Raw genomic sequence first — 72089 nt, forward strand, 5'->3', positions numbered from 1 at the left:
AACCAGGAGACCCAGAATTCAACAGGATATTGTTTTAATACTTCAAAATGTCGTGGCCCTTAGAAGACAGGAAGAATATGAAAGAATAAAAATATAAAGGATCTTAACCAATTTTGTAAATGGAATCAACCATTATTCATAGTTCCCTTAAAATTGCTATTGATACTATGTATAAAATAGATAACTAATGAGAACCTACTGTATAGCACAGGGAACTCTACTCAGTGCTCTGTGGTGACCTAAATGGGAAGGAAATCCAAAAAAGAGGGGATAGATGTATACATATAGCTGACTCACTTTGCTGTGCAGCAGAAACTAACACAACATTGTAAAGCAACTATAATAAAAATTTTAAAATAAATAAACTTATGGATAGAAAAAGATTTATTTATAAGTTGAACTTAAAAAGTTAAGCACAGTAAGTTTTTGGATTCTAACTTTATCAGTTGATTGTGACCTTACAAAATAAATTTCTGATTAGCTCTGCATAAAAAATTTAAAACACCATAGAGGTGTTTGTTTCCTTTTTAAAAAAATTTTCTAGGTCAGTAGAAACAAAGGCCAGAGAAGAGGTTTTAAAGCTTTAACTACTGCATACTCAGAAAGTAAGAAAAACACTGGCATTTAGCTTTTGATCACTTCTATGTAAAATAAGAATCATAGAGTCACTAAAGAAACAGTCGACAGGAAGGATTTTTGAGATTAAACATATTTACAATAAAAATAAATTTCTGGACATTGGATCATTCTTTTATTAACTTTGGAGGCCCACTTGAGAATCTCATTTATGAGAACACCCACAGATAACAAATAAATAAGCCTGTATTCCCTGAAACACCACCCATGCACACAGCTGGACCATAAGTTGGTTTTTAGTTAAATAGCAGCTACCATATTTGGTCTTATGCTTCAAGCTGTTACAAACACAACACGTTTGCTCAATTCTAACTTCAGCTTTTTACTGAATTCATTTCCTATAAGAGATAGACCTCCTAGTTTCATTAGGTTAATGTCTTGTTGATTTTCTTTTGAAGACTCAGTGCAGTATTAAGTGAAGTCACCAGCAAAATGGGTACTGTGTCAGTAATACTTAAAAACATTTGAGTAGCCAAGTGAGCAGACCATATGTTAGGAAATTCCTTGCATGCTTATTTAGGTTTCAAGTCTTTCAATACCATCAACTATCATTGTAAAGGTACACTAGGTGCTCATAATCATCAAATCTTAAAGCTTTTACCCAAGTGGTTTTACTAATTAAGGACAGGAAAAAGCACTTTTCCCCCCTGCCTTCTGATAGGTTCAACGGGACTGTCAAAAGAATGATTGTTCATGGCAAGCATTATTTTCAAGCATTCAGCTTAATAATTTTTTAAAAAGTGACCTCAAGGTGAAATGTACTACCATTATGACTTTATAAGCACACCCCACCTCTTTCTGTTAACTATTCCAGTCCTGGCTGATCTCGAGTCTCACTCACTAAATGTGCTTTCTTTCACCTATAAAGTATCTACTACCATAACGCCTACTGAACACAGAATGCAGTTAAATGTCAGTTCCCTATTCATCCCTCTGTAACACACTGAAATTTGGATTTTATCTGAGTGGTAATAGTTCCCATTCAACTAGGTATTGGGCTCCCAAAAGGCAAAGACCATGTCTTATGTTTCTTCTGTGGCCTCCACCCTCACCTGAGTGCGTGGCTCAGCACTGAAGCTCTTTACTAATCTACCAAACTCATCAATTACAATTTTGTTGCAAAGCTTCTGCTCATTCTCTACCACAGGTTAGTTGAACTTCATATAATTAGCCCTTAATACTGAGACCAAATCACATTAACACTTTGCAAATATTAACATATCATGAATGTTAAATCCTAATGTTCCCCCTTTTATTTATCAATGTAGTTGGTTAGACATGGTGGGTAGTTTTCAAAATGTCTTTGTAACATTCTCTTAAGTGAGAAGAAAATAAACCAAATTCTCTCTCTGACAGACCAGAGTACCTGTCTGCCAAAAAAACTTTATAAAAATGAAGGTAGCTGACAATAATATTTAGTCTTAAGGTATAATAAGCCCCTGGCCCCTAACACTCAAGCCCAGACCAAATGAGAGAGGGGAGACAGGTAGGCTAATACTACTGTGAGGAGTGCTATGCAGAAAGCTCTATAAACAGAGATACGTGGGGCACACAAAGTCTTTATTGCCACAGGAAGCAGCTGCACTCATCCCACCTCACCAACAGCTTTAATAGTCACAGAAACGCAGACTTCACGTAACAAAGTACAAAACAGACTTGGGGAGAAATGGTCCCTTGGACTATATTGGTTGTAATACTGAGGTAACCAATTGACCTTGTTCAGTGAAAACACCTCTAACACAATGAAAAAAAATCAACTAGTTATAACATCCAATTCATATATACAATTCAAATAAAAATATATATTATTTGCTTCGATGTATAGCAGGTTTAATACATTAGTGTTTACAAAATAAAAACTGTATTCTACTGAAATTTTTCTTGTGCTTCCCCCTTATCACTAAGCATGAAAGACCAGAAAAGTATGATACTAAGGAAACTTATTTATGGATTTAAAGATGCAGTTTGTGCGGTCATGAAAGATAAATATTAGTTGTAAGATTACCACATCTTTAAAAATTTTTGCTTATTAAAATCTACAAACTTGAACCATAAGACACAATTAAAAAAAACCCCACAGAATTTCTCAAAATAGATTAGAATACGGGAAACGTTTCATGAAACTACTGAGATACTAACCAGTTCTATGGCTAATATTAAAAACTGAACAATCTATGTAAATTGTATTCATACTATTTCTACACACAGTGAACAATACAATCACAATAATCAATCTCAAGCTAGCAACAAAGTTGCAAGGTCCATAAAAAGCTTCTTCAGTGGGCAAAACACTATGATACAATTAAAACATTTAGGAAGGAAAAAAAGCCTTTTAATAGTATAAAAGTTGTTTACTGGTGTTTCTACTGTAAAGCTATTCTACAAATCAAAATGAAAAAGCAATTATATATGTGACAGTGATCAGAGACTACAGTGCAGACATTTCATCTAACATTTGGCTGATGAATTTTAGTATAATAGATTATAATTTAATATTTTTTACATAGTTATGACCTAGAGCAGAACCGAAAACAACACAAAAAACAGATATTCCAAGTCAATACACTCTTCTCAGCAATATCTGGGTTTAGATGAATCTGGAGGAAGTAGGTAAAGCTGTCAAACATCTTCTCTTAAACCAACAGAAAAAATGTAAATTGGGAGAAGTAGTATTTGTTTTTCACTATGGATTCCAATGTGAAATTCTAGTAAGTATGCAAGTATGTTATTAACATTTAAGCACACCCTCATATATAGGCATACAACCCATTAATTAAATAGGGAGAATTAAAACAGATTTTCAAGTTAAAATGAGTTTTAAGAAAAAACTGCATTCATAAATCTGAAAAGTATACGAAAATGAAATTGTAAAATAAATAATATGTGTCAACTAAACCTCCATAGAAATATGCCTGCAAATGTGGATGCACTGATTGTCTAAACTTGTGATGGTCTGCATGGGAAGACGTTCCCCAGGGAGAGCCATCTAGCTTCTCTGACTCTGGTGTATAGAGAAGAATTTCTGGATATAAAACAGTACTTTACTATATATTATAGCCTTTGTTAACAGTCACCATCCTTATCACATTTAGGGTTAACTTACTATGTCTTAATCTATATAACACATTCTGAAATAATAATTTTAAGTCAAGGCTTTTACACATCTGTCCACTTGTTTCTAGTTCTCTGTCCAACTAATAGCTTCCTATTTTTGTTATACCTTAAGTAGCTATCATAAAATGTAACCTGGGTCAACTAGGTAAGAGAGGTTTTTCTACTCTATTGCTCATTTTTTGGACCTTACTCCAGTATTTATTAACTATGTGCCTAATTAAGCCAGTAAGAATGACATTTGACTACTAAGAAATGACACATTTCCTATTAAACAAAATCAGTTTTATCAGATATTAAATCTACAACATTTTCCTGACTTAAATTGAGTATTTGCTTTCCATTTTTCCAAAGTCATTGCAACTTTGCCAGTAACTACATCACTTAAACTTTCTTTTTTATGACTGCAAAGATTCTAAACTCTGACATACAATAATATTTACGCAAAACACACTTAAAGTAGACAATGAAATTTCAAGTAAGATAAACTGTATCCACACCTATTGGCCCAAACAGGTCTCAACATCTAGATTTTACTTCTATAAATTATACAAATACATTGTACATTCTTAAATAATTAATGCTTACAATATTAATTTGTAAGCCTTTCCACATAAAATGACTTACAGAGGAATGTGGATCAGTATTTCTGTTACAGATTATAACATTCTCTTAATTTTCTTTTGTGGCTGTAGTTCTGTCTTCCTGGTTTCCACAGATTACTGTATCAGTCCTTAAGCTTTGGCTATGAAATCTGTTTGTGCTGAATGAGGCAACATTGGTTATTAAGGCTTATTTCTATGATGGAGCATTATCCTTAAATCTGATGCCATTTCCAGAGAACAGTGGGAGAATCATAGCTATCTTGAATCTTCAGGCTCTGTTTTGATGACTTTCTTTTCTAAAGTAAAAGCTGAGTGAGGGTAGTCTTTTAAAATCCCCAGGCTCTCTGTATAGAAAGAGAAACACAAAATGTATTGATACTTTAAATCAACGGTCACAAAAAAACAAACTCAAACAAACTTATAAACAAACCCCCAACCTCCAAAGCAAGCAGTATCAACTATTCATGACTCTGCAATTCCATATAAAATTTTTATGTTTACAGAGTTGAGGTTAAGAGTTTGGATTCTGGATTTATGTTCCATTTCTGCCAATTACTAGCTGTATACATCTCTGGGCAAGTTACACACCTCTCTAAGCCTTAGTGTCTTCATCTATAAAATGGGGATAGTATCTATACAGGGTGATATGAGACTTAAATCATAAAATGTATGTAAAGCACACAGCATATAGAACCTACTGATTTTTATTTAATGCTTGGTCCAAAGTGATACATAAAATATATAAAATAAAACTGGTCACTCGTATACAACAAAGTTACTGTCTAAAATATTTACTATCTATCAATGAAGACATGAGGCAGAGAAACAACTTCCATGTTTAAACATGGAACTATTTTTAAAAGTTTCTCTAGCCATGAAACCTTAAGGTGGGAGAAATAGGGACAAAAGAATGAAGATTCTATTTTCCTAAGGACTCCTTCCTTGGAGTTACATGAATAGTTATTTCAACCTCAAACAAGTACTACAGAATGACAATAAAATGTAATATTTACATGAAGTACTAATACTGGGGGATACACACACACACACACACCTTAAAAAGGATTCTAGAAAAGTAACCAACATTAATAGCTTATCTGAAATTAGGCAGTTCACTTTATGAATTCCCTTTCTATACAGAAATTCAGCATAAGAAGAGGAATAAAAATAGTAGCTACCATTTACTGAGTTCCCATCAGCCAGGCAATGCATATAGGCTATCTTGTTTAATCCTCATAACTATTCTATGAGGCAGAAATTATTTCTATTTTACAGATGAAACAACTGACTTCAAGTAACTCCTAAAGTTACTTTTAACTCAAAGATTGGATGATACCAGATTCTTTCAAATGGTGTTGGTGTCTAATACTTTAAGTCTGTATAACTCATTTTACTTGGATAAAAACATGAAAACACTGAACTATAATAAGGAACAGTTTGTCCTTTTATGGAGTTCAGTTTACTTCTGAAATACAAATATCATCCCCCAAATGCAGCTGCAGGAAAAGTTTAGATTTTGGTACACAAGGTTTTCTTAGCAGGACAGCAAACATATAGTCCATATTATGAAAGGCTGGAAAAGGGAATTACATAACTGAAACCAGCCATTTATTATCTGGTTCAGTATTGTGTATAAAGTCACCATTCATGTAACAGCTAATCAAAATAATCTCAATCTTCAAGAGCTTTTCCCTGTCAGTCCTTTGGAATATCATGTTCTCAAAAAGACTGGCTATTAATATGGCAATCTATTACTTCCAAGGGGAGAAAACGGACTACTAACATTATTAGTAATGACCCTTTTTTAAGGAGGGGGACAGTGGAAGTTAGGAGATTAGAATGGAAAGATGCTTTATTCAACTATTACTCCCTCTAATCACATTCCACATTCTCACCTGATGAGTGGGACTTGGCCTCACTGGAGTAATGTCTACTCAGCTCCCCATCCACCACAAAATGATGGAGTTGTCTGTTCTGTAAATTAGGCATTTGGAGGTTCAAAGGTCTTTCGCCTAACGAAAAGAAAAAAAAGCAATATGAGTAATTAAATACGCATCATGGTTTTTCTTAAAAATAAGTTTTCACAAATCACCTGAACACTCCTTAGGAAATAAGTAAGGAAAGTCAACAGGCACTGGAAGAATTTAAATAGCTGGAGAAATATCTAAAATAATAGTTTAGGAGGAAAATGGCAACTCATGCTAGTCTCAAGATTTACCATTCTGCCAGGACATTTTGAAGAGCTAATCACAAACTAAACAAAAGACTGAGATTTCCAGTATGCACTCCAACTCTGGCAGATAATGCATCACCTCTGTAGGGCATTTTCTTACTAGTGCAACCATTTTACCAAGCCAGGTCATTAACCACATAACAACAAATACTACAGAGACAGAGATGGCTTCAAGCCAATTGCCCATTACTAGAACAACAACAACAACAAAACCTATGGCAAATCCACGAAAAAATATAATTAGAACAGATATGGTAAAAAAGGTTTCATATGCCAAATCATACTCTATCATAAACCTAAATCCATCATACTTAGCAAATTGTTGCCCTACACTGGATTATCCTGCGGTCACAAATTAGAGTCATCAAATCTTTCATTAATGCCTATGCATCTTAACTCCAGTTTTTTTTTTTTTTAAATTAACTAATTAATTAATTAATTTTTGGCTGTGTTGGGTCTTCGTTGCTGTGCGTGGGCTTTCTCTAGTTGTGGCGAGCAGGGGCTACTCTTCATTGCAGTGCGCGGGCTTCTCGTGGTGGCTTCTCTTGTTGCAGAGCACAGGCTCCAGGCGCAAGGGCCTCAGTAGTTATGGCTCGCAGGCTCTAGAGCCCAGGCTTAGCAGTTGTGGCGCACGGGCTTAGTTGCTCCATGGCATGTGGGATCTTCCCAGACCAGGGCTCGAACCTGTGTCCCCTGCATTGGCAGGCGGATTCTTAACCACTGCGCCACCAGGGAAGTCCCTTAACTCCAGTCTTAACTGTCAAGGATGACTGGAGAAGTTAAACAAGACTTCTACTAAAAAGTTTCTGTAATATTTTAAAAAGGAAGAATGTTCTTTGCCAGTACTCTGATCTGCTGATGTGTAATGTTTTACTCTATAGTTGAAGAATGCTGGTTAAGATGGTATTCTTACTTAGAAACAAATCTTATTTTTTTGACTACAGTAACCACTCTCTGACAAAAGTATAATAATACATAAAAAAAAGTCCTACAAAATTGTTTTTCTTCAAACACTATCACTATTTGAAACTAGAGGATCTATTTCTATACCTATATGCTATACATCTCCCTACACTCAAGTGCAAGCTCCAAGGGAGCAGGGACTTTATCTTATTCACTGCTGCATTTTCAGTGCCTAAAAGTGTGCCTGGCACATAGGAGATACTAAAAAAATATTTGTTGAATGAGTGAATGACAGTGACTTGAGATTTTCTTCACATGTGGATACAAAAAAAATGAAATAATTTTTAAAATAGTAAAAATGCTCATGAATCAAAACTTTCTACACCTGTGTTTAAGAGAACAATTTCCAAAGTATACACCACACAAAATATTTTCATAGGGACTACAGGCCAATGTGAAGCCTGAAAGACAAAATTTCTACAAGTCTCTCCATTCTTATACTGTCTCTTCAAATCTCTGTATTCTGTCGTAGTACTTTAGAAGCAGTCACCACATTCTCTTAGGAACCAAATGTTATAAATTTCAGACAAATCTGTTTATGAAGTCTAAAAAAATCCAAAGTTTTAATCTTTTAAAAAACGATAAACATCTCCCATGGAATCCATTTCTTCAGGAAAAATGATCTGTACTGCTTACATCTCCCATTCCCATCCACCCTCTACAAAATACATGTCAATCACATGTGCCAGCTATTGTTTAGGGATAATAAGGTTAAAAAAAAAACTCTACAAGTTATATTTGCAGGAAGAATTCTTTCCTTTTTAGAAAAAGGGACAATTTAAAAATAAATTTTGATAGAGAACCTATAAAATATCAAGTTTAAAAAATCAGCAATTTTTTGTTTCCCTTGGAAGTGCACAGAGTAGCTGGCTCTAAAGGTGTGGGTCACTCTAAAGATGTACCTTGTCCATCAGCATTATCAGAAGTCAAGCCATTAGGGCTGTGCTCTTCTGAGCTTTGCCTGTAAAGTCCTGCACACAGTCTTCTTTCAGCATGCTGCAGTCTGTCATAGCCAGCTTGGGTGCAAAGGAACTCCATCTGCTTTGCCATCACCTTTTCAGGCTGCTAGTAAGTAAAGTGAAAATAAAGTAACTAAAACATTCTAGGTTTTTTAATGGTTTAAAGATGCCAATTTCAGACTGCAGCAAATATATTTAGTAGTCATTAAAATTAGTTCATACTTCATGTGGTATACACGTTCCATAAATATGCACTGATGTCTATATCATCATGTTAAAACACAGAATGTTAGATTTTGTACGAAAGGAGAAAAGCTTTCTGCGCAATCCTGTAAAGAGAATTCCATTCTAGCTCAAAAGCAAAATAACCTTAGCTTTGTTTTCTAAGATACCGAGTCCTTTTAAGGATTTTTTAAAAAAGGAACCTCAGAGCAACAGCAACATCTGTTATAAACTGCTTCTAAAACACAGGGCGAAGTCTTGGCATTTTTATTTTAGGATCTGGCACTACACAAACTCTGATATGATGACAGTATATTTGGGGGAGAAAAGGTGTAAAACGGCTGTATAGAAGAACAAGACAAACACACCTCCCTCTAAAATTAAGCAATGCAAATTATGCAGAAAAACATCAGTGCCAATGAGGATCTTCACCTTCATCATGGAATGAAACTGCAGTATTTTCCAACCCATCATAAAAAGACGTTTTAAAGTACACAATTAGTTGGCTGACATATAAATTTATCTCTACATGTGTTCTCTAAGTCCCTTCTCTATACTCTGCTCTTAATTACCTATGTGTGATAATACCTATGATAGTCAAAGCAGTGATATTCTGCCAAGGAGGTAATAGTCAAAATACACAGACAGGAATCACTGCCATGCTATACAGAAGAGCAATACAAGGCATCTACTATATAAAATTATATATATGTTACAAACAATCCTGATTCACAGTAGTAAAAATCAATAGGTGAAATATATTAACTCACAGAATAGGATGAAAGCTTATACTATTATTCTGAATCAAATAAACGAATGGATAAAGAAGATGTGGCACATATATACAATGGAATATTACTCAGCCATAAAAAGAAAGAAAATTGAGTTATTTGTAGTGAGGTGGATGGACCTAGAGTCTGTCATACAGAGTGAAGTAAGTCAGAAAGAGAAAAACAAATACCGTATGCTAACACATATATATGGAATCTAAAAAAAAAAAAAAAAGGTTCTGAAGAACCTAGGGGCAGGACAGGAATAAAGACGCAGGTGTAGAGAATGAACTTGAGGATACGGGGAGGGGGGAGGGTAAGCTGGGACAAAGAGAGTGGCATGGACATATATACACTACCAAATGTAAAACAGATAGCTAGTGGGAAGCAGTCGCACAGCACAGGGAGATCAGCTCAGTGCTTTGTGACCACCTAGAAGGGTGGGATAGGGAGGGTGGGAGGGAAGAGCAAGAGGGAGGAGATATGGGGATTTATGTATATGTATAGCTGATTCACTTTGTTATAAAGCAGAAACTAACACACCATTGTAAAGCAATTATACTCCAATAAAGATGTTAAAATAAATAAATAAATAAATAAATAAATGAGATCAAAAGGAACCATAATTTCAATCCATTTAAATTTGTTACTAATTAATTAATAAAATTTCAGTAAGATTTCTGAGGGGGGAATGTATTTTTCATCCTCTTAACATGAAAACACAAAACTTGGCACTACTAAATCTGACCAAAAGCAGTCACTAGTGAGAAGATCAACAGGAATAAAACTTACAGTACTTTCTAAAAGGCAAAAATGACTTTTTAAAATGTTAATTTCTCTGTACACGATTAAATAACTTAGCAGCAAAAGCACCTGAAGCTACATACTAATTTTTCATTATACATGAATTGAAATGATTCAACAATAGTTACAATGTTGACTATTAATATATTATTGAGAACTAGAACTATTTTATCTCAGACTTGTATTACACACATAATCAACATGGCTGTTTTCCTGGTATCAAGTTGCTTCTTTCTTAAGTAGAGAATCTGTATTAATTCCTACAAAACTTCAAAGAATAAATAAGTAGCAGATGTCGGGTTCTGCTCACAAAGCAAACTAAACCTAGTTGATACTGCTATCTCACTGATACAGCTGTGGATCAGATGACATTGTAAAAACAACCAGAAATAAATTCAGTCTTTGGATGAAACTGAATTTAAAACTGAAGCTAGTCAAAGCAGCCATTTATTTTTTAACCTACAGATGCTGTTATGAAATAGTAACTGGTGGCTGACGTTACCTGTGAACTAAGAGCAGCGAGTTCCTCACTCTTAGCTTTAGCCTGCTGGAAGAGTGTCTGCACGGAGTCCTGGAAATCTGGAAACCCATCCTGTGGGTCAAAGAGTATGTCCTTTTTACTTTAAAATAACCATATTATCAAAAACTCAGAAAATAAAGTAGAGAAATCCACCTTAATCCTATTACCTGAATAATCGTGATTAAGATTTTAATGTACAATACTTGATTTCAGTCTCTCAAGGTATAATTACCTTATTTCTACAGTTGTAACCTCAATAAAAACATAAATGAGGGCCTCCCTGGTGGCGCAGTGGTTGAGAGTCCGCCTGCCGATGCAGGGGATACGGGTTCGTGCCCCGGTCTGGGAGGATCCCATATGCCACGGAGCGGCTGGGCCCGTGAGCCATGGCCGCTGGGCCTGCGCATCCGGAGCCTGTGCTCCGCAACGGGAGAGGCCACAACAGTGAGAGGCCCACATACCGCAAAAAGAAAAAAAAAAAAAAAAAAAACATAAATGAAAAAGATTAAAAAGTTTACACATCCACAGTGTTTTACACGGGAACATAGATTTTATGATCATTGATAATAATGATTATATAACATTTCATCTGGTGGTTTGACAGTTTAATCACTATCTTCATATTGGACTTTTAGATTATTTGCCTTATTTTTGGTTTTATGAAAAACACTGCAAAAATATTTTCATGGAGACAGCATTTTCCATAGTTTAGATGATCTAATATAATAGGTTCCCAGAAGCAGAATTAGTGCAAAGGGATGAACATTTTTATGTCCTTTACATATGTTACTCAAGGGCCTTTATTGCTTTATTGTATCATAAGCAATATATGAGTTTTCCTTGCCAGTACTGGGTGTTGTTTTCTTAATTGTTGCCAATTTATACTTTTGTTTTGATAATCAAAAAAATTTTTAACTTTGTATACTATAATTGTATATACTTATATTTTACTTTGTGATTTCTTCTATTACTATACGATTCAAAAAGACATTCTCCTTTAGAGATTTGAGAAGTACTCAAATCTACCCTCTAGTTTTCTAAAGCTTTATTTTATTGCTTCTTTTGTTTTTTAAATTTAACTCTCTATCCCATCTGGAATTTATTTTGTTATATGTAATGTGGTAAAAGTCCAAGGTAAATTCCCAATCTGAATTTCTGCAGAATTCTTCCATGCTGACTTGTGATTTCTCCTTTACCAGTTCAAAGGACATATGATAGGGCTTTGGAATTAGAAAGACCTGCACTTGTGTTCCGATTCCACCACCACTTACTAGCTACATGACACTGGATGAGTAACTTAACCTTTCTGAACTTTAGTTCCTTCATATGAATAATAAGGATAAGAGAACCTATCTATTAGGGTTGTTGTGAGATAAAGTAAATGAGATATTGCCTTTAGCATACAATAACTGCTGAGTATCAGTGTGTATTCTTATATATTCTTATTTATATGTATTCTTATATTAACTAGTATATTCTTATATTAAACGTAAGCATATTCTTTTTTTTTTTCTTTTTTTTTTTTTTTGCGGTATGCGGGCCTCTCACTGTTGTGGCCTCTCCCTTGCGGAGCACAGGCTCCGGATGCGCAGGCTCAGCGGCCATGGCTCACAGGCCCAGCCGCTCCGCGGCATGTGGGATCCTCCCGGACCAGGGCACAAACCCATATCCCCTGCATCGGCAGGCGGACTCTCAACCACTGCGCCACCAGGGAAGCCCGTATAAGTATATTCTTATATTAAGTAGAGTGTACTTGGGGCACTGTACTCCTGCACAACACTTCAACTTAAGTTATTTCCATTTTATACCATACACACACACACACACACACACACACACACACACATATGCAAATCCGTTTACTAATTTTATCAAGTTTTTTTTTGGCCTGTTTAGTGCTCCACATGAAATGTATAACTACAAACATCATGATAGCATGGTTTTACTAACTTTACTGAAAACTACTCAAGGAACCCTCAAAGACATCGTCATTAACCTCCAAAACGTTTCTCTCCTTGTTTGATAAAGCTGTATATTTGTAGCAAAGGGTGAATAATGAAAAACTGAAGTTGTTATATAATAACAGAGCAGAAAAAGTTGTAATAATAACAAAATATGTACCTTATTTGAAATATGAAACACTGGTTCAAAGATTTTCCCCATTGGGGTTTTTTCAAAAAATTATTTCTCCACTGCAAATCTCATGTTGTCAAATACTTCATCTACCAAAATTCATTTCCTAGGTAATAATTAATTTCCCATTTTTTAAAATTCAAAGACATGAAATAAATAATTAGAATCAAGAGCAAATAAATTTAACATCTTGAAATAGTCTTATGTAGCTCCATGGTGGGTTATACAATCAGCCTTTTTAAATTATTAAAAATAGCCACCTTTCTAGGCCCCTACAAGACCAAGGACCCTGGGCTTAGAGGAATGTATAGAATATAATCATTAACTGAGCTAGAATGAATTTTATACAAGTGTATGTACTTGAAATCTAAATGAAAAGTGCACTTTTCTTAGTCATTCCATTTTTCTCCTAAGAATTTACTTAGGCCTAAAAATCCAGCTTTATCTTTAACAAACTCTCCTTTAATTTAAGTTCTAAAGTTCAGTGAGGCAAGCTAGTAGGAGATTTAGAAAACAACATCAATAAGAGCAGCTATCATTTTTCAGGTGCCTACAATGAACCAGTTCCTGACTATGTTCTGTAATTTACTTATATTGTCTCATTTAATCCTCACACAAACAACCCTGGGTTTCCCTCATTTTATAGCTACAGAGATTAGCTTCAAAGCCTATGCTAAAATCACAAAATCCTTGAGTTGCCACCTTTATGAGACTCACAACAGTAAATAGGGGCATTTCTTTTATTTCCTTTACTTTAGAAGACAGATCCAAAAAAATATTGCTGTGATTTATGTCAAGGAGTGTTCTGCCTGTGTTTTCTTCTAGGAATTTTATAGTATCTGGTCTTACATTTAGATCTATAATCCATTTTGAGCTTATTGTTGTATATGGTGTTAGAGAATGTTCTGATTTCATTCTTTTACATGTAGTTGTCCAGTTTTCACAGCACCACTTACTGAAGAGACTGTCTTTCTCCACTGTATAGTCTTGCCTCCTTTCTCGTAGATTAACTGGCCATAACTATGTGGGTTTATTTCTGGGCTCTCTATCCTATTCCATTGATCTGTGTGTCTATTTTTGTGCCAATACCATACTGTTTTGATTACTGCAGCTTTGTAGTATAGAACTACCATATGACCCAGCACTTCCACTCCTGCTTATATATTCGAAAGAAACAAAAACACTATTTTGAAAAGATACATGTACCCCAATGTTCACAGCAGCATTATTTACAATTGCCAAGATACAGAAGCAACCTAAGTGTCTACCAACAGATGAATGGATAAAGAAGATGTGGTATATATATATACAATGGAATATTACTCAGCCATAAAAAAGAATGAAATTTTGCCATTTGCAGCAACATGGATGGATGTGGAGAGCATTATGCTAAGTAAGTCAGACAGAGAAAGACAAATACTGTGTATCACTTATATGTGGAATCTAAGAAAATATAACAAACTAGTGAATATAACAAAAAAGAAGCAGATTCATAGATACAGAGAACAAACTAGTGGTTACCAGTTGGTGGGGGCATAATATAGGGGTGGGGAGTAAAGGTACAAACTCTCGGGTATAAGACAGACTCAAGGATATATTGTAAAACATGGGGATATAGCCAGTATTTTATAATAACTCTAAATGGAAAGCAACCTTTAAAAACTGTATAAAAATAATTTTTTAAATAAATTAAAAAATTTCTTTAAGAAAATTTTTAAAAATGGGGGTTACCACAGTACCCAGCTAACTTCAGAACAATTTTAAAGAAGCAAAAAGTTCTTGAAAAACACTCAGCACAATGTGTGGCATGCAGAAATTAACCCAATAAATGTTTGTTACTGATACTTATTAGGTTAACCCAAAAAGCCACCAGATTTAATCAGAGTAAAACAATAGCATGCTGTAAGTGATATTACTATATCTCTGGGATACAGGGGGAATAAGATAAATTTTAGAAATATTTACATAGTATAGATATCTTAGAGAATGAGCTAGGCATTTAACACTAAAACCACCAAGAGAATATTGACTATATTGGTGGGGAACTATTTTAGTGAAAAAACAATGGAAATCTAGAAACACTTGTTTATTCACTCAATCTTGTTTGCCTAACAGGTTCTATCCTCTGAACTCAGTGATGGGGATACAATGACTCCTGCCCTCCCGACAAATACAGTGTAGAAAGGGAAATGGACAAAGTGATCCAGAGCACAGGGGAGTCACTGTGGCAGGGAAGGCTTCCCAGAGGGCATGATGTTTTGGTTGAGACTTGAAAGAAAAGAGATCTCTAGGGAAAGAGAGCAGCTTTATATATAGGCCTAGAGGCAAGAAGAACAAGATACCCTTGAGAAACTGGAAAATACTTAATACGGTAATATAGGTAACACAGGGAATACACTAAGAGGGAGTGGTCTGAGAAGCTGGAAACCCAGGGCCAAATTCTATGAGGCCTTGTAAGTCATGTTAAGAATTTTAGATTTTATCCTAAATGCAAACAGAAGTCCTTGAAGGTCTAGGGAAAAGACTGATCAGATCTGCATTAGAAAACCCAATCAGAATGAGATGGGGACAATGTACTGGGGGAGGGGGGTCCAGGATGGTGGTTAGAGGGCTGTAGTGAAGACAGAGACTAGTGGCCTAGTCCCACACAATGGCAGATGCAACAGAGAAATACAAGAATTCCTGAGATATGGCTTAGGCAACTGTGAGTTTGGTGATAACATTCACTAGACTCAGAAACTCAAGACCAGGAGGTTTGAGGAGAGAGCAGAAAGTTGATGAATTTCGCTGGGGACATATTGAGTCCGATCTGCTGCTGGTGAGACCTCCGGTAGGCAGATGCACTGACTCTGGAACCTGGGGTAAGGTCAGGGCTGGAGAACCAGATTGGAGAGTTCCAGCCCATGAGGCCCTGAGTGGAGTGAGCCCAGGCCAGAACCCCCAGGAGCTCGAATATCTCAATATTATCTTTGATGGAGCTTGCAGAAGGAGAAAGGAGTGATCTAATCTTCTCATGTTAGGAACCAGAAGTGTAATATCAGGCAAGAAAATTAACCTCATTATTTCTGGTGTTCCCAGATTTTAAATGGAGATTAAAACACAGCTTAACTGCCCAATGGAGATTTGTGGGGATTAAATAAAGTAATGCAAATAATAAAGTTTGAAAAAGTATACACTGCTATACAAATATATGGTTGTACCATTATTAGGATTATTAACCATGAGAATACTGAAAAGCTGGAAGGGGGAACTTCAAGCTCTACATGCGAAAGTTTTTAGAAAATGGACACTGCTCCATCATTAATAAAGAGAAATACAAGCATGCAATAAGAAATAAATAACAATAAATAACACAGATCAGTGGTCTCTCTGCAACTGGGTACATTACTCATTCCGATTTTCTCTCAATCTTTGACAGTTCATAGTGCATGGGAAGACTACTGGACTGAGTAGCTGTCACTTCATGACATATAAAGTAGGTTTGTACCCCAAAATATAGGACTTAGAAATAAAAGTGAGAACATTCCCAAGAAAATGGTCTCTTTCACATTATGTTTGCTACAGGACTCTTTTTATATGTCTCTGAAGCCTTTTTCCCAGGAACCAGCTGTACCATGCTATGAGCAATTTATCTTCTTGTCATATTCTTGGCTGCTGCCATTAATCACAGTGTTCCCTTACGAGACTCTGAGGCTAAGCACTGAGAAAATGAAAGATATAGGGTGGGATGCTGTTCATGACCTAATTACTCTCATCGCATTGGTCTCCACCCCCATTTCTCCTCATCCTTTCCACCAAATACTAGCAAGTTGCTTTAAAACCACTGCTTAGCTATCTTTAAAACAACTTGTTCCAACAGATGTTCTCGGCCTCACACGTGCATTTTCCCTTTCTCTACTCACACTTTCTATATGAATAGCAGATTGTAATGCTTCTGTTTTTCTGATCCAGAGGGGAAGAGTCTACATCAGATTAGACCAGCTTTCTTTTCAACAAGCTTAGTAACAGCGTAGGTGGGTATTCTGACCCTCTTCCCTCCCCCTTCCTCACTCTGCCACCCCCAACCCACTGGAACTGCTAGCAGATGTTTCCTCTAAGTCTTTCTCTTTCAAGCCCCGATTCTCTGACTTTCTGGGCTCTATTAACAAACTTCATTTCTTTCATCCAGTTATCTCTGATTGCTTTGCACTCCCAGCCCACACATGATGAAGAATGCTGTCACCTCTCATCTCTTTGCCTAGTCTCCAGCAATTTCAGTGAACGAAGAAAACTGACAGACGAGAAATGAACAGTAACCGTCCATTTAGTCAGCTACCATCGCCAGGGCTGAGACTGGTTGTTTTACACATCCTTCCTCTCTTCTAATACTTATTATACTGGAGGCAATGACAGGGTTTATTCATAGGAGATGTTTTTGATGAAGAAGAAAAGATATCAACTGAATCCACTTATAACTAATTTTAAAAAAACTGAGAGGGAGACGAGAGCCAGGGACTTTGGCTCTTGATTTTTCATCTCTTTTAACTAGTAGTCAAGCCATCTTAAATATGTTCTGTCACAGGTAGAGTATAAATAAGTCAAACTAATTTTTCTTGATTTACTGTTTATCTTCCCAACACACTGTTTTTCTTCATTGTAAAAAATAAGTTATGTCAAATGGTGATATCTTATATTGTTAAATTTTCTACTCAAAATGTATAATTGTTAAATTTCCTTGCATTAGAAAATAACTGTGATTCTTTCCCCCTTCTTCAAAGACTACCAATCCTGTGCACACTTTGCCCTGCTTACCATACTAGCAGGAGGAAAGGTATAATCCAAATAGCGTTTTTCACACCTAAGATGCTTTGTGAATGCTCATTAGCACCCAGGAGAGTGGTATTGCTTTGAAGTTTAGAAGTCAGACCTAGACTTGAAGCCCTGGCTCTGCCACTGCAATGTGGAAAGTTGGGCAGGTTACCAAGCCCTTTCTGAGTCTTTCCTTGGCTGTAAATGGAAATCATAAAGCCTCCATATAGAGTAGACAGGTCTGTGATAATTTCAAATGCCTAGCAGGGACAGGCATACAACAGATTCAATAAAAACAGTTATTTCAAAAAAAAACAAAAAACAGTTATTTCTACAACTGACCCAGAGCTGGATTTGAGGCCTCTGATCAAAAAGAAAAGAGTAAGCGTAATCCATTTGCAGTTTAGCTGAAAGCAGATTCACACAGAATGTTGTATTCCAGGTGGACAAGCTATTCATCTAGCCTCAGTAGGATATTCCCAAACCTCACGTACTGACATATAGGGCTAAAGAGGCTTTTCTTAGAGGCTGCATTCCAAATGACAGGCTACCCTAATAAGGACTCCCGAAGTTAGCAGGCTTTTTTCTCTGTGACTATCTCATATATTCTAGGAACTATAAAGTTCAAAATCTCTGTTTTTTAATCTTACATGCCCTGTAGGAAGGAGCACTATTCAAGGACAAGAGATTATCCTGAGTACTTCACAACATATACACTGATACTAAACAACGACAACAACAATGACAATCAAATAAATAGTTAACTGTCCTTAGGGCAGGAACAACCTACTATATAATAAGAGGAGAAAAATAAGACAAGGATTTTAAAATTTCATTTCACCCAACCCTTCACAAACATCAGAAAAATACATCATTTAGCAATAAGTAAACAACTACTGAGCTTGAACAAAGCACTAATTTTTTTTAGTGTATACTCATGCACTGAAAACGGCATACAAGAAAACGTTTCTCTTTCCTTTACACGTCTATTTTGAGTTATTTCTATTTCATCTACTGGACATGACATTTCTTTTTGTTCTCTGATCTTAAAAATGATCTTTTTAAGACTGAAAAAACTTAGCAACTTGGCATGTATGCTCATTGGTTGCTGTCAAGGATTTTGGAAAAATAAAGATGAAAAGGAAGAGAAAAAAGTACTCATTAATTTGAGCCTAGTAATTAGGAATCTTATACTGCTTTACAGTGGGCTAAGCTTAAGTTTATTTTTATATTACTTTTTCTTAATAGAGAGTTAATAAGCTAAGAATCACAAAACAAATAATCAAATAAGACAAACAGTATGTTCAAAGAACTCTAAAATCTTTGTAGTTTTACTTATGACTGTCCTTTGTGTCAGCCACATATTCTGGACAAACTGGTCTCATTGTTCTCTAAACACACAGAGTATTTTCTTACCTCTGTGTCTCTGCCCATGCTGGTCTTTCTTTGCAACTCCCCTCCACCCTCGACCCCACATCCCTACCTTCTGAAATCCTACCCTTCTTTTAAAACCCAGCTCAGATGGTATCTCTTCAATAAAGCCTCCTCTAATCTCTCTTCATGCCAGAAATTCTCCTTCTCCCCAGTAGACATAGAGAAGGTAGACATAAATAAAGCACTAACGCTTGGTGAAAAATCTTCTTAGGGGAGTAGTAACCCTATACGACCAATACTAACTACCTCAGTATCAGCTTCCACAACCAAATGAACAGCTCCAGTATCTTGAATTTGACTTAGAGTATACCACAAGAGAATTTAGACAGCATTTATGCCAATATTGTGTATTTTGCGAAGGATTACACATTACACTGTATACATGTGTAGGTATACACACATGTATAACACACACATTTTGCAGATATTGATGCTCTGCAAAACACAAACTTTTTAAAAAACTAAGCAAAAATAAGACAAAATTAAAACAAACCAACAAAAGTAAACTACTGTCCTAAATTCAAAGCTAAAGTCGCTATTCATTTCTGGGAGACAAAATCAAGAGTTTAGTATAAGAACATTTACAGACACCTGGGGTTGATTAGTCACTTGTCTATTTAGGAAGGGTTAGAATTGTTATTCACAGAAAAAGGAAACACTGATTATCTTAATTCTAAATCTGCAACTGTTCAAATGGCTTTGTGATGTCTAGTAAAGTAACAAACTAATCATATAGAACTATAATTCAATTATCTCTAGTGGAATATAAAGGACTAGAAGGGTCACATCTAATGCTATAACCTAACACTGTGAGCTCCTAAAAAGAAACTCACAACACTGTAACTGGATACAAGAAACAATTTGTTTACATTTCAGATCAGGGCCATTGAGAGGGTCAGAAAGACTTATCAACACAGCCTAACAAGAAAACACTATAGCTCCAAGAGTCCATGAGATTCATGATTTCAAACTTCAACGTTCACTAGTGACCTCTGAAGCTAGACAAAACAGGGCTTAAATGTGAGAACAGCTTGAGTCATGATGACATGGAGAGCCAATGGTGAGAAAGAGAGGCGGACGTAATTTCTAACCTAGTAGCTGCCTACCTTTACTGGCCATTGGGTAGGTTTTGTACCTTCTTTCCTCTAAATTCTCCAATGGCACATGCCTTTTAGCAGTTTCTTTGTTTATCCAATTTCCCTTTCAGTGGTAGAGTCACTAACAGCTAAATCCACAGGGATACTCTCTTACTCATTATCTTGAGATGCAACAGGAGAAAACTATTTCACTAGTTAGCTCTTTCAATGGCCTTAGATCATTTCAATAAATTTTTTGAGTGGTATCTGAGGCTAACCCATCTTAAACATTATTCCAGAGCTAACAGTGAGATAGATTACAAATATAAGCACAATTTTTAAAAAGTGTTCGTTTTGGACAACATTTTTCTCTTCTTTGAGAACTACTGCTTGGGGCTAAAGCTTTCAGAAGTCAAAGATGTTTACCCATGGCCATTCATCATTTCACCTAACAGATTTTATTAAGTTCTATTAAGTGCAAGGCACTATTATAAACTAAGTAAAAGTAGTGGATAGACAGATAAGAGCTCTATTGTCATCTAATGGGGCAGACCAATAATAAATTAAAAATAAATATATAATAGTTTCAGGCACTGGTAAGTGCTATGAAAACAAAACAAGCCAGGACAAAGAGCCTTAATGTGATGTTGGGGTAACAGTGCCTCTCTAGAAAGGGAAGCAGGGAAGTCAGAGGAAACTCTCTGCTATAAACTGAAGCCATGTGAAGATCTACAGAAAGATCTACAGAGGGGGAACAAACAGAGAGGGCTGAGGCACAAATGAGTTTGACGTGTTCCAGGAACAGAAAGTCGGTCAGTGGAGCTGGGACACAGTAAGAATGGGGAAGTGTGGTAGCAGGTGAGGTTAGAGATGCAAGCCAGAGTCAGATCATGCAGGGTCTTAGATGCCTCAGGAAAAAGCGTAGATTTTATTCTAGGCACAGTAGAAAAGGGATTTATGTTTTTAAAAGATTAACTCTGGCTTTGGTATAAATGAAAGATTATTACATACAAACAGATGCTACTAACAAGTTACTAGTAAGAATAATTTGATGATGGAAATTTAGGGTAGTTAAACATAGCTTGTTTTCTTTAACTTGAAATTAAATAATGAATGGCTAAGAGTACCGACCCCCATCCCCCGCCCAAGAAAAAAAGGAAGGAGTTTCCTGACTTCAAACTTCTGCTCTGCTGCAGACTGGCCTTTAAAAAAGTATTCAATCCAAATTAAGGAGCAGTCATTCTGAAACCAGTTCTGAGAGCCCTAAGAAAAACACATTTTTCTTGCTCAACTCACCTTACGACTCGCAGGTCTAAAATCAGAAGGACTGCCTCAACCATGATCCCCTAAAAGGGGCTTTTAATTACAGTAAAGTCCCCATAACTTGCAGCCACTAAACTGTCACTTCTCTCAGATATTTAATATAAAGAAATTAAACCTTAGCTCCTCTCAGTCTATTTGATAAGATGACTAATGATGTAAATAAAATTATAAAAGGAATAGTTTAACCAGTAAAGAGTTTTAAATCTGTAAGAAACATCTATTTACAAATCAACCTTTGATAAACTGACTGGACATCAAGCTCATCATTGTTGTTTCCTTCTAAGAACTTTCTGAGTATCTTAGTTCAAATTACTATAGATACTTCAAAGCAACCAAATTCTATATAATTTTTAAGATTCTACAATTCACATTTTTTCACTAGTTGACGGGACCATTCTTTTTTTTTAGTTTGAACTAGTAAGCAAACATTATTAGCAAAAGAAAATATAATACATAATCATACCTCCACTTTAATTCTCTTCGGGGATAATTCATCTCTTTCTCCACATTTTGATCTGAGGGGAATGGGGGAGAGGGAAAAACTTGAGAAGGTAACAAATTTTTTCTAAAGGCACCTCAATCTATAAGCTTCCACCAAAACATATAACCCTGGAGCCCTGCCACCAGAAATAAGACTTCATAATGAACATTAAAATAGTGAAAAAGAGACTTTTTATCATTTCTAAATTAACACTGGGGAAATAGGCAGACACAGTTATATTACACATTTTAAATTTATTGCACACTATCTAAGAATGCCTCACACAGAAAGTACTCAATAAGTATTAATGAGTACCACATAATGAAAAAGGAAAAAAATCAAGGAGGACTGTATCCCATGACACCCTTCATGGATCAGTATAATTTAGGATAAAGTGAAAAAAAAATGGCCATTTAAGACGAATGCTTAAGGCTACATGAGATTAAAATGCATTTTGTTTATCAGAACTATAAATGCATTTTCCCTGGACCTAGGGATCCCTCTGCTGGGAATCTCTCCCACAGAAGCACCTACATATACATGAAATATAATTGCCAAGTAAACGATGGCAAGTCATAAATTTTATACCTCAACTTGAAAGATTGTTAAAATGTGGAAAAATACACCTCAGAATCAACAAAATATGATACGTATGATGTTATTTACTGTGGTATTACTTATAATGGCAAAAGACTAGAAACAACTCAAGTATCCATCAACGTGGGACTAGTTAAATGAATCATGGTATATCCACACAAGGCAGTATCATGCAGCTGTATAAAATAATGAGGAAGATGTATATGTACGAATATAGCAAGATCTCCAAGACACGTTAAACTAAAAGCAAAATACAGAATAATGTAGACACATGCTACTTATTGTTTTTTCAAAAAAAGGTGTAAGTGAGAAAACATATTTATATTTATTTACATGTGCATAAACAAACACTAGAAGGACGAAAAAGAAATTAATAAAAACTACCTACAATGAGAAGAGGAACAGAGTAAAAAGAGACAGAAATGAGAGTGCAACTTTTTTGCATTAGCTTTATACATAGTTTTGGCTTATAAATAAATAATGTAAAAGTCTTGTGTATTTTAAAATGATTTAACTTTAAAAATATATAAATGTAAATAAATACTACAAAAAATAACTAAAAGTTGTTGAAAGCAGTCGCCTCTGGGTCGTAGTATTCAGAAAGAAGGGGGATGGAGCGGGGGAACTGCTGAGTTTTGTGATAAACCTTGTGTACTATGTGACTTCATAAATCATGTACACGCACTACTTTGATTAAAGAAAATTATTTAAGTAAAGCAGTCAGAAAGAAAATATTGTATAATACAGCGAAGAAAACAAAGTCACAAAAATCAGCTCTTGATCACTCAACTCAAAAAGAATCTTGTACATAATCCTATAATATTGCTGTATATTCTTATCCTGTTCGTTTATTTTGCATAATTTTACTTGTTCCCAGTTTGTAAGTATATGGGCTCTTGAGATAGAACAGACAACAAAGCTGCTGTGAGCTGGGGAAAATAATGGTGATGACAGCAAGTGCCTGTATCGGTGGTTTTCAAACTTGAATATACACAAGAATCATAGGAGATGCTTGTGAAAGTTTGGACTCTAAGGCTCCATCCCCAGAAAATGTGATTTATTAGAGCTGGAAAGGGTGCTCAGGATGTGGTGTGTTTTTTTTTTTTTAACACACACTCAGTCACACTAATGCATCTCCTCCGAGAAGCAGTGGCAAGCACAACCGATGGTACACTGGCAATCAGGGTCCATGTGGAACAAGTGAACAAAATCAAAATGGTCTGCTATCTATAGACAATGCTTAGGCTTCAAGTGAGGATAAGATGAAGAATAATAAGGTATGTTTACATTAAATTTTAAAATCACCACTGCTTTTCAACATGGGATTTTTTATTTCAAACACATGTTCCATATTGCCCTTGCTAGTAACCTAGTATTTTCCAATTTTCCTTTAAATACTGGGCAATGGAGTCTTTTTATCTATTCAGCTAATCTCATTAGATCGCAGACACCTTGCAAAAGGAAACACGTTGCTTCCGCAGACAGTTCAACAAGTTCATGTAGTTGGTAGGGTATATAAGTAAGTCTATAAATGATGACTAACTAAATCCCATCATCACACTCAAAACCAAAGAAAGCATCTGTGTGAGAGAAGAAATGTTGAGAACCACACCAAACCAATGCTATAGTCCTAGGGAACTATCTTTCAAAAGACAATAAAAGAGGATTAAACCAATCAATGAAAACCACTTCAGCAATGTTTTGAAAAGTCACTTCACTGTTTAATCTTATAGGACTACAATCACACTTCAACTTTTTCAGATATGCTTATATTCTATCAACAGATGGTGTTTCAAGCTCTACTTCTAACAAACAATGCAAAAATACTGCCAATTAGTTAAACACTTACTTGGTGGTTCTGTAAGTATATTTATAGGTGACTTCTCGAGAAATCTGCCTAGCCAGGGCAAAAAGTTCATCTCTTCTTGTCAGTAGACCATTATCCTTCACACAAAGCTGAGCAGCCGCTTCATTAACAGTGAGCTGCATGTTCAAAACAAAGTTTTAAAAATTATAAACATTTTTATTTCATCAATACAGAAAATGTTTCACTTAAGAATATAAGAAGTCACATCATTATATAATGAAATCATAATTTATGAAAATCAGGATAGCCTATACTCCTAATTAGTCCTACTGCCTAATTTCAGAAGCAAATCAAGTTATCTACATCTCTCAGAACTCGAACTAAGCAAAACAGTCATCTTGGTTTTATTTATTTATATGCTTTATTTATTTTTAAGTAGGAGAGTTTATAGAAAATAAGCAAAATAAAAAGTTAAAAAATGTTCTGCATCTTATTTTGCTTATGAGAAATCAAGGGATATGATTATATGATATGCTGATAATATTTCCTTAACTACAAGTGAGTACACATGGTCTTACAGATATTTTTTTTAATGTGAACTGACATGAAAATTCTTAGGAAGAAATAAAAAATGATTTTAGTTAAGTATTTATAAAATCACTTAGTAAAAGATAGCATTATCACAAATGAGGGTTATAATGGAAAATCAAGGTCTTGGAGTCACTAAATCTCTAAGATTCATCTAATTCTACTCTTTCATCTAAGTGCTAAATATTGCCAATATAGTGTTGCTAGTTGACCAAACACCTGTACTAAAATTTAAAATATCAAAGGTTATCCTAAACTGAAAATCTATAATTTGCTTAGTAGACTACAAAATGTTTTTCACGTAATTTTGTCAACTTAAATAGATGTAAGGAACTGCTAAGAGGTATATCAGACTTTTTTAAAAAGCAAGAAATATGCTCATTCCAGGCATGACTGACGGCAAACTGATGGGATTTGATGGCAGAGAGACCTAGGATGAGTCTTGCTCCATCACTTACCAGCTGTGTGATTTTGGACATGTAAAAACTTCTCAGAGCCTCAATTTTCTCAGAGGCAAAATGGGATAATATCACTACCTCCAAGGACTGTAACAAGAAGTAAGTGAGAAGAGAGCTGGCACAAAGTTGTTGTTAGTGTTAGTTCTTGTTTTCCTTTGACAAAGAATCAGGCATTTACCTTTCTCCCTACCCAGGTATCCCACTTTATTCACAGTTTTTCTTATTAAAATTTTTGAAAATACAGAGAAGCAAAAGAAAATAATTGCAGCATGCAGTCCTTCCATCCAGAATGACTATTAATATTTTAATGCATATTATTCCAATATTTCTCTGTGTACATATATACATGTGAATGTAGATGTGTAACTTCCTTTCCTTCACTTACGTATGCTGCATTTTTTACTTTTTCATATATTAAGGCAGAGACTTGGCTTGTTTACATCAGTATCTGGCATGGTTAGTAAGCTTAATAAGCACTGATTGACTGATGAATGAATTTAAATATCCTTTACAATGTAATTTTTACTACCTGGACATACAATATTACATTGTAGAAAATAGCAATACATTATTTAAATCAACCTCACTCTGGAAATTACCCTCATTTTTCACGTACTACAAAGAAAGCTGCAAAGAGCATTCTTAAATGTGCATCTTTACACATATATTCAGTTATTTACTTGGAATAAATTAGTACAAAGAGACTTCTTGGTCACAGAATATACTGAATTTTAAGAGATCTACATATTTCATCAAATTACTCTCCAAAAAAATTGTTTCAAATCTTAATGCTACAACAATTATATGAAGAGTTCATTTCCCAGAATCTTGACCAACACTGGCTGTTATCTAAAAGCTTTACCAATCTGATGTATTTACAATGACGTTTGGTTATAATTTGCATTTCTTTGGCTGTAACACTGAAATTTTTATGTTTTTGACTTATTTTAAAATCTGCTTGCTCATGGTAGCTGCCTGTTTCTTCTATTGCACTATTTTGTTTCTTAGGGACTTAAGGAATTTGTTATGTATGAAGAGCATTAACTCTTCATCATATGTAGTGGTTTTGTTTTTTTATTTTTTCATAGTTTGTCATTAGCCCTATAGTTTTGTCTTGAGTGCTATGCACAGAAGCTCCCTTCTCACCCTAATACATATAAATGTTCTCCTATAATTTAGTCTAATGGTTTTATTTTTTCCACATATTCACTCCATCTAGAATGTGTTATGGTATACAGTATATGGTATGATATAGGTATCTAATATCCTCCTCCCCAGATTTCCAACTGTAGGTTACACTGGCTTATTCTCAAATACAGGCATACCTCATTTTATTGTACTTCGCTTTACTGCACTTTGCAGATACTAATTTTTTTACAAATTGAAGGTCTGTGGTGACCCTGTGTTATCAGATGATGGTTAGCATTTTTTAGCAATAAAGTATTTTTTAATTAAGGTATGTACATTTTTTAGACATAATGCTGCTGCACACAATACACTACAGTATAGTGTAAATATAACTTTTATATGCACTGGGAAACCAAAAAAAATTTGTGTGTCTCACTTTATTGTGGTGGTTTGGAACCAAACCTGCAATATCACCAATATGCTTGTAATGTGGCTACTGGCAACAAGGTTACAATAAGCCTAGGCTTCTTATTTTAAACCCATAACTGAATATAAAAACATAACAGGAGGAATTTATTTTCAGCTTTCTCCCCTCCTCCTAAAGAATCCTCAGTAGATCAATTTCTTCCCTAAGTGCTTTTGACAGGCACAATGGTACAGGAATTAAAAGTAAAATATACTTCAAAGAATAATTTCCTAAATAAATTAACTTCAATTTCAGCTTAGCAATAGCTACAATGACCTTGAAAGATCCTTCTCAAGTTGCTTTTTATGTAGCTGTTTCTGATTTGTACTCATAAATCTAAATTAGTATGGAGAAATTCTGATTGTCAGTAAGATATTTTAATTGACAACATTCAGAGGTACCAGCTCATTCACAACCGCAGAAAATAAAACAATATTCTAGTATTCCTTCCATCATCCTACCAGAAACCAAGAAAAAAAAACATAACACAATCTTTGTTATTGAATTCAGGCTCCAACAGACCGAAAAACTATACTGAACTCTCCAGGCCCTCAGAGAGCCTTCTGGTAGAAAACTGAGGCTGGAGAAATAATTATAGCTCACCCCAGGTTGTAACATGAAGTTGATTCATCAAGCTTTCCCCTCAAAAATGTATTTTCTGTATCTTCGCAATTTCATGCTCCCAGTTGCTAATAATTAAATCAATAACTATTATGATATATTTTAAATAGAAAAATGATACAAATACTCCAAAACCAGTAGTCATTCACTGCAGCATCAAGCTAGCTTTTTAAAAGTTCTAAGTTTCTAATTTTGTTAAAAGTATAAAATAAGATATTCTCCCTCATTGGTTTACTTACTTCCTCTATTTCCTCCTTTCATGGCTAAAAATACCAAAATTCCATTCATATCTTCATGTAAAAGAATTCTTAAAGTTAGCTTTCTATTATTTTTAACTAGATTTTAAAACTTTCTCTACTGGTAGTCATAATCTTTAACAATCAAATGACTGTGACTTTCAATTAAGTTTCAAGTAAGTGTTAGCATAAAAATACCACATGAATGCTGTGTGATAGGGAGGCTCTAAAGGCAATCAAGACTTTCATTTCTAGCACAGGGAGGGCTAGGTACCGTGACCAGCCCCTCTCACATTTCTCACAGGAAAAATGTTGGCTAAAATAGAAGGGAAAAATATCTTAAATGCATCAATAAGCCAGCAAGACAGTAAGAACAATTCAGGCCAAAATGAATGAAGACAGTATCTCAAAGGAGTAAGTTGAGGACAGTTGCTAAACCAGATGAACTTCAATCTTTACACCCTCATTGGGCTGGTGAGTGTGGGAAGAGAATAACAGGAAAAGCCGAGTATCCATCAAAGGTGAGGCTGAGGAGTCTATGAAAAACAATACAAAAGTACTACAGCCTGATGCAAAACAGAATTAGAAATATACCCATACCCCACAGGAGAATGCAAGGAGAACTACCTGTCTTTAACCTTGTTATTAAATAGGAGAGAACAGAAGATACTCTCCTGAGATTTCATAACCCCAAATCAGCTCTTCACATGGATTTTCAGCCCTAATTCACACTAAACAGCCTGAGAATTAATTTTCATAGGGTCCCAGAGTTGTTATGTGCAGAGTACAGGTGCCTGGTAGAAGCAAAAACAGCCTCTAGGAGAATCCATTTTCTTCCTAGGCCTCAAAACATTTCCACAGTTCCAAGAAATATGAGTTCATAGAAAGAAATCATAAAACATCCAAAGAAACAAGGAACCAAAAGTAAAAACCAGCAGAAACGACAGCAGAAACAGACCCTCAAAGATTTCATTTAAAGAAATAAAAGGAGTTGAAAATATGACTACAGAGTAATATAGTAAAAATGACTAAGAAAAATTGAGAAGTCAGAAGGAGAGAAGAAATTGGGGCATGGTAAAACAGAAGATTTCAAAAGCAGACAATAGTCAGATAACCACTGGCTTCTAAACACAACAATGAAAGCTGAAGGCCAAGGAAATTATATCTTCAATTACTAACAGAAAATAACTGATAATATAGAATTTGATACCCAGAATAAGTAGCAATTAAGAATGAGGGCAAAATAAAGATATTTTCCAATGGGGTGAGGAAGGACAGAGTTTGCTATCAATAGGCCTTCATTAACAAAATTCTACATAATGCACTTCAGGCTAAAGGACACTAATTCCAGATAGTAAATCTGAGATATAAAGAGGAGGAAGGGAAGAAATACAAAATAAAATAAAGGAAATAAATTCAAAACATCAGTCATTATAATAAATGTAAATGGACCAAATGTTGCAGTTAAAAGCCAAGGAATGTAAGAGAATTTTTAAAAAATCCAATTATTGGTATTTACAAGAGATGTATCTAAAACATGGATTCAGAAAGACTAAAAGTAAAAGGATGGAAAAAAGAAGTAACAAGAAATTACTAACAAGAAGAAAGCATATGTATTTATATTAATATCAAACAAGAAGTTTTTTAAAACAAAATGCATTATTAAAGATTAATAAGGTTGCTGCATAATACATAGAGAAATAGACAACTCCACCATCAGAGTAGGTGATTTTAACACACAACTCTTAGCTACTGATAGAGCAAGCAGACAACAACAACAAAAAAAAAGTCTATAGAAGGTTTGAAAAACAAGAGTTAATAAGCTTGTTAAAACAGACATATACAGAACACTCTACCAACAACTGCAGAAGCACATTAAAAAACACTGACCACATACTGGGCCATAAATCATATCGCAACAAATTTTAAAGGGCTGGCATCATACAAACCATGTTCTCTGACCACAGTGTAATTCAGTTAGAAATCACTGGGAAAAAGAATAAAGGAAAAACCCCCTCATATTAGGAAATGAAAAAAACTTAATAACTCATGGATCAAACATCATAAATAAAAAGAGAAATAATCAGAATTTAAAAATAATAAAATAACCACATATCAAAACTTTGGGAATAAGGCTAATTCAATACATAGTGAGAATTTATGGCCTTCACTCCTTACATGAGAAAAGAAGAACAGCTGAACATTAATGAACTCAGGACGAAATATAAGTTAGAACAATAAAATAAACTGTAAGAAAGTAGATGTAAACACAAACACAGCACAACTAAAAATATCAATTAAGCCAAAAGTGCTTCCTCAAAAAGAAGCTGGAAAGCTTTTCTGTAAAAGGTCAGATAGTAAATATTTTAGGCTTTATAGGCTAGTCTGTGTTTCAACTACCCAATGCTACATCATAGCTCAAAAGTAGCCACAGATAATACATAAACAAATAGGCATGGCTGTATTCCAATAAAAGTTTATGTGCAAAATCAGGAAGTGGGCTAGATTTTGCTCACAGGCTCTAGTTTGCAGATCCCTGAAAAGATTAATATAGTTGACAAACCTCTGGCAAGACTGATCAGGGAAAAAGAGACAAATGTACAAACAATATTAGGTCTTAAAAATGATAAATGACTTTATGCCAATATGTTTGAAAACTTAGATGAAATGGACAAATTCTCAGAAAAATGTGACTTATCAAACGTGACTCAAGAAGAAAGACTACCCTAAGAGTCCTATAATCCACTTTTTTAAATGATCAAAAGGAAATGTCCAACATTTCTTTTCAAGTATTAGATGTTGAAATTGATCCACTCAAGCTGAGAATTAGGAATTCAGCATCATAACTCACTAGTAATATGTTCAGGTCTAAGAGGTTCCCGGATTTGGCATTCCCCCTCTCTCAGAACTAAGAATGTTGGGCTTCTCTGAAACACTCAGCCTTGCCTTCTCAACACTACAGTGGTATCTGACCTAAACTTGGCATCACCATGTATTCTGTGGGCCTAGGTCCTTATGTTAGTACCCCACTTAGCACTCCAGTTCCTGTAGCATTTCCCCTAGGTCTACAACTTACCCACTAACTCCACATTCTCCTCTTCTTCCCCTTCTATCTTTGAGTTCCAGAGCTCTTCGGCTGGACGTTGCTATCTGCTGACAATAATGCCGACTTGTCTATATGCTTTTATTTCTGAATATTACAAGCCCCTACATTCTCCACAGCCTTGCTATTCTCAACTTTCAGTTTCTCTCTCTTTATCCATTCATTGCTTTAAGATTTGATGCATACTGCTTACCTAGTTTATCATATACTCTGCCAACACACCTTTGAACAGATGGAACTCTGCCTGCCTGGACTTCCTTCTAGTACTGCTTCTGGGTTTGTCCCTTAGCACCTGTCCCACACCAATAACTAGTGTGGTTCTAGGCCTCAGCCCCTCACACCATCTTCATAGTCTGACTCCTATGACCAGGCCATACCTAGCCATGTTCTAAGACCATCACTGATTCTCTAGCTTAAAAACAGTGTGTATAACAATGATTCATTCTACAATTCTTTACTGTGAAATGTAAAGAATTATACAATATATTGATAATGTATACTTGGAAACAAGTATAAAAATGCGTATAAGGGGCTTCCCTGGTGGCGCAGTGGTTGAGAGTCCGCCTGCCGATGCAGGGGACACGGGTTCGTGCCCCAGTCCGGGAAGATCCCACATGCCGCGGAGCGGCTGGGCCCGTGAGCCATGGCTGCTGAGCCTGCGCGTCTGGAGCCTGTGCTTCGCAACGGGAGAGACCACAACAATGAGAGGCCCACATACCGCAAAAAAAAAAAAATGCGTATAAGAATAAGAATTTTATATGCTTGTGAGTTGAAAAAATTTTTTCAGGTATAGGTAACTTCCTGATTTTCATCTGCTCCTGACCTACTTATATGTCTTGAAAGAGTGTTCAGTGTTTATATGAAGAAAGCTCTCAGAAATACTACCAAAAGTGAATTAAGAATAAGTCACATATTTCCTTATTTAGAAACTGAGGACAGATTAGTAACATTCTTTAATCTTAGGAATTTATAAAAACTCAAAAATCTTTCTCTCATTGTAAATAGTCAAATGAAAAAATGTGAAATTATCGCAAGTGTACACTTGACAGTACCTTCTTTCTTTTAATTCCCTCAGGATTTTGTGATTTCCACCAAACTCTTGAATGGTTACTAGTTTGAAGAAAGTGTCCTGATTCATAAACTTCTATCCTAAACTATATTATTAGACCAGACCCACATACTTGAGTTACAAATAATAAGTGGTCTAAGTTAAGCTTCACAAGCCACACTTTCCAAAACCCCCAACCCCACATCTCAGCCGCTGGCATTCATTTTGACTGTTCCCTTATTTTGGGAAACCCACAATGGTCTCATTACTTAAATACCACCTGTGCCTATTTATCCAAAGAAGCAAAGAGCCCCTTAGCAAAATCAAAGTTGAAATAATTCACTTTTAAAGTAGGTTAGGATTTTTTAAGTGAGGTTGATAGGCTTTATTAAAGTCATCTCTTTAACATACTTTTGCTTTAATAAAAAGACAGGCCCTTGACTGTGTTTCATCTGCTCTGTTTTAAAAATTATATGAAAACTGGATTATAGCATGAACCTAAAACTGCCAACATGTTTTGCCCTTTGTTTCCTATTATTGATGACCTTGTAGTAGATTTCTCTATTGGTTCATAGGTAATGAAAGTGTCAAAGTGTATCTGAATTATAATGCTACCTGTATTTTCTAGATCTACTCACAAGTTCTTCTGAGTCCATTATTGTATGGCAACAATATATAACAATTACAAAAGGACATGCCCCAAATAGATCAAATCACAGAATCCCCTGTGACTAATTCTGCTAACCACTTCTCTGATATTAAGCACCAGTATCCATTCATATCTAAAATAATTTATTTTAAAATATCAGATGGTGAAATTGCTGAAGACAAAATTAATATACAAAAATTGGCCGGTGATAGTAATTTTATAAAGCAGGAAAAAATTTTATTTACGATTATACACCTTTATATCTTATATACTTGTATATATATGCAAAATAAACGTATGTTTATGATACAGACATTTAATATACATATATAACACACAGTATTTGACCTAACAAGAAATGTGCAAAACCTATGAATAAAGAACTAAGAAATTACTGAGGAATATAAAAGATCTAAGTAAACACATATACTATATTACTGTACGGGAGTTTTCATTATTGTAAATATATCATTTTTTTCCAAATTAATCTATACCTTTAAGGCATTTCTAATCAAAACACCAACAGAAATTTTGGGGAAATTTGACAAATGCATTAAAAATTTCATTTGGAAGGAGAAATGTGTAAGATTACCTAATAAAACAGAGGCTGCAGAATAGTACTATAGAAGGGGCACTTGCCTTTCCATATATTAAAATACATTATTTAGCTACAGTAATTAAACTAACTCTATACTGGTGAAGGAATAGAGAATTAGACAAATGAAATCACACAGGACAAGATAAATGAATATTACTATATAAAATTAAACTTCCACACGGCAACCAGTCTGAAAGGTCAAAGGACAAATGATAATCTGGGAAAATGTTTACAACATAAGACAAAGGTTAATATCCTTAAAATATAAAAAGTTTTTAACAATATTTTAAAGGTTAGACAAAACAACCAAACAACTCCAACATTAAAACAAAGGATATGAATATAAAATTGGATGTCTATGAAACATAAGAAAAGATACTCATACTCACTAAGGAAAGTTAATTTAAGCAATGATAATTTTTTCATCTCTTAGACTGACAAAGATTAAAAATGATAAATGCAAGAGAGTGGAAAAATGGACACTTGCATACAACGATAGTGAAAATGTAAATTGCTGCAGCTTTTTTAGAAGGCAATTTAGCAGTATCTACTAAAATATTAAATCTACTTATTCTCTGATCCCATAATTTTACATGTTGGGACTCTATTCTATAGGAAAACATGCAAAAGTCTGTAAAGATATATATGTGTAATGTTCACGTCCTACCATATATAAAATTTAAAAAACGGAAACAACTTAAGTGACATCAAAAAGTGAATGGTTAAGATAAATAACAGCACATTCATATTGTGAAATATAATATAACCCATAAATGAATAAGGTAGCTCTATATGTAATCACTTAAAAATATATCTAATAGTACACTGTACTTTGAGTATATTGTTAAGTTTAAAAAAAAAGAATTTGGAGGAAGAGTGTACAAAATATGATCCCACATTTGTATATGTAAAGAAAAGAATCTGAATGTTTACAGATTCAATTACTTCACATCCTTTTGTAATGATTGAATACTTTTTCAATAAATATATAATATTTTTTGGGTTAAAGTATAAGTCTGGGGGGGAAAGATCTAATGTTTCTAACGTGAAATACTGCATTCAACTGAACATTTTTTTCAAGGAGAGTTTCTCTTTCTTCTAACGGATAAATGGCTATAAATTTTAGCTATGAAATCGTTTTTTAACTTTTGAAATGCATTTATTTTTCAAGCATTTATTGGGTACATTAGATTCTGAGGATATAAAAATGAATGAGACATTATCTCTGCCTTGAAGAATCCCGAAGTATACTGTGAGGGATAGACCAGTATATATATATAAGTACAATAAAGTGTTGAAGTTACTGTGACAGAAGTGTATATTATACAGGGATAAAAACGGAAAGGAACGGTCACTTGGGGGAAAACATATCAAAAAAGACTTAAGCTTATGCTTGAGTCTTAAGGTCTTAAAGACGCTTGAGTCTTAAATATGATGTGTTGGCCAGACAGACAAGAAAAAGGGAGTAAATGAGAAAGACACATACGTATATGCATTCTTCTGCTTAAGCAAAGTATTTCTGGATAGAGTGCTACAAAAATAAAATGAGAATTTTTAATGCCAAATGTCAAACCAAAACAATATTCAAAGCTATAATAATTCTTCTAACATTCATCTAAAATAATTGTTTTCTATGCTAGCTGAAAATCACTTTAAGTTGTGGTTATTGTCTACAAATTTTTTTTTCTAAAAAAAGTCTACAAAAATGATTTCTGTTCTACTTAAAATCTCATTTTATTTCTTAATTAAAAGACAAACTGCCTTGTACATGCAAAGACTTTATGCTTTCACTGCTTAAATTCTGATATTTTTCTAAAAGTCACCCTACACTGTAGTTCCAAAGCTCAACATGTTTGAATTCAACACAAAAATACCCTAACACACACGATAGATACGGTCTATCTTCACTAAAGAGTTACATTTTGCTAAACCTAAATGTCTTTAATACTGCTTTCAGGTAATGTATCTCCTTAGCTGCAAACTATTACCGAATTAATCTCTAAGAGACACAACACACCACATATGCACAAAGAAAAATGTGGGCTTTTTACCTCATGAAGCGTGAGATGTTTCCCATCCTTTCTCTTGGAGTCAAATCTGCCATATATTGCACTATATTTTCGAATTTCCTCCTCTTTGTGTGGATCATCATCACTCATCTCAAAGATGTGACCAATCATTTTGGCCAACTTCTTGTTGGTTTTTAGCAGCTCTTTCACTTCGTTTAAGTCATTTTTCGGCAGCGTGGGGGCCATTCGTTCCACACACTCAGCTACAGAGAGCGCAGCAGCAGCATCCAGCGCCTCGCTACTTTCTTTTGGGGAAGCTGGAGAGCCAAGGTCAGCTGGGGAGAGGCTGTGCTCGCTCTCAGTGGCATGGTGGCCTTGCCAGAGTCGGGACTCACTGATACTCTGCAGCGCTAAGCTCCCCACCACGTCTGATTTCCCCTGTCCCAAGCTCTGCACACAGGTGGTGGCAGCACACTTGGGGATTTTTAAATGAGGTTCCCGAGCATTGCTGTTCCTTTCATAACTGCTGCAGGATATTCCCAGCCAGGTTGGTGATCCCTCTGGTAATTTATAGATGGGTATGCTACTGACAGGCAGGGACGTTAGTGGCTGATTGAAAAGGCCAGGGTTTGTAACCCAGTCTCTCAAAGCCTTCTGTAGCCTCCTAACATGAAGGGGCTTGCTAGCCATGCCCACGAGTGCCATGATTTCCAAGAATTCCTCTTCTCCAGCTTCACAGAGTTGCTGGACATCATCACCACCTTGTTGGATAAAGGCATCAAAATAAGAAAGCAGATTGGCTTTTTGTAATATTCTGTACAGCTGCAACTCCCCCAGGGTCCTGGGTAGGGCCGCGGCCATTACTGTGGATGGGCTTAACCTGCAAAAAGAAGAGGAAATACTCATCACACTTGCTCCAAACTTCTTAAGCCTATTTGTTAGACACTATAGGATTTACGAGTTCAGTATGGGAAGAATAAAAAACAAGCAGCATTTGCATAGCAACTGACTGTTAAGGAAGCATTCTCTCTACGCATAAGTTATCTTATTTTACTCTCCTATCAACCTTAATGGTCAAGATTCAGTAATAGTTTCCATTTTAAAGAAAAAAAATATAAAGGCTCAAAGAAGATAAGTAATTTGCCTGAGATCTCACAACTAGCTAAGCAGAAGTCTAGGGACTCAAACCAAGGCTCACAGGGCTCTATATCCCATATTTTTGACTATTCACTTTGCTGCTTCCATGGTGTGGACACAGAGGCAAAGTGAAGGATAAGCAAATTCAGAAGGGGGTAAGAAGTATACTATGCTACCATGCACTGAATACTTATTTTGTCACACTGTATGACAAATACTTTATATTATGTCTAATCCTCACAACAGCCCTGTGAGATAGGTATAGTTAATTCCCATTTTATAAAAAAAAGTAGCAAGATTAGTCTGGCAGGCAGAGGATGAGAGATTTCAGTATGAACTGGAGTTGATAAGATAGAAGGTGGTATATTTAGGAACTGAGAAAAAAAGAGGCAGGAAAAATTCAGACAAGACTTGGTGATCACTTAGATGTAAGTGATGAAAAGGAGAGGAAATGTCTAGAACTGCAACAGGCATTGGGGATACAGAAAATCAGGGATGATGGAATTCCCTTTCAAACACATGGCACTTGAACATGGCGCAAGGTAGAATGCTTCAGTAGAACTGTTCTGTGGACAGACTGGAGCCTAAATGTGTCTCAGGGTTAGAGACAGAGGATGAAGCCAAGGAGGGTGGGAGATCCCTCCAAAGAAGCAGCAGAGAGCCTAAGACAGAGACAAGGAACTAATACTTTTAGAGCTCAAGCGAGGCAGAGAAGTCTGCCTTTAAAGAGACAGAACAAGACCCAGCAAAGCACTTCTTGACCTCTTAGCAGCCTTTAAAAGTTATTCACAGTTGCCTGGAGACCTTCCACAGACAAAGAGGAGTTGGCCAAGTACTTCCATTTAAGAGAAACAAACCTGTAATCAATGCACTCTTAAGATTAAAAGGACCCTATAGCCCTCTAAGGGCAAAAATTATAGTAGGCCAAAAGAATACATACACCAAAGGAAAATGAAAGCTCCACTCTCAACTCAGAAAGTAAGGAGCAATTGTTAACTGGGAGATAAGACAAGCAGAGGAATATTAGGAACACCAGATCACCAAACTTGGGACTTCTGCTTTATGCCATCAACCAGAATTCTACCCAAAATTCCAGTTTCAGTCATCCCATCCAAGGAGAATGCATTTCCCTACCACCCTAAGGACTGACTCCTGGGAAGCCCCCATCTCCTGGAATCTCTGTGTCATCCACAATCTGCTCTAATCAATTACTGACCTCCTCAAATTTTATGGTTCTTTATTTTATAAGGGCATTGCCAGGTGACCTGATGACTTCCCAAGATACATAAAAAAAGACTGAATCTGAGCCCACTAAACATCTGCTGACAGCCAGGAAATCATGTGGGGTGCTTCTGAAAAAATATAATTTCCTAGGTCCTTGGGTTGCATCTTAGCAGACTCTCATGATTTGGCAAATTTGGCAAACTACATTAGAAGATCCCTATTTAGTACACTCTCTGGGCAGCATGAACTCCTACAGGTTTTGAGACCACCGTCATGTTCATGCCACCTCAGTTCTCTGGAAAAAACATTCCTGCATCTTCTGAATCACCCATAGGAGGATCTGCTTTGTCCTCCCACTCTAGGGGAGACTTTTTGGGGAGAGAATCTATCATCCAGCTGGACACTAACCCACAAAAACAAGCTCTTGGGAGTTACAGACACAAGTTAAAGTCTGTATTGAACAACATTATACCAAATGGAAGGGTTTCCAGAAAGTGTCTGAGGTAGAGGAAAGGAAACCTACTTTCCCTTCACACACCTAATGCAATAGCTCCACAGGCTTTCAACTCAAGAGTATACACACACAAAAAATATCTATACACACATATAAATATATATGTATGCACATACACACACAAAATCATTTTTATAAGAGGACTGTAACCTTGCAAGATTTATGGTGTCATCAGTTATCTCACCATATATACTCCCCCAAATTATGGAATAAAGTAAAAATTACATGAGAAAATCTAGAACAGAGTTCTTGAATCTTTTTATGAGCAATAAGAGAACAAAGAATATATGATGGACAAATGTAAAAGAGAAACTTACGGAGAACTAAAAACCCAAACTTAGGTTTTATTCTTCTGAGATAAGGCAATGATTTTAGAAAATATTAATTTTCAACTTTTATCCTTTCTCATCTTTACCCAAAAAGAAAGGAAACCCACTAGTTCCTAAGAGGAAGCTCTTATGTTCCGGTAAGAAAGTAGTTATGATTATAATATCCCCATAAGGACTGACAGGACCCAGTGTACATTTCCAAAGTCAAGACACCAGATGAAAGATAAATAAGTGAACTATTTAGACTCCCAGGAGGCTTTCTAAAGGCCCACACTTACTGCTGGGAAAGGAGTTTTCTCCCTAAGCTTTTTGCTTTAAGAGAATGTTTCAGTTTCCTACAAAGCCTGTTGGGATAATTTAAACAACCACCACTTCATACATTAACTTGATTTGATTTAAAAGAAAATTTGTATGAGATTTTCTGTTTTTACAAACTCTGTATCTATTCGTGCTTCGACATGCAGGTCAAATAAATCCAAAGAAAACTGCATCTCTCCAATCTGAAGTAAACATAAAAGGATCCTAACACAATGCTGTATAATATAGGAAGCTGCGAGTAGAGTAAATCTATTCAACTGCAAACTCCAGTTACCTGGCCTGTTCAAGAGATGCTGGAACAATCATGCTGGGTGTGACCTTTTTATAAATTCCACAATTAAGAGAAACCAGTTGCCTCTCCCGTTGCGGAGCACAGGCTCCGGACGCGCAGGCTCAGCGGCCATGGCTCACGGGCCCAGCCGCTCCGTGTGGCATGTGGGTTCCTCCCAGACCGGGGCACGAACCCGTGTCCCCTGCATCAGCAGGCGGACTCTCAACCACTGTGCCACCAGGGAAGCCCGGTTACCCAATTTTTAACTGCATTCAAAAGCTAAACCAAGGGCCTATATATCGCAAACCTCCACTTGCACCAGCTTAAATGTTCCTCAGTCTGGTCAGTTCCAGAGGAAGAGGAATTAAACAATGGACTCATTTAAGGCCATTCGTTGTTGTTTGTTATTCAGTGATCTATTTTAAATGGTAATGATTTGTTCCTGAACCTTTTAAAAACAAACTCACTTTGGCTCCTTATGGAGTAGGATCAGTCATCTGCCAGATTTAAACTATGCTAAGTGAAATAAGGAGCTGGTTTGGCTCAGAAAACTTGACAGGTCAACTCCAGCTTTGTCTTCGAACCACCACACAGCACTTAATATGAATATGGGAAACAAAACTTCTCTGACTTTCTCCAAGCTGGGACGTGGGGATTTAGAGTAAGGCAGAGTCTTTAATGGTCACAAGGGAAAAGAAGAACCATTCCTTCAAATCAGCCTCAATCTGCTCCAAAAAGCTTCAGCCTGCCTTCTGTCCTGACTCCTCGATCAAAACTCTTGAGTAACTCCTGAGTGATCACCAGCTTTTCTCTTTAACCTCTGCAGCTTGATGTCACTCCTTGAAACACTCTTCACCTGACTTTTTGCTATATTATGTTGCCTTCCCTTACTCTATTCTAAGTGCAGGAATTTTCCGAAGTTTTATATTAGATCCCGTTTCTACTGTCATTCCATATTCTCCCATGATGATCTCGTCCACTCCCAGCCTTCAATATCACCTAGAGCAGACTGACCTCCAAACTGCTATCTGTAGCTTGGGCCAGTGGTTCGTGGAGTTCCCGCAAAGTGTTCTCAAATCCAAACATACACCAAGCACTGGCTCACACATATACACCTACTTTGCAAATAAAAGTAAATACTTTGTGACTTAATACAAACTCATTTAAAAGTGTAACTGAATTCACAGTTGTTGCCATTATATCAACAAACACTAAGCAAAATTAATGAGTACTTGCTTTTTTTTTTATAGTTTAAAAAGTGATCTTCATACCTGAAAAGTTTGAGAACCCAAACTGTTTTTCTGATAATTCAGCATTTCAACTACCATGTGGAGATTGTCAAACATCTCAAATTTGGTAAGTCCAAAAGCAAGTATGTTATCTCATTTTCCTCCCTTCTTCCAGATTCCCAAATCTACTCTTCCCAACTCTCAATTCTTTTAGTTGCACCACTACTCTTCCAGTTTCCTGGATTAATAAAAGTAGAGATTCCTTTTTTTTCCTAATTTTTATTGAGGTATAGTTGATGTACAATATTATATAAGTTTCAGGTGTACAACATAATGACTCACAATTTTTAAAGGTCATATTCCATTTATAGTTATTATAAAATATTGGCTATATTTCCTGTGCTGTACAATATATCCTTATAGCTTATTTATTTTATACATAGTAGTTTGTACCTCTTAATCTCCTTCCCCCTCCCCACTGGCAATCACTTGTTTGTTCTATGTCTGTGAGTCTGTTTCTTTTTTGTCATATTCACTAGTTTTATTTTTTAGATTCCACATATAAGTGATATTATATAGTATTTGTCTTTCTCTGACTTATTTCACTTAGCAAAATACCCTCTAATTCCATCCATGTTGTTGCAAATAGCAGAATTTCATTCTTTTTTTATGGCTGAGTAATATTCCATTGCATGTATATACCATATTTTCTTTATCCGTTCATGTTTTTGTTTTCCTCTTCCTTCCTCCAATCTGCATGTCCTTAGGCCACAACACCACCCTTTTTCTTTCTCTGCCTCAAAAGCACCTAATTCTGATTTTCCCCTTGCTTCTCGCCCCAACTTTGAAAACAGCTATCTCACCTTCAATACTTCCCATATTGCAATGCCAACTTTATCTTCCTAAAGTACAGGTGTGGCTCTTTACTACTCACCTATGCAAATCTCCCCACTTCATGGAGGAAAAAATCCAAACTACTCATATAGGCATCCCAGACCTGTCCAGCCTCCTCTGTGGTCCTTCACCTGCCCCTATGCTCGTGCCAAACACTGGACTTTCCTCAGATGGTTCTTCACAGAGAAACTGTTAAGAATCAGGATACAGACGAGTAAGCACACAGTTAACCACTCTGATAAATGCTATGCCAAATGTTAGCTTCAATACATAAGGAGCCATGGAACAGAGAAGCAGACTGCCATGGTCCTGTAGAACAGGTTACCTTAGGCTACAAGCTCCTTGATGGTAGGGACTAGTTCTCATTCATCTTTTATCCCCCTCTACTACCAGCAAAGCGTTCAAGGTAGAACAACATCTCTATAAAGGCTTCTGTTGAATGAAACCCAACGTTTGAGTCAGAATCTGATCAGCAGCCTCCTTTTATATTCCAAAAGGAATAACCTGTGTAAATTAGGGTCCAATCTAACAAAAGCACATCCTGCTACTTTACCTACAATCTTTTTCATTCTCTCATCCTCAATACTTCCCCTTTTTATAGCCTGTGTGGTGGATTCCCATAAGATGGCCGGATGCTCTCCTTTACAGGAACACACGTGGTTGCGGCGACAACAGACATCATGTTAGCCCAGCCCCAAAAGCAGCCTTTTAAGTCAATTTCAGGCACGAGAGATCCCAGGTCTCTTTCCTCTTGGTTTCGACGAATTAAAATGTTATCCCCTAATAAACATCAATCCTATAAATGATCATTACACTCAAATGGATTCATGAACACTACACTTGAATCCTCCTCTTCATGATGCAGGAAATATATATGTATACACACTTTTATGAAGTCCATGGCATTCCAAAGAAGAGAGACTGCCAGGAGTGGGGAGAAACCAAGGGCAAAATCCTAGTAAAATCTGACTTATTTATGCAGAGGACTATAAATTCCTGCCTCCCAACACAGCCTGAAATTTTTACTTTAAAATTATCTAAGTTAACAGCAACCTCTTAACAGACTTCTAAAAATATGTGAAAAAACTTGGGAAGCGTTAGCTCATGAGTCACTTACAGATTAAGGTGAATTAGTTCCACCAGATTGTTTTCCTCTAACACCTAGATGAGATTCAGTACACGCTAAAGGGAATGAAAGCTAGAGATGGGAAATGGCAAGGAAGGAGATAGGAAATCTGAGGCGAGTGACCACGTTTAGAGCCTCGGAAGTATTGCCAAGGTTGGGAGAATGTAGCCTGAAGGTACAGGAGCCTGGGGAAAGGGTACAATGGGTACACTACAGGTTGAGACTGGAAAGGTTTATGACAAGCCAGAATTTGGCTTAGAGAAGGATAAGCCTTAAGCCTAGGAAGTGAATTCTTCTCATTTTTGTCCCAGTCCCAGAACTCAACCTAAAATAATTAAATGTAGTTTAGTTACATCATGGGTTATTTAAGATAGCAGGTCGACCCAGGTCCTCACTCCTGTGTATGTGTTTCAAGTACCAAACAATTTAACTAGACATATTTATTAATAAGCATGCGGGGATATATCTTAAGTCAAGATATTTTTGGATCTTATTACTGTAATAGCTATGAATTAAACATATAGCTTCTAATGAATTAACAGTAATTTAGGAAACTTAAAATGTTCTCTCCTACTGATTTTTTCTGAATTCTGAATGAAGCTGGAAAAAATTTCTTATAAACCTCAAAATTTTAATTAAAGTTTCAATGTATAACCCTAAATTTATCTAAATTAGAAAAAAATCAGATTTATTTTGCAATTAAACAATAACTATGCATTAACTTAGCTGTGATACCAACAGGTAAACACTAGTATTTCATATAATATGGCTGGAAATTCTTCAATCAACTAACAGTCAAGTTATTCAACATACATTAAGTGCCTTTTGAGCATGTAGTATGCACACAGTACATATAAATTTTATAATTTTTTTCCCAGAAATTTATCTTTAAAAATTATTAAATTAACATACTGTACAAGTTAAGGTGCAACTCTCTAAATACAATGTATTGAGAAATGACAAAACTACTATTTGAAAGCTTAATGGTATGTTTTAGCTGTGAGAATTCTGACAAGACGAGGATTGCTACTTTTTCCCCCAAGATCAACTTCTCTAATTTCCCACTTGTTCCATTGTTAAGTTTAAGGGAGTATATTCTACTACTGCACTAGTTTTTGAAAATGTCAGATCAAAAAGGAAATTTGCATTTAATATAATAACTGTACTGTTCTTCATTCTACTAAAAAGAATGAACGAAGCAGTTAAAATAAAACTAAATCCAAAGCAAAGGGGCTAGGAACCTTGTATTATGCTTAAGTGGGCATTATTTATTCCTTATTATTTTTAATAAACTTCACATGAAATATGCATACACAAGATGATTATACAAGCAAGATCTTAACCTGTTCAAACATATTAAAAAATGGTCATTTCCATGAAAGTAACATAAAATATATCATGCTTCTGTGGTATCCAGAATACAGCTTCACACTTAAAGGTAAATTGTACAAAGCTTTTATTTCCAATAATGCACATGAATAGCACCAACAAAAACAACCTGACTTACCATAATGGAATAGATGAACCCCAAGTCTTAGGACAGAGTCTAGATCAACAGACACAAAAACCTGACATACTTCTGTTTCCATGCAACCATCTTTTACTTTAAATTTTTAAGTTCATGCAATAAATTCTTCAAAGGTCTCCCCCACTTTGTCATACATTATCATTTCTTCTTTCAGAGCAGCCACGGTACAAACACCCGAAATCTTTAATAATAAATCAATATGCTCTTAATATGTGATTAAAAGAAAATATCTAATACTTTAACTGATTCTCCAAATAGCAACAAGGAGAATGAAAATATATTAACTTTTCTACAGGGCAATGGATATTTACTAGTCATCAAAAAAGAAAAATTTTTAATTAATTTAGCTGAGATTATTCAATTTTATTAATACTTCTGAAACAAGACAGGATGTATTCACCAGATATATCAAATTATTTATTAGCTATATAAGCTCACTAAATTTCCTTGTATCAGCTATAGTATTCCTAAGGATTTCTGTCATGTTCATTACATCCACAATTAGCAGGAAGAATGAAATAAAAATCTACACTGCCTCCATGTTTTTATTATTATTACTGATTTATTCACATATAATAGGAAATCACCAGAGCCAAGAAAAATGAAATTTTTCCAACACCAGGATGGCATATTAACTTTTGTGCAAGATGTTAAAAATAGTAAAATTAAAACAAGAAGGCTTCCAATGGTTCCTTAACATTTTCTTTCAAGACTTGATTTTCCAATAACTAATACTCAAACAGGAATAAAGAAGGCTGACCTTGCCAGACATCTATAAACTCTCAAGAGAACACTTACATGCAAGGTAATAGCTATAAGGACAACATAATTTTTAAAACTTAATGAAAATATTAAATGTTTCAAATGCTGGAAAATGGAGGAAAAAAAGGATATCCCCTTAATCTAAGCCACTTTTACTGGCACTTAGATTAGACTAGAGGCAGCTTTTTAGGTCTTCTGGAAAATATCAGTCCCCACCCAAAATAGAGAAAGTAAATCCTCTGCATCCTTTCTCCCAATATTCCTTCTTAAAATCCACACATAAATCAGGACGTATCATCATCTGGTATGTTTTAGAGGGGAAATTTTTCAAAAAAGTGAAAATCTAAGAAGGTATTTCATTGCATGCGCAGTTCTCTAACAAAACAGCCTAGCATTTCCTACGTGACTAATCTTTTTAAAATTCAGTTCCTATGCAATCTAATATTATCTATTAAAACTGCCAAAATATTTTTAAACAAGATCTGAGTATCTCCCTCTCAGCTCTGATCTTTGCACTCCTTAAGTTTGCAGACACGTCACTGGCAAACCAATTGGTAGTGACAGGTTACTCCAAATCAACTCTTTCGGAAGGAAATTTTAAATTGACATCTACCCCCAAATTTTCCATGCCTCCCCGATCTCACGTAGTGAGGAATTAAGTATATGCAAGTCAAGGATTCCTCCTGATCACCTGCTGCAAAACCTGGTCTGCGGAACCTATAAATGCAAATATATTCCAATTCAATTATCCTTTCCCCCGAGATCTTACAACAATTAGGCTCACTCCAAGTGTCGTTTCATATCTTGTGCCTTGTGAACCCTGACAATGCAGCCCGTAAGCATCTGATTGCACTTGCAACGTTTCTCCATGAATAAGGTCACAGACTACTGCATCCAAAGCTTGTATGTCCCGCATGTGTTTGCAAATTCCACACTCGGCCTTAACGAGCACGAGTCTCTCGCTTCCATCGCACCTCAGTGCCAAATTTCTGTAAGCCACTTCCAAACAAAACTCTCCTTCCGCTTTCAAAAAGAAAACTACATTCCAAAGGAGAGGATACCCAGGACGAAAATTAAGGCTCTAAGTGCAACACTCTTACAAAGTAAACAAACCAACAAAAAAGATTCTGCCCCTGCGGAAGGTGGCTGCAAAACTCTGGGGCCGGCGCGCGCACCCACCGCGCACAACAGACCGCACAACAGACCACGCAACCCACCACCGCTCCGCGCCCCGCGCGACGGCCCCAGCCGGGTCAGGAGAATGGACGCTGCGCCCCCGGCTTTCTGGGAGGAGATGCACAGGTCGGCCCCGCTGCCTCGCTCGCCCTCTTGCTGCCCCTGCGCACCGAATTTCCCCGGGAATCGCCCACACGAGCCCGATGCCTCCCTCTCCTTCCGGCGGCGGCCGCGCGGGGCCAGCTGCCCTGGACGCCCGCCTCCCCAAGTGCCGGCGCGGCCCGGAGACTCCGCCACTCCAAGTTCGCCCGCGGTCGCACGAGCTTGAACGAATCCCGCAGTTGGCGGACAGCCAGTTGGTACGTACTAGGCCAGCGGCTGCAGCGGTCTTGGCGCGCTCTCCCCCAGGACGCCTTAGCAACTCCGAAGTGACGGCCCCCGGCTCTCTCTCCTCAGTCGGCTGCTGCGGCCGGGACGCCCCCGCTCCCATCGAGTGGGGAAGGAAAGGTGGGGGGCGCTCTCTCCCTGCTCCCCCCACCCCAGCTCGGGCCCGCCGCTCCTTCCCGTCCGCCAGCCCCTTCCCGCCCGCCAGCCCCGACGGCGCTCGCTCGGCCGCGGTGGCGGTGGCAGCGGCTCCTCCCGGCGCGGGCGGCGGCGGCACCTCCCCCGCCGCGTCCTCCCCCCCTGCTCCCCGCCTCACCTCCCCTCCCTGCGCACGCTGCCCCTCCCCCTCCCCCGCCCGCCTCCGCCGCCTCTACCCCCCCCCGCCCGCTGTCACATTGGGAGATTCCGCTCTTGGTACATTCGCCGCTCTGGCTCCCGCCCACGCGCGGCCGAGTGACGCAGATCCCGGCGTGGGCAGCCGCCGGGCGGGGGCGGGGGCGGCGGCCGCCGGGGCCCGGGCTCGGGCTCGGGCTCGGCCTCTTCCCGCCGCCCCCTCCGCGGAATCCGGAGGGCGGCCCATTCACTCGGCAGCTGGGAGGAACCAAGTGGGCGCCCGGGAGGGGGCGGCTCCCGCGAATCCTGCTCCCGGCGGGGGGAGGGGGCGGGAAGGAGGGAAACGGGGTGGTGGGAGGGAAACGGGGTGGTGGGAGGGAAACGGGGTGGTGGGAGGGAAACGGGGTGGCGGGAGGGAGGGAGGGATCGCCGCCTCGGGCCTGCTCTCCAGCTGCCGAGGGAACTGGGAAGGTTTGCAATTTAAAAAAAAAAATTTTTTTTTAAATGTGTGAGGTTCCCAATATAGTGTTTCAAAGAGCACGCCCCGCCAAATCCAACATCCCCCGGGAGGCTGACTTTAAAAAAAAAATAGCACGCTCAGCCCACTAATCTGGGTGCCCGTCTCGCCTCTGCTCCCGCCCGCGCCGGCTCGAGGCTGATGGGCCAGGTGCGCCCCTCCCGGCCGGCCCAGGCATCCTGCGGGAAGTGGGCTGCGACCGCAGGGAGTGGGGGTGGCAGGTGCGCGGCGCTGGGAGGAAAACTGGCAGTTCCAGAGTATCTCAGCCCCGCCCATCTTGCCCTGTCCCCACCACCGTCCTGGCGTAGGGAGGAGGGGAGGAGGGGAGGAGTGGGAACCCACAAACCCGAAGTGCGGCGTTGACAACTGTCTTGTTTGCTGGGTAACTTAATTCCAACCTTCTCAACCCTCCTGAAAACCTGCTTGTTATTTTACTGGTTAATATTTTCTCTTTCCACGGTGTAAAAATCCGACAGCGCTAGAACAGTCCTGGCGTGTGTTTGAATAGAGTTCCCAAGGCACGCTATAGAATTTTTGAGTTTGGTTTGCATGGACTTTTTCTAACCAAAGAAAGTATTAAAACACCTCCAAAAATGTACCTAAAGTATTGCCAAAAAATTTGGAAATTTGTTTTAGGGTCTATTTTTCCTTTCTTTGCAAAAACGGGAAAAGGGAAGAATTCCTCGAATTTTAGTATTGCGTTCTTGAAGGGTAGAGAGCATCTAGTAAATCTAAAACTACTGCAAATACAGGTAAAATTCTGTTTAAACGTACATATACAAACTCAGCTTTATAGGAGGCCAGTCCCACATCCTGGCTAGCCTCCCAGAGTGTGCCTACTTTGCTGATGGGGATACAAGGCATTCTTTGAGATGGGAAATTCTTCATACCACATCTTTATGTTGCAGCAATGGATGGGGATGATAACATTGAAAGAAAAAAAACTTATTAAAGTACTGAATCTTTCTTTTTCTTTTGCAAAAACATGTTATAGGAATGAGTAATGCCACAATGGACTATATATAATTAAAACTCTCCAGTATTAGTGAAAGGTTCTGTCTGGAATAGTTGTGTTGATTTTCATATGAATAAGCATGCTTACTTCCTTGAATTTTTCTTCAGCGGAAGAATCACTACTGGAAGCGTATCTTAGCCTAATTGTCTTGGTTTTACAGCTGTGGACCCTATTCTGCTAAAGAGAAAGTTAACTTCGGTTGTAGTAAAATAAAGACAGCTTTTTGGAAAGATATAGGTTAACAGATTTTTCAAATGAACAAATGAAATCTGCAAAATTATTTTCTTCCAGTTCCTCTCTGGAATCCTGATGTTTTGCAAACATTGTTCTGAACAGCTGGAGAAAGATAATTTTCTTCCATAAAGATGTACAATCAGTGATTCATAAGTCATGAAATGAGTAGTCTTACCTGGACTGTTGAGCCTCCCAGTAAAATTGTTTCCAGAGTTGGAAGAAATGACATTAAATCCTCTTCCCAAACTTGTATCTGTCTGACCAGCACTGGACATAATGCTGAAAAGGAAATGTGTCAGGGCAGATGGTTTTTTTTCTGACTTGTAACTGATTATTTCTACAGTTAAGCACTGAAATCTCTCCTTGTTTGTTTTCTGAGCACATTTAGGTAGTATATTTTTCCCACATTAAGAATGGCATTTTTGGCCCACTTTGAATTGCCTTAAACACCCATGGTGCTGGGGGAAATGGGAGGAAGGAAAATGAAGGAAAGATAAAAATTTTAAGCTTTTAGCATCTAATTCTGTATGTCTGTATGACAACAGTGTAGTTAATATGGCTGCTTAAAAAGAGAACGGAGGCATTCACCCGTATCTGAGACCGCTCAGATAAAGAAACATTGATTCTTATTTACCTCCTTACCACTTACTTTCATCGCCAGTGCTACCCCTGAACACCACCTCCTCTGCAACACACACACAGTCTTCTGCCATTCCCAGGCCCTGGTGGTTTGTTAAGGAACAGCATTCCATCCTGTAAGGTAATAATTATGGTTTCTGATTATTCTGTATTCCATTCTATCCTGTAAGTATGTCTTACACTTCCCTTGAATTCAGTAAATGTGTGTTTAATAGGATCTTAAAAAAATAATTATTAAAAATACTTCGGTGATTAGTGCATTTGCAAAAATAAGGGGTTTTTGGACAAAAAAAAATTCCACATTGTGAAACTAAAAATAAAGTTTTTAATTTAAAAAAATGTAGAAAGTTGATAGTGGTTCTGACATTAGAGTGAAAGTTTCCCTGAAAGAGCATTAGTTTATTACTTTTAGAAAGATTTCTTTAGAATGCTTCAGTGATTCAAAACAAAAGAACAAATGATTTTAAATGTTCTTAGAGTAGAGAAGGAATAACACTATGGCTTGTGACCTACAAGATCTAAGATATAGTGTAATTCTATCCTGTTGTTCTTCTGTTGCCTTAGAATAATTCCATACTTAACGAATTTTCCACTCGATGTGGTGGTGGTCCTAGAGTTAACTGAGTCCTGTGTAATATTCATAATATCAGAAATATAATTTAAATTTCCCTTATTTTACAATATGAAATTTAAAGTTTTGGATGTGTATGTAGATTAAATAGATTTTTTAGTGTATAGAGATTTGACTATTTTAAAATATAGGGAGATTATAAACAAGTTTCTTAAAGGTATGCTAATAGGAATATATATAACTGATCATTCCAAGAGCCATGACTTTAAAAACATTTGCTCTTCTAAAAAAATAAACAAATCTTCATACATTGCATTTTATTACAAGACACTATAGAATTTTTTTAACATCTTTATTGGAGTATAATTGCTGTACAATGGTGTGTTAGTTTCTGCTGTGTAACAAAGTGAATCAGCTATATGTATACATACATCCCCATATCCCCTCCCTCTTGCGTCTCCCTGCCACCCTCCCTATCCCACCCCTCTAGGTGGACACAAAGCACCAAGCTGATCTCCCTGAGCTATGCGGCTGCTTCCCACTAGCTATCTATTTTACATTTGGTAGTATATATAAGTCCATGCCACTCTCTTGACACTATAGAATTTTAAGAGGTAAAGGATTGTGAAGTTCACTTAGTTCAACCTCCTTTGTATATTCAAAGTATTTTCAAATAATTTTCAGAAATTCAGCATACAACTAGTCTAGCTTCCAATAAGTTGGTTATTTGGAACTTGTATTGCAATCCCTGCTGGGAAAAAAAAGGAAATTGTTATATTCCCAAGATGGACTATAAATCCTTATAAAATGCAAGTGAAAATACACAGTTACAGACTTAGTGGGGAGCTAGGTAGGATCTTAGGAATCATCTAATCCAATTGACTTCTACAGATAAGGACATTTATACTATACCTTCCTGATATAAAGAGCAGAAAAATACTAATATAGTATTAGGCAGTAAATACAGCTAAACATTTAATTGAATGAAGAGTAATTCTGGTTTCATTAACTGCTCCAATATAAAATAAAAATTTCTTAAAAAACTGGCATTCAGGGACAATAATCCTCTCATTTTGCAAGTAAAGATTCTTGGAATTTGAGAGAAAAATAAATAACGTTAAATGGTTAAAAAATAATTAATTAAAAAAATAGAAGTTTGTCTTTAAGACAGAAGAGAATGTAAATGGAAACTTTTGAAAAGACTATCTAAAGAGAATTTCTGGACATTTCTTAGGGATAATGCCTTGTTTTTCTTCCTTCTCTATCCTCTCTAGCAGCAGTGGTTACAACTCAGCTACTCTTTCTCTTTTCTTCCCACCTTTTCCCATTTTTCTGGCATTCACTGTGCAGGACCTGTATAGTTAACTGTTCCATGACACTATTTCAGGCCTCAACAACACTAACTACTGTCCACTCATTCCTGGCTGTTACAAACCGAATGTTTGTGTCCCCACCAAATTTATATATTGAAATGCAAACCTCCAATGTGATGCTATTAGGAGTGAGCTGTTGGGAGACAATTAGGTCATGAGGTCGAAGCCCTCATTAATGGGATTAGTGTTCTTATAAGCGAGACCCCACAGAGCTCTTTTGACCGTTCTGATATGTGAGGACATAGCACGAAGACAGCCATCTATAAACCAGGAAGTGGCCCCTCACCAGGTACAGAACCATCTTCCAGTGCCTTGATCCCAGACTTCCAGATTCCAGACTGTGAGAAATAGATGTTTGTTGCTTAAGCCATCAGATGTATGGTACTTTTTTTAAAAATAAATTTATTTAGTTAGTTATTTTTGGCTGCATTGGGTCTTCACTGCTGCGCGCAGGCTTTCTCTAGTTGCGGTGCACGGGCTTCTCGTTGTGGTGGCTTTTCTTGTTGCCACCGCACGGGCTCTAGGCATGCAGGCTTCAGTAGTTGTGGCACGCGGGCTCAGTAGTTGTAGCTCCTGGGCTCTAGAGCACAGGCTCAGTAGTTGTGGCACACGGACTTAGTTGCTCCACAGCATGTGGGATCTTCCTGGACCAGGGATACAACCTGTGTCCCCTACATTGGCAGGTGGATTCCTAACCACTGTGCCACCAGGGAAGTCCCATATGGTACTTTCTGTTATAGCAGCCTGAGTGGACTAAGGCACTGGCCATTAATAATTCTCAGCTAACTACACAAGGCACAGTGAAGAGTAGGTTAAAAAAAAAATGCTCAGCCTCTGGAATCTATCTAAACCGTCTTCCACTTGCACACTTCATTCTTGGCTTTCTTTCTTGTTCCTCACAGTCCCATGTTTAGCTTTTGCTCTTCTCCACCCAATTTGCTGGATTGACAGCAAGTCTGTGCTCACTCTCCCACCTTGTCTCTGTGCTTGTCTTTTTCTTCATATCTACACTCTGCCGGCAGAGGACCCACCAGCTCAAGTCCCCCTTTTAAGCATTCCACATGAGAGTGGATGGAAGATTTTGTTTGTTTCCTTAACAAAGGTGTATGACTTGTTAACCAAGATGTGGAGCAAAGGAATAAGAAAAGAGCATGTGAAGGAGGAGAACCTTTCTTTTTTTTTTTTTTTTTTTGCGGTATGCGGGCCTCTCACTGTTGTGGCCTCCCCCGTTGCGGAGCACAGGCTCCGGACGCGCAGGCTCCGGACGCGCAGGCTCAGCGGCCATGGCTCACGGGCCCAGCCGCTCCGCGGCATATGGGATCCTCCCAGACCGGGGCACGAACCCGTATCCCCTGCATCGGCAGGCGGACTCTCAACCACTTGCGCCACCAGGGAGGCCCGAGAACCTTTCTTGAAGTAAATGGGCAAGAGTTGGAAGAAAGTGGGAAGAGATGAAGAGACAAAAAGAAGATAACTGCACTTGTGAGAAGCTGACTAAAGTGGACATAACTCTTCTGGAAGAAGTGAAAAACCAAAGAAAAAGTACCCGAGTCCATGGCTCTCCTGAAGGAGAAAAAAGAAGAGACAGAGAAGAGATCATCCCAACACAAATTCCTCTAAGCTCGCCACAAAAGTGTGCTCTTGACCTGGGACAGATGGCAGTGATGGAATGGAGTATTGGGGATAGATATGCAGGAAGAAGGGACAGAGAAACAGTGGGCATCCTGCTCTCTTCACTTGAAGAGAGCCTGTATATTATCTTTAAGTTGGATTGGAAGAGGTGGTGAATGTATCCGGTACAAGTGTGTATCAGGAAAAGGAAAGAAAAGCAGAATGGGTTCAAAAAACACCCTCTGCACCAAGTGCTTTCACCACACTATGGTTCACATATGAAGAAACTGAGTGTGTTAATATTAATGATTGGGCTAATTGTCACAACAAATTACTCAACACTGCCTTCTAGGAGCAGACACTTGGAAAGGACAATGCATGTATTGTACAATAAGAGACTTAGGACTATTGAGATAAAAGTAAATCAAACATGGTTCTGGGGCTCCCTGGTGGCGCAGTGGTTGAGAGTCCGCCTGCCGATGCAGGGGACACGGGTTCGTGCCCCGGTCCGGGAAGATCCCACATGCCGCGGAGTGGCTGGGCCCGTGAGCCATGCCCGCTGAGCCTGCGCGTCTGGAGCCTGTGCTCGGCAACGGGAGAGGCCACGGCAGTGAGAGGCCCGTGTACCGCAAAAAAAAAAAAACCCAAAAAACAAAACATGGTTCTGTTCACATATAATTGTCAAGTTACAGTTTGGATTATATTGTTGTGCTTACTCAGATTTACACATCGTGACTCATCAGCCTGCCCAGGATTGGCAATAATATATGGTAGTCAAAAATTTTAAGGACCTTGATTTCTTAATAATAGAAACTATTGCTGCATTTTTTTCCACTTTCTACTGTAACAACAGTCTCTAATAGTGACAGAGTGAGAGTTTTTTCCAACTACAAATATATTCCTCAAATAAAATTTTCCAAATCTGGCTCTTATGCAAATTGCTGGTCAAAGGGTAAATAACCTTTAGAAGGGTAATTTGGGAAATTGAGCCAGGAGTTTCAAAAGTGTTCATACAATTTGACTCAACAGATTCACTTCTAGGTTATTATTCTAAGTTTATTAACATTAAGAGGAAGATATTTATTACAACATTATTTACAAAGTTGAAAAAGCAAAACATCCGAGATGATGAATTGGTTAAGTTATAGCACATCGACGTAACGGAATACATTTAATAACATTGGGAAATGCTCATGATACAATAGTAGTGGTCAAAATAGGACAGAGCAGAACAAACTATAATCACTCTACCTAAATATGAAAGGAAATTTACCAAATGTTAGCAGTAGTTATCTCTAGATGATGGTATTGTAATTTTTTACGCTTCTTTTAGTTTTCAAAACTTTAACAACAAACATGCATTACTTTAAAAATCAGGGGGGAATTTTAAATGTTATTTTAAAGAAAGATCCTGCTTCAAAAGCAGTTTACAATGAAATAAAAATGAAAACAAAATTGTGTGTTTATCTATTTGAAGACAGCAACAAAAATCAGGAACTTATCCAACAAATATGTATGTATGGAGCCCTTCGTACGTTATTAGTCCTGTATAACTCTGTGTATTGTGAGCCTACCATGTGTGAGATGTGAATATATGTGTGTGTGTATATATATATCATTATGTATATGTGTATATATATATCATTATATGTGTGTATATATCATTATATATATATATATATATATATATATATATATATATATATATATATATAAAATGTTACAAATATAGTCATCCTTCTTTTATTTTTCTGATTAATCATTCAGGCAGGTATAAACTTGTATCTTCTTGAAGGTGCCCCTACTCCAGGGACGTATGCAGTCCCTGGGCTTTTGTAATTCTTTCATTGGGCTTCCACAGGCAAACGGTGACAGAATTGGCTTCTGGGCAGCCCCTGGTGTCACTGTTTCTCACTGCCCCTGTTTTGCCGCAGTAAACTTGGGCCCACCAGATGCAATGCTGGTCCAGTACTGCTGAGACCCTTGCAGCCTGCGTGGTTCTTTCGCGGAGGACAGAGGAGCCCGCTCTCCGTCTCCAAGACTGCGCTTGGCAGGGCTCTGCCCTTCCTTCACTTCACAAACACAACCATCTCCCAAGAGTGTTGGCTCCATGCTGGCTGGCCTTGGTCAGCTCCAGACTCAAAGCCGCTCCTATCCGCATCCCAGGAATCAAACTACCGGCAGTGGCTCTCTTTCAGATTACTTTCTGATAGATTTTAAGTTTGTCTTACAGTATCTTTTCTGGATTATATACATTTTGAGTCATTCTTCTCATTCCTGTTCTTCCAACCTCTCAGCTTGCCTAAGAGTCAAGGTTCATTTGTGTAAGGACTATTTACATTGCTGAGAAGGTTCCCGTGGCAGGCTGCCCAGATGCTTACGATCCAGATCCTCTGAGCACCAGGGTAGTTGCACAAGGCCCCTCTGTGTGCCTGGTTGTCGCCCTCCACTCCTACTCACACATACTATGGAGGAGTAGGAGTTTTGAAGAACTGAACGCTCCACCTTCCTTGTATGCTAAGGTCAAGAAATAGGCAGGTTACTTATAAGGTGGCATTTTTCAAACAAGAATGGACACCCAGAAACAGATGGACAGTGGGACGGCCATTAGAGGCAGGACAAGATGTTGTAAAGAAGTAAGAATAGTCTAGGCTTCCCACTCAGCACAGCAGTCTGACAGCTAGGTGTCCTGTCTGAGAAAGAAAGGGGGACTCAGGTGAGGCAGGTCCCCAGTGCTGCCGGGAACAATGTGGTTGCTCCTTTCTCTGCAGGGCCGCACAGAGATCTAGGCAACATCACTTTGGATTTCATCCTACTTCCTTCACTAGCTTTCACCGCCACCACCACCCCCCCGCCCCCGGTCAGGCACCCAGTGTTCTCCTGATGTCTGAGTTTGGTTTGTTTCCTGAGAAGGAAGAACATGATCTGATCCAGATATACCTGGAGGTGTTAATGTTGCAGTGTGCTACTTTTCTAAAGATGTGCATTCCTGGAGATTGTTTGAGCAACAACTAAACACCTACTGAAGGACACACACACTGTACTATACTCAAGAGAATTTAAAAAATAAATAGATAAGCCTCTGCCCTAATTCCTGGTCTAGAAAGGGGAATAGACATGTGAAAGAATAGTTGCTCCACATTGTAAGATGTTTAGTCACACAATGGAAAGGGTGATGATTCTGCCTTGTATGGGGCACAGGGGTGAAAATCATGAGGCTTACAAGAAAGTGACAATTGGACAGGTCTTGAAGGATGAATTTAATAGACTCAGGAGGCACGGGCACTCCCCAGCAAGTAGAGAGGCAGTGAAACAGCGTGAAGCCAGAGCAGTGAATTAGGGCAATAATTGTAAAATGAAACCTAACTGGTTCCGAACGACTTCAGAATGAAATGTGACGAGGGCAGAGGCAGAAGATGAGGTTGCAAAGAGCAAATTATGGAGCATCCTCATGTGATACTCTAAGCAGTTGTGGGTTTTATCCTGTTGGTATAGTCCCCATCTTCAGTGAGTGCAAGAATCAAACTGGTAGTGTTAGACATCAGAATAGTAGTTAAAATTAGGGAAGAGGGAGGTGATTGGAAAGGGAACAATCAGGACTTCTGAAGTGTTGGCAGGGCTCTCTTTCTTGTTTTAGGCTGTGCTTATATGGCTGTTCACTTTGTAAGAATTTATTGAACTGCGTATTTATGATTTCAGTACTTTTCTTAATGCATGTTACACTTCTCAATTGTAAAAAAGCTTTCTTTTTAATCAAACTGGGTAATTTGTTCAAAACACAGATTCCAGGGCCTCACACTCAGACATTCTGAGTGTAGGCCTGGGCTGGGACTCAGGAATCTGCATTTTTTAAATAATTACCTTGGAGGATCTAAAGCCAAGAGGGACCCCTAGACCACACTTTGAGAACATTGCTAGGGCTGTTGGGGAGTCACCCAAAAGGTTTAAGCAAGAAATTAAGTACAACGATTTGCCTGTGTGAATGTGCTGGATTAGGGAGAGGAATAAGTTGAGGATGGCTTCCATCTTATACCCAATAGCGCTTGCAGGTCGTATATCCCATTCCCTCTTTGCTTTTGAAAGAGATGTGACAAACAAGGTGCTAATGGATTTTTTGAGATGTGTTTCCTTTTGGGGGTTTCTTAAATATGAAAAAATTTGACCCCAGTACAATAATTTCTAATAGTCAAATTTAAGGCATGGAACAAGCCCGTGGGGTAGATATTCTGGGACAAGGAGCAACTTTCTAGAATTTTTTAAATGAGTGCATGCTTAGCCTATGAGTAATAGTTGTTCAGCTACTGACCCACCATTGTTATGTCATGTACTCAAGGATAAGTGATTTACATGGATGCGGCTAAATTCTTTTTCTAGTGCCCCTTTATAATCAGAGGGGTATTTTTGTGACATAAAGCAGCCAACATGGTATTCTTCCAAACCATAATCCCTATGGGAAAAAAAATAGACAAATTTTGTTTTTCCTTTGGTGTTCACAGAGTTGGAGAAAGAAAGGGGAAACTTTACTTGGCCTTAAACAGAGAATGGGAAAGTCCAAAAATATGACACAAAATGTGCGCGGATTTTTCTCCTCATGACTGAAATACTGAGGAAATGCCGCAAGGTTTTTTAATTGCCAATATTATTACTTTGTAACCAGAGTCTGTCAGTCCATTCATTAGATCAGCAAAAATGTTTAAGTCTGACAACCCAAAATGTTGGCTAGGATTAAGAGCATAAGGACTCATATACGTATAAATTGATGTAATCACTTTGGAGAGCAATTTGGCAATATTTAATCAAGTTCAAGGTGTGCATACTCTTTGACCCAGAAATTGCACTCCCAGGTATATTCTCAGAGAAACTCTCTTACCTATGCCCAAGAATATTCACAGCATCACTGGTTGCAGTACTTAAAACTGGGAAACAACATGTTGATATATTATATCAATAGGAGAATTTATGAGTAAATTGTGATATATTCATACAGTGGATATAGCTGTGAAAATAAATGAAATAGATCTACATATCTTCTATGGGAGAATCTCACAAATATGATGTTGGATAAAAGAGCAAGTGGCAGATAAATGTGTACAATATGATGACATTTATATCCAGGTTAAAAATTGTAAATACTATTGTTGTGTGGGAAATTACCTTGCTGCTCCGGAAGCCTGTTAAGTATAACAACAGGCAAGCTATCCAAGAGATCACAGAACAGAAGGGCTTACAGACCAAAATGAGGTGCTTAAATCTCATGGTTTATTAAATCAATTGAAAACACACAGCAAGAAGCAAGGTGAAAGAGCTGGGGTAGTTTAAGATGACACTACCTGAATCCTCAGCCCTGTCCCTATCTTCCTCGATAAGTGTACGCCAACAAGGACCAGAGTTGATATTTGAGCAAAGCGACCCAACACATAGAAGGTGCCTAGTGTCAAAATGCACACTTGCTCTGCAGGTTTGGGAGCAAGTGCATCTGGCTGATAGCTGTATTGTAATTAGCCTGATGGGCAGTTATGGATTTTATTTTGCATTTGTTGTGCAGAGAACGTGATGAACCAATGGTCAGCCGAACTAAGGCCTCGTAAACAGTGAATGCCTCGTGTGCCTCCTGTATCTTCAGTGTGTCATGAGTATTTGATGATTCATGGCCTCATATATGTTTAGTGTATCATGACTATTAGGTATTTCTTGGCCTTTCCATTCATTTCTAATTATGTTCCTTATAGTTCATTATTCAAATGCTCTACTTACTTTATCTATGTCTAACATGTCTCAGAAGTTACTGACTTATCTTACGTATTTTGCAAAATTTGCCTGTCTCATAAGCTATTTGCTTTAATTCTGGTTTCCCTTTTCTCCCTATGTATTCATTTCTCTTATTTTTTAAAGCAGAATTGAATATTCTTTGTTAATTGAAATATAGTTAACATAATATCATGGTAGTTTCAGGTGTACTACATAGTGATTTGACATTTGCATACATTACAAAATGATCACCTTGGTAAGTCTAGTAACCATCTGTCTTCATATGAAGTTATTACAGTATTATTGACCATACTCCTTATGCTGTGTATTACATCTCTGTTACTTATTTATTTTATAACCAGAATCTGTTACTGCTTAATCCCCTTCACCTATGTTGCCCATTCCCACCCCCTTCCCTTCTGGCAACAACCTGTTTGTTCTCTGTATCTATGAATCTGTTTTCATTTCGTTTTGTTTGTTTTTTAGATTACACGTAAAAGTGAGATCATATGGTATTTGTCTTTGTCTGACGCATTTCACTTAGCATGATACCCTCTAGATCCATCCATGTTGTCACAAATGATTTCATTTTTTATGACTAAGTAGTATTCCATTATATATATATACCACATCTTTATCTATTCAACTGTCAATGGATACTTAGGTTGCTTCCATATCTTGACTGTTTCAAATAATGCTACTATGAACATTAGTGTGTATATTTCTTATAGAATTAGTATTTTTGTTTTCTTTGGGTAAATGCCCAGTGGAGTTGCTGGATTGTGTGGTAGTTCTATGTTTAATTTTTTGAGGCACCTCCTTACTGTGTTCCACAGTGGCTGCACCAGTTAACAAGCCCACCAGCAGCACACAAGAGTTCCCTTTTCTCCACATCCTCATCAATACTTATTATTTGTTGCCTTTTTAATGATAGCCATTTTGACAGGTGTGAGGTAGTATCTCATTGTGGTTTTTTGCATTTCCCTCATCATTAGTGATGTTGAGCATCTTTTCATGTGACTGTTGGCCATCTGTATGTCTTCTTTGGAAAAATGTCAACTCAGATTCTTTGCCCAGTCTGGTGCTTGTTTTTTCGATGTTGAGTTATATGAGCTATTTATTTTAGATAGTATCCCCTTACTGGATATATTGTTTGCAATTATCTTGTCCCATTCAATAGGCTGCCTTTTTGTTTTGTTGGTGGTTTTCTTTGCTGTGCAGAAGCATTTTAATTTGATATGGTCCTATTTGTTTATTTTTGGTTTTGTTTCCCTTGCCTAAGGAGATCCAAAAAATATTGCTAAGACTGATGTCAAAGAGCATACTGCCTATATTTTCTTCTGGGAGTTTTATGGTTTCAGGTCTTATATTTAAGTCTTTAATCCATTTTGAATTTATTGTTATATATGATGTGAGAAAGTAGTACATTTTCATCCTTTTGCAAGTAGCCGTCCAGTTTTCCCAGCACCATTTATCAAAAAGGCTGTCTTCCCCATTGTATATTCTTGCCTCCTTTGTCATAGATTAATTGACCATATAAGTGTGGGTTCATTTCTGGGCTCTCTATTCTGTTCCATTGATCTGTGTCTGTTTTTGTGCCAGTACCATACTGTTTTGATTAGCATAGCTTTGTAGTATAGTTTTAAGATGCGTGATACCTCCAGTTTTGTTCTTCTTTCCCAAGATTGCTTTGGCTATTCTGGGTATTTTATGGTTCCAATACAAATTTTAGAATTATTTGTTCTAGCTCTGTGAAAAATGTCATGAGTATTTTGGTAGAGATTGCATTGAATCTGTAGATTGCCTTGGGTAGTATGGTCATTTTAACAATATTAATTCTTCTAATTCATAAGCATGGTATACCTTTCCATTTGTTTTTGTCTTCTTCAATTTCTTTCATCACTGTCTTATAGTTTTCAGAGGACAAGTCTTTCAGAATTGAATACTTGTAAATAATTCAGTAAACAGACATTGTAAATATATGTGTAACATGGTTAAAGTATAAATAAATGCTTGGAAAGAGTAATCCCCACGGTCAGCATTTGGCTCAAGATGGTGGAGAGGGAAAAAAAATGTATTCAGATGGAGTTCACAGGGCTTTAATTACATTAGTAATGTTTTATTTTTCAATATGGATGATAGATGTATGAGTATTTATTATATTATTCTTTAAATTTTTCACATCTGAACTTTTTCAAAATAAATTTAAGAAAATTTTGAAATCGTAAATATCTGGTGTCTTACATGTAATAGGCATTTAATACATATCATTTTGATTTTAATAAAGTTAAAGAATTTGACTGGACTAACTAAATTGATATGTCATCCTTCTATTGCTGGTAAATACATATATTTTTCAACAAATATTTGCTGAGTACCTACTATTTCCAAGGAAGGCATTGTACCAGTTGATATGGACGATGAAAAGTTGAGTGAAAGAAAATTCTTACTCTCAAGAGTTACTCTCAAGGTTGCAATTTAATCAGAGAGTTGAGACTACTGAAAAAATAAGAACAATACCAGAGCATAATATAAGTGCCTTTAGAGATGTACAGATTGTGGCTAGTCAGTCTAGGTGTGGCTAGTCAGTCTAGGATGAGATCAAAATGCCTTTGAGAAGTGGCATTCAATCTGGGCCTTGTAAGAAGTACATGTCAACAGGTGAAAACAGTGAGGAAAGCATTCCAGGAAAAGGAAATACAATGGACAGAGAAGTAAAGTGTAGGGCATGCTCACTCCGTGTCAAGGGTGGGTATGGGAGAGTGGCACAGAGGGTGTTAAGAAGTTAAGTCAGAAAGGGAGAGAGAGGCATGGACATATATACACTACCAAACGTAAGGTAGATAGCTAGTGGGAAGCAGCCGCATAGCACAGGGAGATCAGCTTGGTGCTTTGTGACCGCCTGGAGGGGTGGGATAGGGAGGGTGGGAGGGAGGGAGACGCAAGAGGGAAGAGTTATGGGAACATATGTATATGTATAACTGATTCACTTTGTTATAAAGCAGAAACTAACACACCATTGTAAAGCAATTATACTCCAATAAAGATGTAAAAAAAAAAAAAAAAAAAAAAAAGTTAAGTCCGGACATGAATCCTTCTATACAACATTAGCAGTGGTTACCTATGGTTGAGATTATGGGTAATTTCAATTTTTTTCTTTGTAATATTCTGTATAGTCAACATATTCTACAGTGACCATATATTACCATATATTACAGTGACCACAAAATTGATTTTTGTTGAAATAGCTGGACAATTTGCGTATGGAGCTCTGACCATCTGGAAAGGCAGGGACAGATACTATATTTTGCTCTTTTTGAGATTTATCAGGATTGCCTGGCTAAAGCCCATTAACAGAGAACAGCAATGAGGCCCTGAAATAAAATTATCTTTAGGAATGGGCAGACTTAGGTGTCCTGTCATAAACATGAGAGCCTAGGCATTCTTGGAGGAAGCATAGCACATGGCTAAGCTGGAAGCTCCTTGGGACCCAGCCACCCTGGCCCAATGCTGTGCATTAGGGGAAAATGGTAACTATTGCTGAGTATGTGAAGGACTTGAAGAGAGCTGTAACTGCAGATCCACAGGTCAGGGCCCTACCATGGCTGGGCAGGGGCCAAAACCAGCAAAGGCATTTACACAGAATGGACTATGTACTAATGAAAGGGCCTAGATCTTTCCCTCTAGACCTGGCATTGGAAACACAACTCACACTTGTCCTTTGGACTAAACCCCTGAGGTCTTTAGACAGTTTGAGGAGAGTCTATATTAGACTTTCTGCTGATAGGGCAAGTAAAGTTCTAAGAAATTTATTATAAAAATAAAAATATGACTATAGCAATAAAATGGCTTTGTGAGTTAGGCCAGAAATATTGGTCTATGTTATGCAAATATTCTGCGTTAAATATGTGTTAATTTATAATCAGATAGATGTTACTTTTATGAGTCCCATTCTAAACACAAAATTAACTTAAAAATACAGATGAACTTTGATCCATAATCAATATAAATGTGGCAAAAATATTAATATAAAGATTTCCATAGTTTAATCTCTTAAAATGACTTGATATTGTAACTGGTCTCTGACAGTGTCTAAATAAGGTTTGTTACCTTGACGAAAAGGACTTTGCTGTACTGTCAACATAGATAGCCTGGTTCAAAATTCAACATGATCATATCAAAGTTGGTGGTTCTACACAGCCAGAGGAGGGAAGTTAAATCGTGTATAATCTGCTTCATCTGGCTGGACATGTAAGCATCTTGGAAGACACTGTTTCTTCCTCATCTAGAACTCTGCAACACTCATCCAACACCTTTGAAAGAATTTTAGTTAGTCAAACCCTAAAAATTGTTGAGATTTTTGTAGCTGAGGCTCATGCTTGGCTTCTTGAAATATGAAACAAATAAAATCTGCAAAGTAGTATTATAATTTCTTAACACGGAGATTTTCATTGAGAGCAGTGTTAAAGGTGAATGGATCCTTTCACCAGTGTACATTAGGAAAACATGGTACACTCTCCTTATTTAACTTCCACTAGGTAGAGAGCTCCTAGGAGGCAGGGGCTGTGTCTTAATGGTTTTTAAACCTTCAGTATTTGACCTGGAATAGAGCCTATAGCAGCTGCCCAATATATATATGGTGAATTACTGGTTTTTTGAGGAAGGATAGTTGGCAGGGTTAGGCGCAGCTGCAAGTGATGCTCTGTATCATTCTGGACCGAAAACATACCTTTTACTATTTGGATATATCGTAGGATTACTTCTGTGTTCTAAAGTTCTTGAGAGTTTGGATAATTGAACTTGATAAAAGGACTACGATTGTGCTTTGTTGTCATATAACTTGTGGAGTCAGTGCTTTAGCAAAGACTTTTTAACGTTGCACAGAAGAGAAGTGAACTTCAGGCCGAGGGTGGAGGCAGCCCTGTCTCCTGAAGGACTAGAACCAAGAGCCAGGAAGCCTGCAGGAAGCGGGGAAGCACGCTCTCTTTCTCCTCTCTGCTTTTCTCTCTGTAGATTTCTTTCCTCTTTTTCTGCAGGTGTTTTTACTTCCTCAGGGCGCATAGCCCCAAGCACTGCTGATCCACAGCTCCCCATCTCTCATCTTTTCTGTTGGAGAAACCAGGACAGACTGAAATGAGCATTTTTGTCTCAATGTCAGACTCCAGTGAGAAAGACTGATCTGCCCAGCTCAGGCCAGGGGGATACTCTTCACTCAATAATTTGTGTGATAACAGAGACTGAGGTTACAGGCATTACAGAACTGACTTTATATTTTCTAAGGAAAAATGTGTATCGTATATATCGCTAGTTAAAATCACGTTACACTGTTGGGCTCTAAATTCTCAGAAGCCTGGGAGGTTTCCTTCCTTGAAGGGTGAAAAAGTAGTGAACAGATGGGCCTCCCACCATCAGGCCCATCTCCCTGGGGGCCTAGAACACATCTTTGGACCTCTGCTTTCAGAGGAGACTGACCAACCATGCCCAGGATGTCACAGCTGACAGTCAGCTGGCCCCAGTGCCTCCTCCAGTCCATTCCCGATGGCTAAGTGTGAAGAGTAAACAATCTGCAGAAATTCGGTGGTGTCAAAGGAGCTAGCCCAAAGTCATGCCGTGATGCTCTGATTTTAATGACGCCCAGGAACAGCCCCAGAGGCGAGTGTGCAGCTGCCAGGGGAGCAGCTGGTGGGCTTCCCGCTGGGCTACGGGAGGCTGGGCCCTGTGGGGCGGGGAGGGGTGGAGAGGAAGAGCGTGGCAGGGGCGCGCGGAGGCGGCCCTCCGCGCCGCAGTCTGTTTCGCTCGGCTTGTTAGGTTGGCACGCGGATTGAAAAATGTACGTCTAAATCTATTTCTGGCTTTTAAATGTGTGAAGGAAACACATAACTTTATTATTTTATTTTTGTCAAGTTAAAGACAGAGCCAGATGCCCCTAAAGCGTATGCATTCTGTAAGGAGTTTCTATTCTTTGGTGGAGCATCTTTGGAAGCAAAAAATCAAAGACAAATAGGTCATCTCCTCTAAGTTTTCTGGAGGAATATTGGCAATAAAAAGAATAGAGTCAGCACTGGTAACTAATGGAGATGAAGGAAATAAAACCAGGGAAGATGTTGAAATTTTTTTTAAAAGAACTTGTAAAGGAAAAACAATGAAGTAAGTATTGATGTAATATGAATATGTTATTATTTGCTAAAATGCCAAAAATACTGCAGATATAAATAACCTTTTAAAATTTAGTGAGAAACATATGAACAGTTGCAGAAATTCCCTCACCAGAGGAGTTTGGAAATCTTCAAAGCTTAATATCCTTTTGTGAATGGTCAGAGTGATTAGGAATGAAAGAAATCTGGAAAAATAAAAGCACATTAGCAATACAACAGATATATTCCTGGGAGGGGTTGTTATGATAAATTTAACTTCAACTGTAGTGCTTCACAGTCAAAGAAACTCTTATAAAACAAAATACTGTAGATGTGTGTTTATTTTGTTCAATAACAAATGAACTGTAACATCAGGGGAGCAGCTGGTGGGCCGCTCCCCAAAAATACTGTAGATATGTGTGTTTATTCAAAAGATATTTTTTGAGCATACGCTATGTTCCAGGCACTGTACTAAGCATAGGGAATATACTGGTAAATAAGTTGGATGCTGTTCCTACACACATATCCCTGCCTAAGCTTTGAGTTGATCAGAGAAAATAGCATAATCACCAAATCAAATAGCTGCATGGGACCTAAGAGATCAGTTAGTCCAAACTTTTATTTTACACAGGAAACTGAGGCCTAAAATATTGTATAAATGAAACTGGCTGTGCTCTTGGCCTCTCTATTTTTGCTCTCGAAAAGAAGCATTTCTTGTCCTATAGGTCCTTCTCAAATCTCCAAATTGTATGCCATGTAACAAATGTAGACATTAATCTATTTCTATTATAGACTTTAAATATTCCTATGCTTTTCTGGAAATGAAACAGGAAATCAAATTGAAAAAAAAAAAACCCTAAAGTCCAATTTTCAATATCTAATCCAGTTTTTTCAGGAAGTGTTAGCCATGTGATTCTATTGCCATCAAAAACAGTCATGTCGTGTGATACTGACCATCTGTTTAGGAAATGGCAGATAGGCTTGGAAAATCCAGAGTAATAAGAACTCAAAACCATCATTGGTTAGAGAGGTTATCAGTCCAAGAAGATGCCACTTCGGTCAGATGTGGATGAAGCATTATTAGATGGGCCATCTGGATTTCACGCCTACCTGTGCTCTAGACTTGTTGTGATAACTGTGTGTCCCTTGGTTGTCTGACCTGCAGTTGTACTGCACTGTTAGCACAATGCTTGCCACCCACAAGGATGTTGTGACAATTGTTCAAGTAAATGCTATAAAGCAGTCTGAACAATTCAAAAGAAGGGTGCTGGGCTTCCCTGGTGGCACAGTGGTTGAGAGTCCGCCTGCCGATGCAGGGGACACGGGTTCGTGCCCCGGTCTGGGAAGATCCCACATGCCGCAGAGCGGCTGGGCCCGTGAGCCATGGCCGCTGAGCCTGCGCATCCGGAGCCTGTGCTCTGCAACGGGAGAGGCCACAACAGTGAGAGGCCCACGTACCACAAAAAAAAAAAAAAAAAGAAAGAAACCATTCCTAATCCAAGGTCACAAAGATTTATTCCTATATTTTCTTCTAAGAGTTTTGTAATTTTAACGTTTACATTTAGGTCTGACTCATTTTGAGGTAATTAGTTTATATAATGCAAGGTCAGAATCCAACTTCATTCTTTTGTGTGCAGATATCTAGTTGTTCCCGTGAATTGTCTTGGTTAGCCTCCTTGTAGAAGATCCATTGACCATAAATATGAGGGTTTGTTTTTGGATTCTCAGTTCTGTTCTGTTGATCTGAATGTCTATCCTTATGCCACTACCACCCTGTCTTGATTGCCATAACTTTGTAGTAAGGTTTGAAATGGGAAAGTGTGAGAAAATTTCTGCAAAAAATCCAGCTGAAATTTTGATATGTATTATATCGAATCTGTAGACCAATTTTGGAGTACCACTACTTTAACAATATTAAGTCTTCCAATCCATGAACCTGGGTGTCATTTCCATTTATTTACATCTTCTTTAATTTCTTCCAGTGATGTTTTAAGAGTTTTCAGTGTGCAAATCTTTTATTTATTTTGCTCAATTTATTCCTATTTTTATTCTTTTTGATGTTACTGTAAGTGAAATTGTTTTCTTAGTTTTGCTTTCACCTTGTTCATTGCTAGCGTATAGAAATATACTGACATTTGTATATTGATCTTGTATCCTGCAACCTTAGACATTGTTTGTTAGTTCTAGCATTTTGTTAGTAAATTCCTTAGGATTTTCTATATACAAGAACATGTCATCTACAACTAGAGATAATTTAACTTTTTTCTTTCCAATTTAGATGCCTTCTATTTCTTTTTCTTGCCTAGTTTCCCTGTCTAGAGCCTCTAGTACAGTATTGAACAGAAGTGGCAAGAATGGATATACTTGTCTGTTTCCTAATCTTAGGGGGAAAGCATCTGGTCTTTCACTATCATGTATGATTGAAGTTGTGGGCTTTCTGTAGATGACCTTTATCAGGTTCAGGAAGTTCCCTGTGTAGCTCTCTTTAAATGCCATTGATAGGCAGGGCTGAATTGTTCAAACTAATGAGATCTAAAAGTTCATTTGGGACTTTATGTCCTTTTCAATGTTGTAATAAGATATGGAAACAATATGCCCACTAGAGCCAGATTATCTATTTTTTTTCTGGAAAAGGCTGCATGTTTCAGAAGGAACTTTTCTGTATTTCTCTTTTCCTATCCCCCAAGCATTCTTCCTTATCTCCCACCATATGAGAGCAAACAACTGATTGTGGCAGGTAAATATAATAGCTTCTCTCCATACTCTCCTTATGCTTGTAGGATGCAGTATATTTGTACACAAATTTCAATAGCACATATTCTATGGATGATATATAAAATAAGCTGCAGGAAGTCAGTAAAGGTGTCAACTCCAGAACACCATCTCAACAGACTTCTAAGAAGTCAAGACATTATCAAATCCACCTTAAATTTTAGTTCTCAGGGGATCTGGCAAATTAGGACTTGCTCCGCATCCTGGAAAAAGAATTGCTGATTTGATGGTGATTGTGACAATGATAAAGATGATGATGATGCAGCCTCATCAGTTTACTGTATAAGAACTACCAGGTGCTAAGTGGTACCTTTAAGAGGTGGAAGTCAAAGAGCCAATGTAGGACTGGCCACCCAGGTAAAAACAATCCCAGGCAGGGAAGACACAGTATGGCAGAATTAATTGAATGGCTTCGGTTCTATTCTCTAACTTCTATTCTCAATTTTCCACCTTCCTATTGCAATTAGACTGCCATTTTCCCTAGTGGCCAGTATTCATCTCTCACTCTCAACTTTTAGCACTTTGCCTTTTGCTCTGTGTAGTGTCTAGGGACAATAAGTACTGCCCTTGGCTGCCCCATGAACCTCTCCCTTAAATGGCAGAATAGAAACACTGCATGTCTCTTGTGTCTGGAACTGACCCTGCACGCACCCCAGGTTTGACTTTGCTTAGCCTTGCATTATTTATGTACGACAATTATAATCTGAAAAGCAAGCCATAACATTAAAAAAAAAATCTTTAAAGTCCACATCATGTGCTTTCAGAGCCAAGTAACAAATGTGTAGTACTCTAAGTCTTAATAGCAAGACCAATTCTGCTCTTTGAATAGAGAGCCAGCTCCGCTACCTCTGATAGAAGAGAGATTATTCTTTGCTTATTTCCATTCTTTTTTTTAGCATTCTCATGCGTTTTATTTATTTATTTATTATTTTATTGGATTATAGTTGATTTATGATGTTGTGTTATGCGTATTTCCATTCTGCCAACTCCCAACATCTTAGGCAAGAATTGTCAGGATAAAAAGAACTTTAAAAGAACAGAGAATCTTCCTTTGCTTTCAGATGAAACTACAACCCAATCACAGATTAAGTTAGAAGTTAGGTAATTGGGAATTATTTCTTCTGCATAAGGCTGACATCATTTATCCTTATCTAATAACTTCTGCTTGGTGGAAGGGAAAGAAGAAGGAATGACGGAAGAAAAAGGGGTTGGGCTACATGAAAACTCACAACAGTACTATACCTTTTTCAGGTCTCAATGAAGGAGTTTGGGTGTTTCTCATGAAGTGCCACTGATCCCTGTGAGAAATATGTTTGTAGTGCTCCACGCCTGCTCGGAGAGTCCTAGAACTGCTAAAAACTGATGGTAAGAACTAAGGAACCACCTAGAACAGCTGGCCAAGGGTGAAGAACTGATAGGCAAGAGGAGATGAGATTTGATTTGTAGTTTGGGTCACACTAAACAGTGAGGCAAAACAGTGGAAAGGCAGGATTATTTTTGCTAAAGCCTTGATGAGTTATCACACTAAGTTGTGAGCAAAGTGGAGAACAAGCTCAGGTATTAGGCTCTGACTTAGCTCTACGATGAGACATCATGTCCTCGGAGGCTTCTCATGTGGCCTCACTAAGAATCCCAGGAGAGGGATTTTCCATTCAGCTACTTGATAATAAAATTTAAGTCCTGATTTTCAGGTAGTTAAAAGAAAGGACAAAGCTAATGTCCTCGTAAAAGCCTGAAAAACGGAAACAATTAAGGAAATGATCATGAAACTCTAAGAACCATTTCCAAGATTGAATCATAAAAAATGTAGACTAAAAACGTATTAGCGATAATCATGGTGATGAGGATAAAGAAGACTGTACCGCAAGCAGAGAAATCATTCAATTCCCACATGGCTGTCCTAAGAGAAAAGAGACTCTGGCCTAAAGGAAATATCAAAACTTTTTTTAAATGTATGATCCTGTTGTTTTTTTCAGAGAATTTGCATTTGGAGGTTTATTCTGAGTAAATTTCCCCAGAGAAACGTTATGCTCTCTTGCTCTGAGGATACAGAGGGTACAGATAGTGTCAGAACAAGAAATGAAAATGACACTCAGAAATTAAATAGGGGCCAAATGGAAATACTGTGCAGGTGAAATGTTTTTCAATCATTAGTGTATTTTCCCAATCTCTCTGATAGGGGTAATTTAGTTTGGGGTGAGAGTGGGGATAGGGTGGGTGGTGTGGAGCTGGGGGGAAATTGTGGTACCCTTAGAACCACAGGACTAGAAAGGGAAAAGAAGAGTATAAAAGCCACCTTTTGTTCCTCCATCTGATTACCCTAAACAATTTCCAAATAAATAATACCTTCTCAGGAAAAAAAAGAAAGAAAAGATTACTGAGCCTCCAAATGGAGTCTAACTCCAGATGACACAAAGGCCTTGGGAAGACCCTAGCGTAGTGGACATTATTTAAAACTGAAGTGGAGTGGGTTACCTTAGGACTAGGAATTGAAATGTTCATAAATCCAATTATTCAAATAGTCTAGAAACTATCTTTAGGAAAAAAGTCACAAAATGTATTTACAAGGCACAGGTAAGATGATTAAGGAGAAATTTGTCTGAGAAACAAGTCTCAGAGTTTAGAATTAGGGACTCAGCACATGGCTTCTGCATCTGTGAGAACCAAGGGGGCTGCAGGAGGGATCCAAACGTACAGTTTCCTTCCACCCAAAAGAGGATGCACTGCAGTGAACATTTCCTCTGGTGTTTTGAGGTTGTGAGCAGATCTCCAAGATACGTATCTACATGTTATCTTACAGTTTATGAAGTCCCTTATTTGTATGTAAGAGTTTACTGTTCAGGTGCAACTTGAGACAGGATTTGATTTTAACACATTTAAGTTTTAACACATTTTACTATACACTGAATTATTGCACTGCATGATAATTAGACATAAATACTAACTTTGTGTTTTTCTTCTTCTCATTTTGCCATTTCTTAAACATGCAAAACTAAGGTCAATGCTTATGTCCCTAATGCCAAGTACAATTTAACTATCGTACTTTTTGGTCCTAACTTTCTCATCACGTACCTGCTTATTTGATTCAGTATCTGCCCCTCAGTACCTGAGTGCATGCTCCTGGCCTGGTATTCCCTGTGCCTAAGTATTTTATCCCAGCATCCCTCTGCCCCATCTACCCATATTCCAGGATTTGGGCAAGTGCTTTCTGCTCCCATGCCTGCTCATTGTGTCTTGGGCAATGAAAGGCTTAAGGTGACAGGAACTCTGGGCCATGACTTAAACTGCAGCCTTCAACAGAAGGGCGACAGCAATGTCTCTATGTTGTGGGTGAGGAAGAGAAGGACCAGGGATGGCAAAGTAGAGAGTAAAGAAGGGAAGGGATGGGCTGGGCCTAGAGAGAATAGGCTGGGGATTCCTGGATACCTTAGATTCCTCTCTAAATTATAGTAAAGTGCCAGTGCGCCCCAGCACCACGAGGCCAAAGCAAGCAAGAGGAGACCTCTTTGCGATGTGGTAGTTGATGCGATATGTCACTCAGGTCGCCTTCTAGGAATGAAGGCTTTATTTCTCCAAATGCCAGAAGTGCTGGTAGCCGACAGCCTTCAGCTATCTGCCTTCTTTAGAACTGCTTGGGCTGAAGAGAGCTGCCTCGCCCTCAGTCACAGCCCCTTCTGTAGCACCCTTGTGTCCAATGACTGGTCAAAATCAAAGGCCATTCCCTTCACCCCCAACAAAGAACATCTCTGAAAGTCCACCTCAGCCTCACTATGGTGAGGAAGGGGGAATTAGTGTTTAGTGGACATAGAGTTGCACTTGGAGATAATGAAAAATTCTGGAGATGGATGGTGATGAAGATGGTTGCACAATAATGTGAGTGTACTTAATGCCACTAAACTGTACACCTGAAAATGGTTCAAATGATCAAATTTATGTTATGTGTATTTTACCACAATAAGAAATTCATAAATTAATTAAGCAAATAGAGGAGTAGGATCAGATGTGCTTTCAGTTTCCCTCCAGTTCTAAAGGTCCATAATTACATTAAGTTACCCTTTGCAGCCCAATTTGGGTTAGTGTGATTTCAGGGGCCAGATTATACAGCAGTTCTCAATTTTGGCTGCATACTAGAATCACTTTGGGAGCTGTAAAAAAATGATGCTTCAGTACCCCCATACTGATTTATATGTAATTGTCTGGGGACCCAGGTTTTGGTATTTTTAAAAGCTCCCAGTGATTCCAATATGCAAAACACAGTTGAGATTTACTGGGCTAGAAGAACGCCAACCCACACCTTCCCCACCCACTTGCTATTACTGCTGAGGATTTGGCCACTTGCTTATCTTTCTAGACTCATCTTTCCAACTCACCCCCTCCTACACATACCCAAGGTACAGCTGAACCAAATGACTTGTCATGTATCCTCTCTCATCAAACCCTGTCTGACTTCTGTCCCTTTGCTCCTGTTTCCTCTGACAAGATTGCCCTCATCTGACTGATGTCAGCCCAGGTGGACCACTTCTTTGAGCCCTCAGCACCCCTCACTAGGCTGTGCCAGGTACCCTCCTCTAAACTCTGGAAGCGCTTCATGTGTAGACCCTTATACTGCTGCCCTTATCACAGAGGTGGGAAATCCAACTCCCCAGTGCTGGGATCCAGTCTTTCTTCCTGAGTTCCCAGGTATGAAGAAAGACACTAAGGAAGTTATCAGTAGATATAGTTGAACAAGTAGGTTTCTTTAATTAGAGATAATTCATCCCACAATTGAATAGCATTTTTTGAAGTAAATGCATTAGGAAGAACTAGCATATAAGTGTAAATAAGACAGTTTTCATTTAACATTAATTGAGCCATTATTGTGTGTCTGGGATTGTGCTAATACTT

The 72089-nt window shown here is 37.7% G+C and overlaps 1 protein-coding gene across 4 annotated transcripts; it reads right to left on the reverse strand.

Annotated features, from left to right (window-relative positions):
* Positions 1-2175: 2175 nt before the first annotated feature.
* NAB1 (NGFI-A binding protein 1) lies at positions 2176-46330 on the reverse strand. 4 transcript variants are annotated; one of them, XM_060106863.1, is made up of 9 exons: positions 46242-46325; positions 41323-41471; positions 35409-36246; positions 24505-24638; positions 22041-22092; positions 10806-10895; positions 8451-8610; positions 6248-6364; positions 2176-4696 (listed from the first exon to the last, which is right to left on the reverse strand). In XM_060106863.1, the coding sequence occupies exons 2-9, from the start codon at positions 41343-41345 to the stop codon at positions 4608-4610; spliced, it is 1503 nt and encodes a 500-aa protein (XP_059962846.1). In that variant the 5' UTR covers positions 41346-41471; positions 46242-46325; the 3' UTR covers positions 2176-4607. The 4 variants fall into 4 exon arrangements, with proteins under 4 accessions (XP_059962846.1, XP_059962844.1, XP_059962845.1 ...); XM_060106861.1 differs by having other exon boundaries at positions 8451-8613; XM_060106862.1 differs by lacking the exon at positions 46242-46325 and adding an exon at positions 43916-43933 and having other exon boundaries at positions 8451-8613.
* Between the last annotated feature and the right edge of the window lie 25759 nt (positions 46331-72089).

The sequence above is a fragment of the Mesoplodon densirostris genome, chromosome 8 (assembly GCF_025265405.1).
Source record: "Mesoplodon densirostris isolate mMesDen1 chromosome 8, mMesDen1 primary haplotype, whole genome shotgun sequence".
In the NCBI taxonomy this organism is placed as follows: Eukaryota; Metazoa; Chordata; class Mammalia; order Artiodactyla; family Ziphiidae; genus Mesoplodon; species Mesoplodon densirostris.

Excerpts from the sequence above, each read along its gene's own strand:
- NAB1 (XM_060106861.1), bottom strand. The coding sequence starts at position 41,345 with ATGAAGTGGGGAGATTTGCATAG. Across the intron at positions 10,896-22,040 it reads CGAAGAGAATTAAAGTGGAG|GATGGGTTTCCAGATTTCCA; the intron begins GTATGATTATGT and ends TTTGACCCACAG. Across the intron at positions 6,365-8,450 it reads TGATAATGCTGATGGACAAG|GCGAAAGACCTTTGAACCTC; the intron begins GTACATCTTTAG and ends TCTTTTCGTTAG.